The sequence below is a fragment of the Chanodichthys erythropterus genome, chromosome 3 (assembly GCF_024489055.1).
Source record: "Chanodichthys erythropterus isolate Z2021 chromosome 3, ASM2448905v1, whole genome shotgun sequence".
NCBI classification, from domain to species: domain Eukaryota; kingdom Metazoa; phylum Chordata; class Actinopteri; order Cypriniformes; family Xenocyprididae; genus Chanodichthys; species Chanodichthys erythropterus.
In genome coordinates, this window is record NC_090223.1 from 44223793 (window position 1) to 44295881 (window position 72089).

A 72089-nucleotide genomic window follows, 5' to 3' on the forward strand; every position below is an offset into this window, starting at 1 on the left:
AAGACTTTGTCGTGCCATTGATGAATTTACGATTAACACGGCAGTTCATCTTGTCAATCAAACGCAATTTATGAGGGTGTTCTCTGGAAGGGAGGGATTGTAAAACGTGGAGGGTTCTAGCAAGCAGTACTATCTGTAAAAAGACAACACAAGAACGTGAATGAAGGAATAGATCACCTACATTTTTAATTGTTTTATTTAAAATATCAATATTAATATAAAATAACATTAACGTTAATAATAATATAATAGAAACATTTTTAAAAAAATAGCCTATTATTAACTCTTTCCAACAATTTTCCAGCTTTCCTTGATTTTCTCAGCTTTTTGTTCAAAACATTGCTTTTTTTGTGAAGATAAAAAAGAATGCATGAAGCTAGAATGTATTATTATTATTATTAAGCAGGGGCTCTGTTCTTTCTTTTTATATATTGTATGCTCAGATATTCATACAACAAAATATTCTGGCAGCCATGAAAATTTTGTGAAAATTTTTGACAGTGGCTGGCAATTAAAAAACAAACAAACAAACCAACAACAACAACAACAACAAAAAACCTCTGGCCGGGAAAGGGTTAATAAAATATATTTTGAAAAATGATTTTTGCCCATATACTTGAACTCCATAGACTTTCATTGTATAAGTAAAATCAGCCAACTTTTTATATATACACATTACAGTCATACAGATTTGGAATGATATAAGGGTAAGAAAATTATGACCATATTTTAATTTTTGGGTGAATTAGAGGCATATATCCGCAGCTAAGTGGCAGGATAGGAGTTTCTCAGCATCAGTTTGCATACAGATGCCCTCTAAATGTTTATCATGCTTGTCAGCGAGGAGCAAACGTTGGGATGCAGTCCAAACAAAACAAGTGCAGATTGCAAATTAACAGCATTTATTGGGGGCATCCAGCATGACAGGAAGTTTAAATAGGTTTAACAGCACAACAGAGCAGCCGCTTCCATGAAAACCTCGAAAAACTGAGCTTTGACATACGTAGGGTCATCCTCAGTAGTTCACCTAAGACTTGTTCATGGGGAGAGGACACGGCCCTGGCCGGGTTTACAGGAGCGGCCCATCATCAGGCTCGTGTTCAGCAAGAAGAACGCTATCTCTCTGCCCTGCAGGAGGCATGATGGGAGAGAAACTGCCGAGCAAGGCGTTTCATCGTGTGCTTAACAAGCTCCCTCTCACCTTCCGTAATGTGTGGCGTACATGCTGTTGCCCTGTAAGCGCACCAGGCAGCTCTCTCCCATGCTCCATCTCTAAGGTTACAGGTCTGAGAGCACTATCTCTCAGCTCTTCCATGCTTTAATTCCTGCCCATTTAAACATTCCCCATTGATAAATGCGGAAAATCAATTTGCCGGTGTTGAATCTCATCCGCTGGGTGCTCATTAAACCCCTCGTGAGCCTGTTTCCGTCAAAGCACAATGTGCCTGTGCAACTAAACGGCTGAGTGAAGCCCCGGTAATCACACATGGTCACATATCACGCTCTTGTATGCTTTCCCCTCACCCTTTTAGTTCCTACAGGACATGTTATATGACACAATAAAGGTTCATGTTCATAATGTTATTGTTAGAACTCAGCTTTTATAGTCAGGAGAAATAAGAAGTCAATTAACAATAATCTAGTTTGAAAAACTTTCACAGTAAACAATTAACGCTCGGATTACGGCTCCATAAAGGTGAAGTGTGTAATTTCCAAGTATAACAAGCTAAAATGTCAGTTCGTAGGTTGTGTACTTTGAGTGCGACCTGTGCCAGTTAAGTAATTGCTGTTGAATATGAATGAGAGTGAGAATGCTAACGCAAAGATCTAGATATAAAATTGATCCCCTTCCGTTAAACAGATTGTAATTGAATAGCTTTTCGTTGACCAATAATACAGTATATCACCAAATCTTTTACACATTTTTTTGTTAATTTTGTTAATGATTAGGAGTACACTAGCATAAAGATCAGGGGAGGCAAGGGAGGCACAGCCTGCCCAAAAAGTAACCAAAAAAGCTATTTTAAGCATTTAATGTAATATATTGTAAATTAAATCGGAACAGAACAGATCACAAATGTACAGTATATGTTGTCCTTTTTCATACTATTACAGCGGAATGCAAAAGAAGAAAAAAGAAAATAATCATGAGGAAAAGCAGAGACTGAAAAGAGCTCTTGCCATAGATATTCTTCTTATAACATGTCACGTTAAAATACCAAGCGTTACGGTGTAGCATTCTCATGATGTCTGAAAATAAAACATGAAAGAAAAATTGACAGCTCATTCAGTCAAACTGACAGATAAGCTTTATTTGTAGGGCAATCTTATGATTTGAATCGATTCATTTCAGTCTTTTTGAATGGAAGTTCCCCAAACCGGAGGTGTCGCCCATAATTCAAAACACAGTAGTGGACATAAGCTATGAAACTCCCAGCATTTCTGCTGTAATTATGGCATAGCTGCTTATTTTCAGACTTTTTCATTAACAGAAACTGGGAGTGTTGATATATTATATGAGTTAACCATGATTCATTTTGTGATTCCAGAAAACTCAATAACTGTATGTTCTTCAATAAGAATAATAGTTATTGAGAGGAGAAAAAAGTAATATTATTTCAGTTTACAATTAGATTTTGTATTTTTTAGCATTTAGAGTTAGATTATTTATTAATTTAAATACTTTTAAGTTTTTAAAAAGTGGCCTCTCTGAAAGTTTTATCCTGGCGACTGGTGGGTTTTAGAGGATGCACGATAAATTGTAACATTTTAAATATAGCATTGCGTGACACTATTTCAAGGTTATTTCCATCATTTTTACAGATAATAAATTGTATTTACCTGTGAAAACAAACCTGGAAAGAGGTGTGTGGATTTGAGGAGAAAAACGAGAGATTCTTGCATTACAATGAATTATTAATGAACATAATACAGCCAGAGTTGTAAAGTATTTGAGTAAATGTAATTAGTTGCTGTACTTAAGTATCTTTTTGGTTACTTTGTAGTTGTACTAAGTATCAGAGATATTAGCAACTTTTACTCTCTACTTTACTACATTTTTGAGCAAGTAAATGTACTTTTTACTCCGCTACATTTGAGTAATGCAATTACACATCAGTTACATTTTGCATGGCACCTAACTTTTTCTGCAGCAGTTTGTTTCTGCTATAAAGAAGCGATATTGCCATCTAAGTGCATTGAAGGTACTATATCTTGTGCGTTTTGCCTTTACTCACCCAAACCTTTCAACAAGGATACTTTATGTGAATGTGAGTGCATTAGCAGGTAGTTGCTGATTGCAGGTGTTTGATTTATTAGATCATGACTGCAGCTGATGATGAGGCCGTAACCAGCACGTCCAGTGCAAGTACACTTTGACTATTTAATTTTACTTAACATAGTTTTATTTATCCGCTATATTGACAAGACCATTTTGACGGATATTAGTTTACTTATGGCCTTTTTGTGCAATTGAGCTTAACTGAGAGTTTGTAGACGTTTAAAAGGTTGTTGTGTCGACCTTGATCTATTGCAACATTGAGCTGTTCAGTTTTATTTTGATTTTAGAAAATAAACTTGATTTCTCATCTTACAAATCAGCTGCTTCTTATTTTCACCGGCATGTCCCTCAGATGTCGTGGACTAGTGCATCTCTGAGCCTACATTCAGTATAATTAAAATACTTAAGTACTGTTAAAATCAGATACTTTAAGACTTTTACTCAAGTTGTGTTGAAAATGGTTACTTGTAACTTGTAATAGAGTCATTTTCTAAGGTATCTGTACTTTTACTCAAGTATGGTTTTCAGGTACTCTTTACACCTCTGTATTCAACCTGTCCGTTATTGCTGTGGAAAGAATTGTGGTTTTGGGGTTATTCATGGTCTGTTGAAAGTACCTTGTTGATGCTTTTACACTTTTAAATGTTCTTTTTATGTTCGATGGTTGAAGGGTGAGTAGTACCCAGTTTAAAATATATATATATATATATAAATATATTTATATATATATATATATATATATATATATATATATATATATATATATATATATATATATATATTATTGCATTCATAGAGAGACCCTTTCACTGATTGTTTACAGCTTAACGGAAGTTAGACCCATAATTTGCGCAATGCGTCATGGGGTGTAGGAATAAGGTGGATAGGGTGGAGGGCCTTTGAATATTGTGTTGGAGGCCTTAAAGTCAAAAAGGTTGAGAACCACTGATATAGATGACAGAAATGGACTAACAGGATTGGAAAATTCGATTTCATGGGGTCTTTAATACTGCCCTAAACAGGCAAAATCAAGTAACTACACCAACAATGAAACTGTGAAAAAGTTTAGAGGTTTTTTGATTGATTTGATTTCAATTTTCACACTCTATTTTCTCTGAATCTCAGCACAGCTGAGCCAAAAATGTCTGTCACAGGTCACCTCACAGTCTTAAAAACTCAACTTTGGCCATGACTCAAGACTAAATGTGTAGTAAGTGTATTTTGCCTTTTCACAGCAGAAAAACCTGAAATAAAGTTACAAGTACAAGGAATCTTGAGTCATAATAAAAAGTGTTTGGTCATCCAGGCAGAACTGCATTTCCTTTGGCAAACATAAAGATTGCTTTAGCTTTGCATCTTGTCCTCAGAGAGCATGCAATTCAAGACCTAAATAAAATATGTTACTTAAAAAGCAGAAAACACCCAAGTGTGATGGAATTCCTCAATCGATATTGAGATAATTGCATGCAGGTCTCATGCAGTCTGTTTTGGCCGTTTACTTGGAGAACACTCAATAATGGAAAGATTCACTTGCGGAGTGTTTGCACTCAGGGCATTAGTCAACGTCTGGGTATTGATGGGTCTTGCCACAGTTGATTCATTAAAGGGACTTAGAGGAACTAGTAATGCACTTGTGGATCAGATAAAGCCACAGTGCTGACACGCAGCCAAACATTCAGCAACAGAGAGCTCAGCAAGGCGGTCTGCCATCAGACATGCATGCCGCACATACAGCAGTGTTAAAACAAGCACCGCTGCAGACCTCACACACTCTATCTGTGCATATAAAACAGACTCAAACAGACACGTCCCACTTGAAATGAATTAGAATCATGAGATTTATTTCAATGTAAACTGAAGTTTAGATCTGCTTAAAATAATCATTCAGATTAATTATATACCGTGTTTACTGAGAATTTGTCGTAACATTTTATGCTCTTCAAGATCTTTCATTTGCCCACATTTTAAAGATACTAAAATGGGTGTTTAACAGAATTAAAGCAATATTTCACTCAAAAATTATAATTTACTTACTGACCCTCGTGTTGTTTCAGACCTTTATTTCTTCTGTGGAACACAAAAGGTGAATTTTTAAAGAACACCCTGAGCCACAATGACAGTGACAAAACAGCACCATAAATACATCATAAAAACAGTCCATAAAGGCCCGTTCGTGCCAAGAATGATAAATATAATAATAACTATACTACACCAATACATTCTAGGGCTTTTCACACTGCGCTTAACCCCAGGTTATCGTCATTCTAAACACCACTTTTAACCCCGGGTAAAGGAACATTTCACACTTGTGATTTAGAAGCTTGTACCGTGTGCAGTGTTAGATTGCTTAGCAACAGACAACAAATCGCATGTCTCATATTTGCCTGCTTTGGACAGTCACGGAAAAACTGAGCATTATAAATAGTAAATTCAGTAAATTCAGTGTTTGAGAGGAAAAATGTCAAATGCTGACAGAAAACATGACAATTTGACTGAAGAACAGACCAATTCATTCTTACCTTTTTAGTCAGAAATGTCCATTCAGTATAAACTCAATAATACATTCAGCAATACGAGGATGCACATTGCTAAAGCTAGCCTAGTAAAGCTTATGTAAACAGGTCGCGTGCTGTGTTTATCCAATCAACGACACTGACAGCGCAAATATGCAAATAAGAATGTTAACCCAGGGTTTAGGAATGAACAATGTGAAACGTCAGCTTATGAATACACAGGATTAATTGTTAACCCAAGGTAAATTATGAGCAGAGTGAAACGTGAGGCAAGAAAAGCCAGGATTTGGTTTACCCGGGGTTCAGAATGAACTATTTCAAGTGTGAAAAGCCCTTCAGTTTATTACAAGTAACACCTCACACTCTTTTCAGTCAGCTAGATTCTGATTGGCTGTCAATGTTTTTATATTTTAATAAATCGCTCTGAAAGTGATTCCAACAATATTGTTCCTCTGTGTCGTTATCAATCATTGTGGTGTTGACTCTTAGTTCACAGGACTTAAGACTTGTGAACTATATTTCAAGTCTTCTGAAGTTATATAATGTCATTATTCACTATATATCTTGACAACTTCTTCATGAGAAATCATGAGAGAAAGAGAATGAATCATTCTTTTGAGTCATCCTTCTGAATGAATCTGTTGATGCAGTTCATAGAACTGGTTGGAATGATTGTTCCCCGGATCAGATTTATTTGGTTCTTGAGTTCAATTAATCACAACAGCTCACTGACATGAAATAAAGCACAGGAGACCATTTCAAAAAAATATGTTTAAGGTACTTTTACATCCATTTTGAAGCTTAAAATCTTCAGTGACCATTGCGAATAAATAAACCACCAAAGCATTTCCATTTTGTGTTCAACGGAAGCCACACAGGTTTGTAATAACACGAAGATGAGTATATTACGACAATTTACTATCACTTTAAACCATTACATTTCCTGCAGGTTTTTTTAAACACATAATTTATTACAGGGTGATGATTCCCAGATAATAATTTATGTATTCCTGGCACTGTGACTCTCACCATTGCATTTTCTGTTTGACTTAATAAACCGTAATTGCTGGCAGCAATCAGTCTATTACGCTACTTCCTCTCATTCGAATCATTTAAATCATTTGAAATAGATTGTGGCACAATGAATATCATTTTTCAGACTTTCAAAAGGAGGAAGAGCAATTAAAGCTCGTCGATTAAGCCTATGTCAGGCAGAATGCATTTCAACAGTGACTGAAGAGAAATAGAAACACTCCCTCTGAGGTGATATCTTTAAATGAATAACCTGACATGATTAAACTTGATCAATTAAATATTTCTGAGTGGAAAATTGAACCCCTTTTTCAAGCACATTACCATCAAAGTGAAGGCTGTAAATAGCATAAACAATAGCAAAAGCGCCGCTAGCAAACCGTAATGCCACTCTGAAGTACGATTAAACAGGTAGGTGATTAAAATCGTATGATATTCGCTTTAGAAAGAGCAAAAACATAATTAGAGAGACAGGAAATGAGCCTAGAAACATCAGCCAAGACACCACATTGTTTCTTCAGCTGCTATTAAGCAGCATAGCTTGTCCCGCAACAAATAACACTAGTCTATATTTTGCTTGTTGACAGCACATTCACTCCCGCCCTCCTGCTTTGCACTCTCAACTCGCCGTATTGTTTACGTGCGTCTATACCGGCTCCTCCTCATTAGAAAAGGGCGACAGAGGCGGCGCCCAAGCAGGGACTCCCGCCGTGTCAATCACATCCACTGCTCCAACTATCTTACAGCAATGATGTGCCAATCAATATTTCAGGACAGATTGATGAGCCGAGGCTGTTTAGAGGAGACCGAGGCCCAATCCATTCGCCAGATGAGATTTTGAGGTTCTCCGGTAATTCTGAGCCTAGTATTATCAATGTGATTCATTGAATCTAAACAACAAGAATTATTCTGACTGAATGAACGGCCATCAGCCAAAGTCACATAAAATGGCTTACTCATTTGCCATGTTGGTTATGTGATGTGGTGAGGGGCACTGAAACACGGTACATCTGTGATTGTGAATAAAAGGAGATTATTTCACAGCAAATGTGCTTCCCTTCAAAGCTGGTAGGACAGCTGTTGCACAGAGTCACAAGTGTAATATCCATCAAAAAGCCCCCTGCTTATCAAAAAGACATTCAGTCAGTTACATGTCATTAGACAGTCTTATCTCCTCATTGCCTTTTATCAAACACTGGCAATTACAAAGTGTTTTTCTTTTCTTTTTTTTTTCTTTTTTTTTTCTCCTGGATCACTCCAGTAATAAAATAATAACAGATACCATTAATTATTCCACATCATTCAAAGTTTTTTTTATTTTTTATTATTGTTTTTGTTTGTTGTTTTGGGGGTTTTTTGGAAGAAATTTATACTTTTATTCAGCAAGAGTGCATTGAATTGGTCAATAGTGACAGTGAAGACGTTTATAATGTTACAAGATATCTGTTTCCAATAAATGCTGCTCTTTTGAACTTTCTATTCATCAAAGAATCATGAAAAAATCAGCACTGTTTTTTCAAATGTTGATAATAATAAGTTATGTTTCTTGAACATAAAATTAGCATATTTTAATGATTTCTAAAAAAAATAAATAATAATAATTATAATAATAATCATGTGACACTGAAGACTGATGCTGAAAATTCAGCAATTCTTTGATCACAGGAATAAAATACATATTCAAATAGGAAATGGTTATTTTAAATTGTAATAATATTTCACAATATTACAGATTTTACTGAATTTTTGATCAAATATGTGCAGCCTTCATGAGAAAAGAAAAATACCTAAAAATATTAAATATTAAAAATAAAAATTACAGACACAAGCTTTTGAACAGTGTGACAAAGACAAATGGCAGACCTTGAAATTCTACACTATTCTGTCTAAATACATGTAAAATTAATAAATAAATTGAATATTTTTACATGCTACAAGTGAATCTAGGCATTGCAGCATTATAATGTACAGTATGAAAAAATAATACTCATTTTGCTAAAGATTTGGAAAGGTAATCTAATCTAAAAATAAGTGAAATAAGCACAATATACACTACCGTTCAAAAGTTTGGGGTCAGTAAGATTTTTTAATGTTTTAAAAGAAGTATCATCTGCTCACCAAGCCTGCATTTATTTGATTAAAAATACAAACAAAAACAGTAATATTGTGAAATATTATTTGAATTTAAAACAGCTGTTTTCTATGTCAATACACAGTAAAGTGTAATTTATTTCTGTGATCAAAGCTGAATTTTCAGCATCATTACTCCAGTCTTCAATGTCACATGATCCTTCAGAAATCATTCTAATATATGATGATTTGCTGCTCAAGAAACATTTATGATTATTATCAACGTTGTGTACAAATTTTTTTCAGAATTTTTTGATGAATAGAAAGTTCAAAAGAACAGCATTTATTTAAAATAGAATATTTTCCAACATTATAATTGTCTTTACTGTAACTTTTGATCAGTTTAACTCATTCTTGATGAATAAAAGTATTGATTAATTTTATTTCTATCCCCCAAAAATAAAATTTAAATTCTTACTGACACCAGACTTTTGAATGGTAGTGTTTAATGTTACAAAAGATTTAGATTTCAGACAAATGCTGTTCTGTTGAACTTTCTATTGATCATAGCATCATGAAATAAAAATGTAAATAACTGTTTTCAACATTGATAATAATCATAAATGTTTATTGAGCAGCAAATCAGCATATTAGAAGGATCATGTGATACTGAAGACTGGAGTAATGATGCTGAAAATTCAGCTTTGATCACAGGAATAAATTACACTTTACTGTATATTGACATACCAAACAGCTGTTTTAAATTGGAATAATAATTCACAATATTACTGTTTTTGTTTGTATTTTTAATCAAATAAATGCAGGCTTGGTGAGCAGAAGATACTTCTTTTAAAACATTAAAAAATCTTACTGACCCCAAACTTTTGAACGGTAGTGTATCTACCATTAAAAACACTAAAATCATCTAATATTGACCAAAAACCCACATAGCACCAATATATTGTGCATCTCTGTTATTTTTACCTCTCTTCTCTTTTCATTCTGTATTTTCTAGCATGTGTGCATTTTCTGTCAGTGTGTGCAAAAATAACATATTCGCTGATTTGGTATAACAAGACTAATGACACAATAAAAACATGGTTTTTGCTTCCTTGCAGGCATCCTGTCCCGAGCGTGCATGTTAAAGTGCTGTACAACACCATTTGGTAATTTCTACACTACAAACACTCATCTGTGAAATTACTGTAAAATGCATAAAAACACCACAGTCTTGCAGGTCGAAATGAACATCCAAAACCTAGAGTATTTCAGAGGTCCTTCTAGTGGCACAAAAGTCACAGGCCTACCTCAGACGTGTAGTTTGAACGCAATGTTTGTCATATTTGTCACGAATCCTCCCCCTCAGAGAATGAATAATTTACCTGAGCAAGTCATATCAAATGGAACTTAAAAGGTATTTGTCTTTGCTCTTGAGTAATCCAAATGTTTTCCTTTGAACCAGATGTATTATTCATCGAGCCCTTGCACGCTGTGGCAGAGACTGTGTGTACCTGAGTGCGACTCTCAGCGTACGGTGCTCAACGTTTCCGCGTTCGTGCTGTTCTACATCACACCTGCACTCAGGGTGACAGATACCCCATCTCTCCAACACTCCCTCCATAAAATCACCACAGACTTGGACCCGTTTCAGATGCATGCAGTGCGTTACCGTGTGTGGTTGCTGTGAAATATGGCGTTCTGTCTCCAGCACTATGGCTTTAGATAAGGCTTGAGTGTTAGCCAGACTGCTTGTGATGCAAGATCACAGTGAAGGATCTGTCTCTCTTTCCCTCCGTTTCATTCCCTCTTGGTCCTGCTCTAAGGATTTAATACCACTATTGATTTCTACATTTTAAAAGAGCCTTTCAAATGGCATCAGCAAATGAACTTAGAAACTTTGTCCTCCAGCATGCCTTTGAACTCTGGGATTTGATGAGGAGGTGCTGCTCATTGTAGACGAAATTACTAGTACTGTCAATCGATTCAAAATTTAACCTAATTAACTACATGAAATGCTGATTAATGGATCAAATTAATCACTCAGTGTTGTAGTAGAGACCAGTTAATTTGAGTCCAGGACAAGACAAAGACCATGAAAACATGGTCTTGGATTCAGCCTCAACACATATAATCACATATATCAATATTTTTAGGGGAGAAATCCCTCAAATTAAAATAATTCATAGAGATTATTGTAGAAGATGAGCAAAACATGCACTAAACATTACAAAAAGTGGCTTTATATGGATGTTCCACCCGAAAAAATTCTCAGTAATGCTTTATTTTGATATTCCACTTTTTCTACTTACCTTAAGTAACTTTAAGCAACTACATGTCAACAACCAGTCATTAGAATATTAGTAGACTGTCTGCTTAATATATGCAAACACTTTATTTTGATGCTTCCCAGCAGACAACTAGTCTAATTAGAGTTAGTTGACATGTTGTTGCAAAGTTACTTATAGTTAGTAGCAGTGTAACGCTGCATTCACACGGGGCGTCAGCGTCAACGCTTGACGGAGGGCATGTCTGAAGCTTGTGTTGACACGACCATTATAGTGATTACAGCCAATCACATTACTGTCTGGTGTTGCACGAATGCAATTGGCTAGCGACTGCTGTAGGGAATTTGCATAGGGCCATCTGATTGGATGACGCCTGCGTTGGTGCTTGAAAAATTAAGAAATCTTAAACTTCTGCCGCTTGCAACGCGAGTGAATCGACGCGACGGAACCCACAATTCAGTTCGGCAACGCATGACGTCACCCATTCAAAGTAAATGAGAAGCGTTAACGCCGGCGCCCCATGTGTAACGCATTAAAAGTAATGCAAGTTACGTAATCGGATTACTTTTTTCAAGTAACTAGTAAAGTAATGCATTACTTTTAAATTTACAACAAAATATCTGAGTTACTTTTTTAAATAAGTAACCCAAGTTACGTGCTAAAATGTAAGTTATTTTATATAGTAATGCTGCTTTCACGTGCTCTCTGAATTATCATAAATATGAGTTTCCTAAGTAAAATATTGCACGTGAACGCCCTCTCATGTCGAAACTTGAATGCAATAACCTCGTTATTACGACTTCAGAAGTGGGAATTATCAATTTCCTATAGCATGCTTATAGATGCTTATTCTAGTTCTAGACTAAATGTGAACAAACATTTACTCATTTTCTTCTTCTCCTGCATCCTGTATTCCAGAATGGCAGCACAGCTGAAAGGCTTGTTTGAACTGCGCCCTCTACTGTACAGGCGTGAATTTGCATTTCCTTCAGCCTGAGGCTTGTTCATTTCACTTTTGGTGTGAAAGTGCCTTTACATTTGCCAAAAATAAAACTTTTTTTGTTGTTATAAATACAAACAAACTGCCCAGTTCAGATGAGAAAAAGTAACACAAAAGTAATTACTTTCCATAAAAAGTAACTAAGTAACGCAATAAATTACTTTTTTAGGGAGTAACACAATATTGTAATGCATTACACTTCAAAGTAACTTCCCCAACACTAGCTAGTAGAATGTCTAAAGTGGACTATTGAAATAAAGTGTAACCAAATCCTCTCATTTACTCAGCCTCACTTCATCCTTCTGTGGAACAGTTTTTTTTTTAAAAAAAGGTTAATTTTGTAAAAGAGTTTTAGAAAAAATAATCAGTTTTCACAAAGTGCTGATTGAATGCAAAGATGCATTCAACTTATCAAAGTGACAGTAAAGACTTTTACATTGTTACATTTCTACTTGAACTTACTGTATGAACCTGCATTTGGCAGCTGGCCAGAAGTGATGCTTTATGTTGTAGTTTTCAGTTTCTTTTATTTTTATATCATTGAGTATAAGGCCGGGTTCACACCGCAAGCGGCAGCAGAGCAGAAGCAGCGCGTATTGTTTCGGCGTCCATGTTAACAGATGAGAGCGTTCACACCGCACGCAGAGGCTGCGCGGCAGCGCGGAGCAGGAGCAGAGCAGAAGCAGCAGTGCCGCGATCGTTTCGGCGCTGGGTCTATTTTTGCTGCTCTGCTAACGCTCAATTAAAGTGAAAGTACACCTTTGATGGACAAAATAAAAGTGATTTCACACAAAAAGTGCTCAAAATGCACAGAATAAGCATATCTAGTGTGTTTTAACAAGAATTGAAGTATGTCAGGAGAGAAAATTAATATTAAAAAATATTTATAGAAGATTTACTCATTTAAACGTGTTTTTAATTATTCAGTTTGGGTTAAAGTATGGTTTATTATAGAAAACTAAACTAGCCAGAAAATATAATATATAAACATTATTTTAGTTATTACACAGACAGCCATATAGGCTCTTGCATACCCAAATCAAACCCGAGTTTGCTGTCTTTTTCGCCGAGTTTGCAGTCTTGTAAACATGTTCATGCGTCAGATGATGTAAAACACAAAGCTTACCTCATTCGTGTGCAGCAATGGATGACAGGAGGCTTTTATTTATTTATTTATTTATTTTTATTTAGGCTTTATGTTTATATGTGAGTGTTGTACACCTTGCATGTCAACAAACTTTCAAGACTATCAAGTTTAACAATGACCAATTATAAAAACAAATTTATAGCTGTCTTTGTAAAGAAATGCTCACTTTATATGCAGCTTCGAGCCGCTGCTGTGACGCTGTACAAACGCTTCCAATGTGAATACTCGCACGTCTCTGCAGCTGCAGTTCCCGCTCACGCGCTGCTAACGCGCTGCTTCCGCTCTGCTGCCGCTTGCGGTGTGAACCCGGCGTAAGTCTACTACTGACCTACAATCCACAGAAATACATTTTTCGCATATGCACGTCTCAGATAGTGTGTTTCCTTTCTATTTATTCCTAATGGGTTATTGATATTAATGTAACAATCTATGGCTTCACCACCACAACTTGTAAACTACATGCCAAACAAAACTAAGTTCAGTAGAAACGCCAGTATGATGGATATGGTCATTTTACCTATGAATGCCCTCTATCTGGCATCCCCAAGCTGACACACACACACACACACACACACACATCTTGTTTGGACTGACTCCCAGATCAATTTGCATCATGCAGGGGAAGATCTTAATGTGGACAGACACCCTGGCTAGTGTTTACCCCTAAACTGCAGTACTTGTATTATATTATATTATACTAGCTGGGCCTCTCATGACATATCATTATCTCCAGTCAACTGCTAGCTGTCATGGGGAGCAGGAATAATCTCTAATGTTATTACTTTTTTGTTTTGAGAGCTTTTTTTCTTTGTAGTTTAAACAGTATTAGCTGATATTTTGAAAAGAATTTGCAATATAATACCGCAGTAGTCCTTATCTGAAGATTAAAAGATATACAGTATAGGATTGTGGTATGAAGTACATTTTCTCACAGTCTACCTTGTATACAGTGGTCCCAAAAGTAAACCACCATTGAAAAATTTGGGGTCGTTAGGATTTATTAAGGCAATTAATACTGTTATTCAGCAAGGATGCATTCAACTTATCAAAGTGACAGTAATGACTTTTGCATTGTTTTAAAAGATTTCTACTTCAAATAAATTCTGTTCTTTGGAACATTAGTACTAGACTGGAATAATGATGCTGATTCAGCTTTGTCATCACAAGAATAAATTACATTTAAAATTTGATAAAATAGAAAACAGTCACACAGTTGCTGAGTTGCTGAAAATACTGGTTAACCAAGGATTTTTTTTTTTTTTTTTTGGTAACAAGTTCTCATTTAGGATAACAAACATGCCTGCAAAGCTTTGACACTCTTATGTGTTGTGGAATATGTGTATTTCTGATGATTTTATTGTTCACGCGTCAGTTTGACCCGCAATTTCATGGTTAACTGCAGCTGCACAGACCCAAAATAAAGATAATAAAATTGATGTATTTTTTATGTCAGTTTCTCAGCTACACTCTGAGGGTATTTAAATTTACATTTATGCATTTGACAGACAAAGAAATGTGCACTGCTTTGAAGGCGTACATTTTTATCAGTTCAAGAACGTTAATTTCGCTGGGAATTGAACGCATGATTTTGAGCTCAAGGAAAGCACACATCCACACAAACATTTCAAATAATAATAATAATAATTAAAAGTTAAAATACTATACCCTCCCTTTTTTTTTCTACACATTGTGATTTTTCATGAATTTTACTGAATCAAATTATGGTCAGTGTATGTAGATAGAAATGGATCATTCTATGGTCATAAAAACATAACGGTTCATTATGTAAGGTCTTTATAAACCACTGAAAACATAGTTATGTATATTATATTGCATTTCTGTCAATAGATCCTCCTCAAATTGCACCTTTAAAGGGATAGTTCACCCAAAAATGAAAATTTTATGTTTATCTGCTTACCCCCAGGTCATCCAAGATGTAGGTGACTTTGTTTCTTCAGTAGAACACAAATGATGATTTTAACTCCAAGTAAAAAAGTCAGTCAAATAATGCGATTGGATGGGAACTTCTACTATAAAAGTAAATAAAACTTGTATAGACAAGTCTAAATTAAACCCTGCAGCTCATGACGACACATTGATGTCCTAAGACATGAAACGATCGGTTTGTGCGAGAAACCAAACAGTATTTATATAATTTTTTACCTCTAATACACCACTATGTTCAACTCCGTTTAGCACTCGCTTAGTGTGGTCTAATCGCGTTCTGACAGCGGCAGTGATGTCTGTCAGAGCGCGATCAGACCACACTAAGTGAGTACTGAACGCAGTTGGACATACTTGGATGCGCTGGGGGTAAGCAGATAAACATCAAATTTTCATTTTTGGGTGAACTATCCCCTCAACTGTATTGTTTGATCAAGTAAATACAGCTTTTGTGAGCATAAGAGAATAAAAACGTAAAAAAAACTTGTTACCGACCCCAAACTTTTAAATGGTATACTGTACAGTATTTGGACAATATCAGACACTTAAGTCACAATGTCTGAATTGTATTATTATACGGCACTTGGTTTTATATTTTGTTTTACAATGCAAATGCATTTTTTTTTTTTTTTTTTTGTGGCTATATATCTAAATTCTTTCTCTTGTTTGTGTTTTTTTCCTCCCCTAAATCTATAATCTATCATCTAATGTTACATATTGTCACATAGTAATGAATTATGCTTGATTTTTTACTGTTTGTCTTGAAAATGTCTCACTTGGTGGGAGCTTGACAGTGATTTGTCACTATACTGGCACCGGATGGCTTTTGCCAACTTCATTACAACAATGAATCCGCAAGCGGCCTATTCCAGTAGGAGCCAGCAGGACGCTTGCACGCACAAATGGATAGCTTGCCTAATGAGCGCCCGTTCAGTGTCTTTCACTTAATTAGTTTCCCATGCTTTCAGTCTGTAAATAAGTCTGAAATGTACACACCAATCTAATGATGCTCAAAATCTCCCCTTGAAGTGATCTTTGTTAATGCTTGGTTGAAAATGATTTCTTCTACTGTTGTCCTAACATATAAAATGAGTGCATGGCTTATTTTAATCAAGTCAACAGTCATAAAGTACTGCTTATGACAATTCCAATATATATGGAATGGACAAGTTGATTGGTTGGCCTCCCCTGTCTCTCTGTGTGTTTTGGGCTGCTTCCCTTTTATTGGGTGCAGTAGTATATGTGATATAGGGAAGCATCTGGAGAACAACAAAGGACATCTCTCTTTTCAACTGATAAGTCTTACAGCAACATCACAGTATAAATGAAAAATAAGATTTGCCAGCTCAGCTGTTTCTTCCAAAACAAAGACTTTCAAACTCTCAAAGTCACCACAGTTACCTCTGCCTTTAGTCACACCTGCCAGGCATCGCGAGCAACACTAATCATCCTGTTGATTTGAAATGTAATTAGTTACACAGTACACAAGATCTTAAGAGAAAATTGCTAATTATCTATTGTTTTGGTGTTCATTTAAAGAGGCTCGAATAATTGGCTATGTTCACACAGTCAAAGTGTTTGGGATTGACAACTAACAGGTGTGACACTCAAACGTGCCTATTCACACTTTTTTATTCTTGGAGAAGCATTGAATAATGCTTCTATTGTGGAACTTCCCCTGCTAAAAAACTTAAACCAGCTAAACGGATTTCCCAGCCTGGCCAAGGTGGTCTTTAGACGGTCTAGAGCAGGAGTGTCCAAACTCGGTCCTGGAGGGCCACTGTCCTGCTGAGTTTAGCTCCAATTTGCCTCAACACACCTGGCTAGAAGTTTCTAGCCTATAGTAAGACCTTGATTAGCTGGTTCAGGTGTTTTTAGCTGAAGCTAAACTCTGCAGGACAGTGGCCCTCCAGGAGAAGGATTGGACACCCCTGATCTAGAGGGTCTCTGAAACTGACCAGGCTGGTGTTTAGCTAATTAGGATGCCTCAAGATGACTTAAAAAGGTTTTTTTTTTTTTTTTTTAAATAGACCAGACTACATAATATCAGCCCGATTTTGGCATGATCCACTTGACATAGGGCGTCGTGGTGATTTGTAAATGACAACGGACATCAAGACGCAAGAAACAATCGTTTTATCTCATTTATTAGCTGCATCCAAAAACTGATTTGTTGCTGTCTTATCAGGAAATGACTTGTACCTCATGAAACTGATTTCAGACAGACTTCTGAGGCAGTGTAAAGAGTTTAATGATCTACACTAGGGCTGTGAATCTTTGGGTAGACAGTGAATCAATTCGATTCACGATTCATAGGTGTTCAATTCGATTCAAGAACGTTTTTTGCGAATTCAGAACGATTTTTGATTCAAGATGATTTACATTAAAATTCGATGCGATTCGATAAATTTGATTCGATTCTGTATTTTTATATGCATTCATTAGGGTGATTGAAATGCTTTGAAATGTGTCTTAGTCAGGTGAATTACGAATTATACAGTGACCTTTAGGAGGTCAGAGTAAGGGCAAAAAAACAACCTTTTGTCCATTGTTAATGTTAGTTCACGTTAGTTCTTAATGATGCAACATAACTTTATTTTAATAGCCAAAAAATTGGCATTTGTAGAAATTTACATATGCCAAAATTTTTTTTAAAAGGCTTTAAAAGTATTGTTAGTTCATGTTAACTATAGTGCAGGAAAGTGTTAAAGGCTACACAACCTTATTAAAGTGTTCCAGGTACATTAAACATACTAATGCTTACATGGAGAGACTACCTTAGAACATCATGCACTTTCCCAACTAATCCTAAACTAACTTTTCTCAATGTAATAGTTATAAAAGCCCTCTTTGTCCTCTTTATACAGAACATTTTCCTTATGGTGATTCTGAAAGAAAACACGCCAGGTGTCTACTGTTGCTATAGTAACAAATGCAACTTTAATGCGCATCTAACTGATAGATAAACCGTGTGCTCTTATGTCAGGGTTGTTAATGTTCTAGTTAGTTCAGCAGTTTCTTTCGTGCATTCAGTTTAACAACATTAGGTTCATAATTTAATTTATCATTCATTGGAACTTTGCTTATGCATTTAGACACTTACATTATATGTGTTTGCTCCATCCATGCATTAAATGCGTGCCCTTGAATAAGCGGGGTTTTCCGTCCACTGCTCAGGTAATGTCAATGGTATGACCCCTTTCCGTAAAATCCCAGTATTTTATCTTACATAAAAAAAACCTGTGATGTTTCCAATGCAATGAAAGCGTTTTATTTCAAAAATAATGAACACGCAACCTGGCAGCTTTATCATTGGCTTGAGCAGTTTGACTGTCTCGATGGAGAGCTGTCTTCCTTTCAGGTGAATAGCAGTGGCCGTCATGAGGAGAGCTCAAACGTGGGCTGCTCAAAAAAGTGTCGATGAGAGCTACAGACGACAGTAAAATGAAAGGCAATAAAGAGTGCAGCGTGTATCTGTGAAGGAGAGCTGTGAGGGTGAATGACGGAGTCCATCCATCAATTCGCGCATGTAGTAATTTAATGTTTATGTATTTTAAAGCACTGAATTGCTATAGAATCACGTTTAATCTGATTCTTAGCATTTTACATCGATTATCGGCTGAAATGAATGATTCATGATTCAAAAAAACATGTTTCAAGATCAATGCATATGCCCCTAAATTATACCAAAATAGAGCTCAAATATTTAATCACTAAAATAGACATTTCTTGATAGAAATGACATCAGAAGTGGAAAAAGTTGGTCAAAAACTTACATTTACACAAACTGACTACTAACTGCAACTTTCAGATGCTATCTTAATTTTTTTTAGCTCAACTGTTACAGAATGGAAAGCACAGGATTGTGGGATATCAAAGGCAGAGAAGGATACATCTATGCTGCCTTCAAAAATCGATCAGACGAAGGTATCTCAGGAGACTGGAAATTAAGCTAACACTGGATTCGGACGTGTCTTGCTGCCTTCCTACACTGGAATGCACCCTCCGAAGGCAGCATTTTTAAGCTTTCGGACATAGCCAGTGTGTCGTAGTGAACAACAACACACGTCTTGACAGAAAACCTAGCATGGTTACTTTTTTTTTTTTTCTGGTCCTCCACAAGGGGTTCCATCACATCTGAAACGTTGACGAATAGGAGCACAGAAGCTCTTCCGTATACAGCTTTCAAACATGGCAAAATGAAAAGGAGATGATGGTATTGGTGCTGCTAAGTAAAATTATTCAATGGAGGAAAAGTCTGAGGAAAAGTGGAGCTATGGCAACAATACTCCTGCCTTTATTATGTTTATTCGAGGGACGACCATGAAAAAAGATAAATGCTGGCAAACCGAAGTGGTGGAACTTTCCCAAAAATTAATTCTGTCATTATTTACTCACCCTCAAGTTGTTCCAAACCTGTATGAATTTTTTTCTTCTGCTGAACACAAAAGAAGATATTTTGAAGAATGTTGGTAACCAAACAGTAGATGGGCCCTACTGACTGCCATAGTATGAAGAAAACAAAAGAAAAAAAAAAAAAAACCTATGGAAGTCTATAGGGTCTCATCAACTGTTTGGTTACCCATATTCTTCAAAATATATTCTTTTGTGTTCAGCAGAAAGTTAAAAAGAGAGGGAACATTCAGCTCTTAAAAGAACTTAAATCCTAAGGTTTAATTACTTTAGTTCACTGTAAACCCTAATGCTCAAAATACTTAATTGTTTTGAGTAGGACAAACTTAAATTGAACAAATTAGTTCAGTTAAATTAACTGTTATGAGTATTTATAACTTTCTTTTTCTTTTGAGTTCACAGCACTGACATATTTAAGTTTAACTGAATCTGGGCTGGGATTTCTATTTCCCAGCATGTTTTGCCCATGGCACTCAAAAAGAGTGAATGTTAAAATTAAGTGCTATATAATGTTTTTTGTGTGTGAGTGTAAGGGAGATTTAGTAGTGATTAATTAAGTTGTGCTATGCTAATTTAGAAGAGTTTCTGTTAATGTGGGTTTTTTAAGAGTTACCATCATGGTCAAGAAAAGTGGCGCATTTTAACAAATTTTATGTTAATATTAATTAACACACATGAGTACTACAAACTCAAAACTTGGTAGTTCTGCTTACTTAAAATTGGGAACATCATCAATTGATGTAACTGATTACCTGAGTTGGTGTTGTTGTGTTGGTTATTTTAATCAATGGATGCTCCTTGTTTTTGTAAATTTAAAAAAAAAAAAAAATGCAGCAGATACAAGAGGAGGTGTTATAGTCACAGTTTTACATAGGGTTATGGACTGAAAATCTCCGCCACTGCTGTAACAATCCTGACTGGGGTAAATATCTACGATGGCGACATCCATAACACTGGAGTCTCTTATCACAATTGACAGGATGTTATTTAATAAATGAGTCCAATCATAAGTTCATCCATCAAATCTTAATTAACCGCCAGCAGTTTTGAATTGCAGAGTGCATCGTTTGGTTCGTGCTCAGACCACAAAACTGACGGGAGCAGCTCTGATGGAAAACAGTGGCTGGATCTAAAAGCTTCAGATGAGGCACAACCTCATCTCACCCCCAAAATGCGAGTCCTGAAAATTTAAGGAAGTCAGTTTGGTTACATAAAAGGCATGTCACTCTAGAACTAAACTATGTGTGAATGTAACAGTATTTAGGCCGGGATTGACAACCGTATTCTGAACAGAGCCATTCTGAACAACCTCCTCTCAGTAGTGTAGCAAGAGCCGCACACGGACGTGGTCTGACAGGTAAACCGCAGAAGGAGCCGGGCATAGACAGAGCCAATGAGAGATGTGTCTCTCTGAGCCTGTTCTGCTTGTTAGATCTCCTGCCTTTCGAATCCATTAAAAACCTGGGATGTAAGACAGCAAATTATCCTCGTATGTCACGCCACTGACACGCACCGCCTGACATGTGTCCATCAGTGTAATGCCCTCAAAGAGCGATCGCGACTCCAGTCTTGATGGGCGACGTGGATGCAGCAGTTGTTGAATCATGCATGGATGGAAGGTGCCCGGAGTGCGAGTCGACTGAGTTATGGTCTTATTTGTGTACTGTGTTCACACTACCCCTCCTCTTCTTCAATTCTCTTGGTGTAAACAGCATAGGGCACAAACCATACTGTGACAACTGGGCCACACAGTCAGACAGAAACTGCTTTACAAGAGCGCTGACATGAGTCTGTACCAGCAGGGACGGGCGCGAGGTGTTCGCTACCCACACAGAGCTCATCTCCCAGCAGCCGAGCAGCTCTCAGCCATTCCTACTTCAAGCCGTACCGTGTAAATCACACAAACCTCACACATCTTCAGCGCATGTCCTCATATTATCATCTATAACACACAGAAAACCATTCCAATGATGTATTCTAGATATACGAATCAATATCTAATTTAAAAGACCTGATGCCAGTACATGACTGTAATTTCCTCAGTACTCACTTTTTCAAGACGTCTCACAATCTATTGGAATACAAGTCAAATACTGATATTTGATATGAAAAAAAAAAAAAGTTTTGTTTTTTTATTTAATATAGTGCAATTATTATAAAGCACAAATATTTATATTTTATTTTAATATTATTAATATCAACAGATCAATCTGAATTATTATTTTATTAAATCTAAAAAAATCTAATAAAATAAATAAAATCTATAAGGGACATTTTTTTGCAGTTTAGACTCAGGTGGCACATCAGGCTGTGACAAAGCACATTTAGCAAGAGCATAAAGGGTGCAAACTGAAGTTTTTCTCTTAACAAAGTATTGTGAAACATACTGCACTCATACTGTTGTACAACACAATAAAACAGCAAGAGATAGGCCAAAGACCTAAGTCTGCAAGTGTACATCACCTAACAATTAAAAAAGTGCCCTAGAGGTGCCTTTTTAAAAGATGTAATATAAGTCTAAGGTGTCCCCTGAATGTGTCTGTGAAGTTTCAGCTCAAAATACCCCATAGATTTTTTTTTTAATAAATTTTTTTAAACTGCCTATTTTGAGCCATTATTACATATGCACCGATTAAGCGTGCGCCCCCTTTAAATCTCCTGCTCCCCCGCCCGCGAGCTCTCAACTGCCTTAAACAGCAAACACAAAGTTCACACAGCTAATATAACCCTCAAAATGGATCTTTACAAAGTGTTCATCATGCATACATCGATTCCTGTGAGTAAATTATTTATTTTGATGTTTACATTTGATTCTGAATGAGTTTGATAGTGCGCCTTGCTTAACGGCTAATGCTACACCGTTGGAGAGATTTATAAAGAATGAAGTTGTGTTTATGCATTATACAGACTGCAAGTGTTTAATAATGAAAATGATATGAATGATGAAAGCGACGGCTCTCTGGTCTCCGTGAATACAGTAAGAAACGATGGTAACTTTAACCACATTTAACAGTACATTAGCAACATGCTAACAAAACATTTAGAAAGACAATTTACAAATATCACTAAAAATATCATGATATCATGGATCATTTCAGTTATTATTGCTCCATCTGCCATTTTTCGCTATTGTTCTTGCTTGCTTACCTAGTCTGATGATTCAGCTGTGCAGATCCAGATGTTAATACTGGCTGCCCTTGTGTAATGCCTTGAACATGGGCTGGCATATGCAAATATTAGGGTCGTACATATTAATGATCCCGACTGTTACGTAACAGTCGGTGTTATGTTGAGATTCGCCTGTTCTTCTGAGGTCATTTAAACAAATGAGATTTATATAAGAAGGAGGAAACAATGGAGTTTGAGACTCACTGTATGTCTTTTCCATGTACTGAACTCTTGTTATTCAACTATGCCGAGGTAAATTCAATTTTTGAATCTAGGGCACCTTTAAAACATAGTAATATGCTGTATGGTAAGGCAGAATAAGTCTTGCATTTAAAAAAAAATTAAAAAAAGTATGCTGGCCGAGAGCTCAAAACGCCACAACCACAGGAAACACATGCACATATAAAAACACCAGCAAATTAAGAACATATCTTGCAAATACTGACAACACACGTATGATCAGAATGTAAAAACATCAACCAGGCCCAGCACCATGAGGGGGCAAAAGGGGGCATTGCTCCATCAGATCTGATTTGTGCCCCCTCAGTTACAATTTGTCCCCCCTCCATCTCCGAAACGCAATAAATTTTTTAAATAAAGTATAACTTAAAATTCTTTTTGATCTTAAGACACAATATCTATGGGACAGTTCATGTCAAATTTTATTGTTGATTTGAAATATGTTATTTAAATGTGAATATAGCAAACCATTTGAGATTTCAGTTTCTACTCAATGAAGCAGATAAGAGTTGGTCTTGCATGAGTGAAATAAGCCGCAGAGTGAACTGTGAATGTCGACCTCAGACAGATTGCTTGCCTATTCAATTTTTTTTTTCTTGTTCCACAGCGTAATATCTTTGAATTATCTTCATTAGAGGGCTTTCTCAAATATTAGTATATTAGAAACACTTTACAATTCACAATAATTTGTTAATTAGTAATAAATTTATGAAATAGGCATCTAACAATGAACAACACTACTTGACAGCATTTATTAAAGGGACAGTCGACCCAAAATATGCTTCCTCACCCTCTTTTTGTTCCAAACTTGTATGAGTTTCTTTTTGATCTGTGGAATATATAAGAAGATATTTTGAAGAATGTTGGTAACCAAACAGTATATTAACTAACTTTCATTATATGGACTAAAAATCCAACAGAAGTCAATGGGAACTTCACATTCTTCAAAATATCTTCTTTTCTGTTCCATAGAAGAATAAAAATTCATACAGGTTTGGAATAACATGAGAGTGAGTAAACGCTGACAGAACTATTCTTTTAACACTCTGAGGTCTAAAAACGCGCCGGCGCGTTTTGCAGTTTTTTTTTCACATTGCAGCAAAACAGACTTAAAATACTCCGTCATTTTTTGTCATAGAGACATAAGTAATATATCAATTGAAACTATAGAATGTCTTCTTTTTTTTGTGTACACTCACAATCAAAATAAAACTTTGTGCTTTTTAAAAATAAATAAAATATACAGGGTGTGCTGTCCTGCCGTCTCCGTCTCTGCAAACATCGTTCTAAAACGTCACTAAAAGTAACTAAAATAGATGGCTTATACATGCTACATGGACATGAGAGATATGTCTTTGGAAAGCTTTAAGTGTCTACTTTTAAACAAAACAAATAAATTCTAAAACAAATATTCTCCCTTTATGTAATCAGTATAAAAGTAAAGAGAGGTACTGTTTCTCCTGTCTGACCTAATTATCTTTAATGTGTGCCCGCCCACGCGCAGAGCGCTCTATTCATAAGATAATGTGCTGAGGCGATTTATGCAAACTGTAAACGCCCCTAACAGCGTCTTAAAAAGCATCAAGTTTCATCAGATTCATTCGCTGTCCTTCGCGTTTGGAAGATGGCACACTACACAGGTGAGCAGGCTCTTCAGATGGTCCTGGACAGTGAGGAAGTTCACTCTTTCCTCGGAAGAAGAACACGACTCTGACGATGAACGTCTGCATTTTGAAGAGCGACTTGATCCAGCTGAAGATACAGTTTCTGATGAGTAAGTGATTTAGTTTTACTTAAATTATTTGACGTGTTTTTTTTTTCTATATAAGCGTACATATATTTGCCTTATATTTACATCTATCTATATAACTATATATATAACTTTATCTCATAAAAACGCTTATAAATAGAATGCTTTTCTGTTGATATAGGGCCTACTTAAATTATTTATATAAGCGTACATCTATATTTGCCTTATATTTACTTCTATCTATCTATCTATCTATCTATCTATCTATCTATCTATCTATCTATCTATCTATCTATCTATATATATATATATATATATATATATATATATATATATATATATATATATATATATAACTTTATCTCATAAAAATGCTTATAAATAGAATGCTTTTCTGTTGATATACTCAAATTATTTGACGTGTTTTTTTTTTATATACAAGCGTACATCTATATTTGCCTTATATTTACATCTATCTATAAATATATATATAGCGTATCTAAGTACCGTATATGATAGGCGTGAATGTGCTAAAATATGCTTGGTTGTGAAATGCGCGAACATGTTGCTATTTGCTAAATGTGCTAACTGATATAGCAGACTGTAAACGTTTACACATTCGCACACTTTGTCCGGTAATGGCCAATTGACAGACATATACAGCATGCTTGTATACCTGTTACTTTCCTGTCAGTTATGCATAGCTAATGGTATGAGAGTATTATCTTATATGCTAATAATAACAGGGTTTTTTTTACATTTTTTTTTAGGAATGTGGATCCATCACTCTCACATTCACCTGCAATTCCCACTAGGAGGGCACGCAGCAACACAGTTGAGTAAGTACACTTTTACCCACTATATGGTAGGCCTATATTGAAATCTGTAAGATTTTTCATGTTTTTAAAATAAGTTTCGTCTGCTCACCAAGGCTGCATTTATTCAATTAAAAATACAGTAAAAACAGTAATATTGTGAAATATTATTACAATTTAAAATAACTGTTTTCTATTTGAATATATTTCACAAAGTCGTTTATTCTTGTGATGTCCAGCATCATTACTCCAGTCTTCAGTGTCGCATGATCCTTCAGAAATCATTCTAATATGATGATTTGCAGCTCAAGAAACATTTATTGTTTACAATTGTTCAGAAATGTTTCATAAGTAGCAAATCATCATATTTGATGATAATATTTGATGATAATATTAATAAGATTCATATTTGATGATAATATATTTGCAGAGCTCTGTGGTGTGTCGTCACAGAAAGCAGCTCCAAAACGGACCAAAAGTGACCATGTACCGGTTCCAGGAGCAGAGCTGACATCAGATGCAAGGAATAATGCCACCGCCGGTCATCGGAACTGCATGCTTTGCAAAGTACAGCTTGGTAAAAGGCAAGACACACCTTGGAAATGCCAGGCATGTGACATTTACTTGTGTCTTCAGTTGAACTGTTTTCAAAAATGGCACACAGATGTGTGACTGTTCAGATTCTCTGTTCACCACCTCTCACTGACCATTGGGCTGCAAAGATTATCTATATGTGATCAAGCAGGTTATGTATAGGGTGTAAAAGTGGGCTTTTTTTTATAAACCTTACCTTTATTTGCCTGTATACACAAAAAATGTGCCTTTGACCCTAGTTTATATGTGGATTATATTGTTAACTTTATTTTAAATAAAAAAGAAAAAAAACAATGATATGTCTTGTCTTTGCATTTTCTTAGTTGACTCAGTCACATTCCTGACTGAATGGCTCATTATGCGGCTCATTAGGGGCAGGGTCTTAATCTCCCCAGGTGTAAATCACTTCATTATTCATGAAGAGTCACACCTCTTCGCATATGGCCTACCTAAACAAAAAGTGTCTTAGAAATTTAAAATCAATACAATGTTTTATGTGTCAGAGTAGGGAGGATCATTTCCACATCATTTTGAAGCAAAAACTCTACACTAAAATATACAATTCTCAAAAGTCTTGTGAAAAAACATTTAGTATGCATTTTTAGGTATTGTTTCAGTTACTTTTTTTTTTGTTTTTTCAATAACCACGCATAAACATTATTCCTTTAAAAACACAAACATGTACATACATGTTCCTCACATATTATGGTAGCCTAGTTTGTGCTGAATACAGTGTAATGACACTTTTGTCATTAATATGTTTATAACCAACTGATAAAAGCACAAATGTCAGGGCATGTCAAAACTTCTCCAGGGCCCAAAATCAGCCTCAGACTCCAGAGGGTTAATATAGGTTAATGTTCATTTGAAAATATTATTCATTGCTAATTCATGTTTGTTCATAATATATAAAGTGTTAATTTATGCATTTTAAAATGTTAAAAATATATACTAGTAGGTGCATGAATAAATTAACATTAACCAAGATGAATTCATGCTGTAAAAAAGCTATTTTATTCATAATATTTCATTTTAAACTAAAGTTAACAAACTGAAAAGTATTGTTAAAGTCTTACAAATATAAATGCAATTAATTCATAAATGACGCATCATAAAAACATTAGCAATTACTTAACAGCCCTAATACAACTACACGAGAGAAATTACATTTCGCTCATCACATGTGCATTTATAAAGAGTCATGGCTGAGATGGAGAAATCACGGCTCATGACAGCTTTTAATAGAACAGCACAAGTATATCACAGCGAGCGCTGGCAGATGTATGTTACGCATGAAGAGAGGAGCAGTGGCAGCCTTAGGGATGCGGTTCCAGCCTCGCAGGTACGTGCAAAAGTTTCTGTCGCCTCTGATCAGATAACGCCAGCTGCTGAGGCCCCTATAGCTCTGTTCTCAGACCTGCCCTGATCCTCTTTTCCTCCTGAACTTCCAATACGAACCTTGCACTTCGAGCATGACAAATAATGGATTACGGGGATTAGAGGCAGGCGAACATGAGAAGAGCCATATGTTTTGAACCTCCTCCTGACCTAGATGTATGTGCATGCGAAGGAGAGATAAAGCTGCATGTGTGCGCATGTTGCCAGGTGCAATGATACGGCGAACCAAGAGAGGGCGGCTCATTTGCGATTGGCCGTGCTTGGGCGTAAGGCTAGAATCCATTTACGAAAGATAATTGTACATTTCCGGAGGGAAGGGAAGAGGCAGTGAAAGGCAATAAAAGAATGAGTCGACATCGCTATGCACAAATGGTGCTAATGAGGACGGTGATCAGGACTAAATGAATCCAATTAAGAAGCTGTTATTCTCAGACCCCATGAATCACTGTGTATTCCTCAAGGATTTACGGTCACCCTGTGAAAGAAACACGGACAAGCTGACCAACCCTCCCGGTTCTAATAGAAACATGTGCTCGTCCTTCTCTAGGATGGTCTGGAGCATTTAGAGGAGCCACCAAAGCGAAGTGTCTGGGGCCGCCAGGCTCACGGGATTGGCGGTAAGAAAACGATGGGATTACCCAGGGATTAAGAAACGATAAGTACGGAAACAAAACCACTTTAAGAAGACACTTTAATTTTACTGTGCCAAGTTTGAAAGCAGACAATAAAGCTCTTCAACACAACCCCTGTGGGAATGAATGGCTTATAAGCGGAGAATAATAGCAGAAGAAGTGGTCACTGCTGGACTCTGATGAGCAGGAAGACGAGAGGAGGAAGAACAATGGCCCTTCTGACTCCTCACCTCCTGAATGAATGCGAATTACAACAGCTAGGCACTTCCTGCTATCGGCCTAGTGTCACATCCATGTTCATTCTATTCCGGTGCTGAATCATTGTTATGAAATAGGAAATGTGGTGCTAAATGCTAGTCGCTAAGGGATTGTCTCGAATGAGGAAACCACACAACATTTGAAACCTCAACCGGTTCAAGGAATGAAAACAAAAATTAACAAAATTTTAACGAGAACGTAAATAAAAACAAAATCAAGTTTAATCGTTCTGAACAGAAATAGAATATGAATGAATAGTAAGTTCAAAAGAACAGCATTTATTTGAAACAAAACTGTCACTTCATTCTTGCTTTGGATCAATTTAATGCATAAAATATACAGTACAGTCCAAAAGTGGAACCACTTAGATTTTTAATGTTTTTAAGAGAAGTTTAGTCTGCTCCCCAATGCTACATTTATTTAATTAAAAATACAGTAAAAAATATTAATAATGTGAAATATTATTACAATTTAAATTAACTGTGTACTATTTAAATATATTTGACAAAGTAATTTATTCCTGTGATGCAAAGCTGAATTTTCAGTATCATTAATCCAGTCTTCAGTGTCACATGATCCTTCAGAAATCATTCTAATATGATGATTTGATGCTCAATAAACATTTATGATTATTATTTCAATGTTGAAAACAGTTGTGTACTTTTTTTTTTCAGGATTCCTTGATGAATAGAAAGTTCAAAAGAACAGCATTTATCTGAAATACAAAGCTTCTGTAGCATTATACACTACCGTTCAAAAGTTTGGGGTCAGTAAGAATTTTTATTTTTTTGAAAATAAATTAAAGAAATGAATACTTTTATTCAGCAAGGATGCATTAAATCAATCAAAAGTGGCAGTAAAGACATTTATAATGTTACAAAAGATTAGATTTCAGATAAACACTGTTCTTTTGAACTTTCTATTCATCAAATAATCCTGAAAAAAAATATTGTACACATATATTTTGTAAAATTGTACACATTAAATGTTTCTTGAGCAGTGATTTCTGAAGGATCATGTGACACTGAAGACTGGAGTAATGATGCTGAAAATTCAGCTTTGATCACAGGAATAAATTACTTTGTCAAATATATTCAAATAGAAAACAGTTATTTTAAATTGTAATAATATTTCACAATATTACTAATTTTACTGTATTTTTAATTAAATAAATGTAGCCTTTGTGAGCAGACGAAACTTCTTTTAAAAACATTAAAAATCTTAGTGGTTCCAAACTTTTGGACTGTACTGTACATTCCTTAAATATATTACTGACCGCAAACTTTTGAACAGTAGTGTACACTACACTCTCAGATAAAAAGGTACAAAATGGTACAAATAATGTTCCTCAAAGAACAGTTTTGTACCTTTTCAATAACTTTACCTTTAATGGTACAGGAATGACCTTGGATGATAAGGTTTGATACCTTTCAAGGTAAAACTGAAAGGAAGGTATATAAATGTTCTCAGATCAAGTGTACAAGTGATATGCAAAATTACTGATTGGTTGCTGTGTTACTTTTATGCATAGCAACAAGATTCTGATTGGTCGAAATCCTGCAGACGTTATTTTGTTTTAAAACAGAACAGAGAGCGGGAAGCTTCTAGACTACTAGTTTTGCCCCTTTATCGACATTAAAGCTCTTTAGAAGGTGGATTTTACGTGTTAAATTTGAAGACACTGAAAGTTAAAGGTGAATTTTGACAATTTACATTAATATATAGTTTTGACACAAGTCGAAATGTAAATGTTTCAGCCACTCAATGTGAAATTAGCGAGTTAAATTAGCTTATGGAGCTGTGCACTCAATGCTTTTAGCCATTTGTATACATTTTTAATCTTTTAAATGCATTGAATGGCTTTAGTATTAAATAATCAAGACACTGTGAATTTCTCAACACCATTCAAAGGTTTGGGGTCCATTTAATTACGCTTTGACATCACAGAAATAAATTACATTTTAAAATATATTAGCATTGAAAACAGTTATTTAAAAATGTAATTATATTTCACATGATTACTGTTTTACTTTATTTGTGATCCAATATATATATATATATATATATATATATTTTTTTTTTTTTTTTTCACTCTTTGTTATACAGTATTGCAGCCATTTGCTAAAATCATTTAAGTGATTTTAGCAGACATTTTTTGTAACCTTGGCCAGATCTGTGCCTTGCTACAATTCTGTCTCTGAGCTCTTCAGGCAGTTCCTTTGACCTCATGATTCTCATTTGCTCTGACATGCACTGTGAGCTGTAAGGTCTTATATAGACAGGTGTGTGGCTTTCCTAATCAAGTCCAATCAGTATAATCAAACACAGCTGGACTCAAATGAAGGTGTAGAACCATCTCAAGGATGATCAGAAGAAATGGACAGCACCTGAGTTAAATATATGAGTGTCACAGCAAAGGGTCTGAATACTTAGGACCATGTGATATTTCAGTTTTTCTTTTTTAATAAATCTGCACAAATGTCAACAATTCTGTTTTTCTGTCAATATGGGGTGCTGTGTGTACATTAATGAGGAAAAAATGAACTTAAATGATTTTAGCAAATGGCTGCAATATAACAAAAAGTGAAAAATTTAAGGGGGTCTGAATACTTTCTCTTCCCATGGTACACACTATACTGTCAAAAGTTTTGGGATGCCTGCCTTTACGTGCACATGAACTTTAATGGCATCCAATTCTTAATCCTTAGGGTTTAATATGGAGTTGGCCCACCCTTTGCAGGTATAACAGCCTCAACTCTTCTGGGAAGGCTTTCCACAAGGTTTAGGAGTGTGTTTATGGGAATTTTTGACCTGGCTCGCATCTCTGCTCTAATTCATCCCAAAGGTGTTCTATCGGGTTGAGGTCAGGACCCTGAGTAGGCCACAGTTCCTCCACGCCAAACTCGCTCATCCAGGTCTTTATGGACCTTGCTTTGTGCACTGGTGCGCAGTCATGTTGGAACAGGAAGGGGCCATTTCCAAACTGTTCCCACAAAGTTGGGAGCATGAAATTGTCCAAAACGTCTTGGTATGCTGAAGCATTAAGTGTTCCTTTCACTGGAACTAAGGGACCAAGCCCAACCCCTGAAAAACAACCCCACACCATCATCCCCCTCCACTTAACTGTACACTTGGCACAATGCAGTCAGGCAAGTACCGTTCTCTTGGCAACCACCAAACCCAGACTCATCCATCAGATTGCCAGACAGAAAAGCATGATTCGTCACTCCAGAGAACACGTCTCCACTGCTCTAGAGTCCAGTGGCGGTGTGCTTTACACCACTGAATCTGACGCTTTGCATTGCACTTGGTGATGTAAGGCTTGGATGCAGCTGCTCGGCCATGGAAACCCATTCCATGAAGCTCTCTGTTCTTGAGCTAATCTGAAGGCCACCTGAAGTTTGGAGGTCTGTAGCTATTGACAACAGAAAGTTGGCGACTTCTGCACACTGTGTGCCTCTGTATGTGCTGACCCCACTCTGTGATTTTACATGGCCTACCACTTGGTGGCTGAGTTGCTATTATTCCCAACTGATTTCACTTTGTTATGATACCACTAACAGTTGACTGTGGAATATTTAGTAGTGAGGAAATTTCATGAATTGACTTCTCTTCTTGCACAGGTGAAAACCAATTCAATGATTTGGAGGGGTGTCCCAATACTTTTGGCAATATATATATATATAGCTATGGAAAAAATTAAGAGACCACTTAACATTGATTTCTGAACTTGGAGTGGTCTCCTAATTTTTTCCATAGCTGTATATTTAAAACAAAAAAATCTTACTGAGCCCAAACTTTTGAACAGTAGTAAATTCTGTATAAATGAACATTTTATACATATAGGTTTCTGAGGTTGCAAACATATAGCCCCACCCAAAACTCTTTGTTGAGGCAATGTTGCTGTGTTGAGCTGGTCAGGATATGTATTGTTAGTGCCACAGAAACAGTTTGCATTTTCCAGGGAAATCCTCTTAAAAATGGCTTAATTGTAGTTGTCCCTGTTTGCTGAGAAAATATTTCAACATCAAAGAGATTATACACTTTAGCTTTAATTGCAAATCAACTGCATTTAAATGCTAATTATAATTTAGCTCTAAAAATCTCTTCCATTGTCAGCTTAATCTGGACTGGATGATCCTTTGCCTCATCCAGATGGTGGGAGTGTGAATTGAACATACAATGGGACGAGCAAGACGAATCCTTCCTGATGCCGCTAGCTATCCTTTTACACCTTTATGTGTAGGTGTCCATAATAGCCAGAAAATAGTAATGGACTCGGTCATTTTTACAACTGGCTGCAGGGCCCTTCTGTTTGAGGTGGAGCGGCTCAATGTTATGAACACAGTTTGGAGTCTGTAATGTTTTTTTTTTTATTATTATTGTTTTTTAAATGTTCTCCAAATTGATATTTATTTGCTCAAAAATACAGTCAATATAGTATATCAATATTGTGAAATATTAGAATTTAAAAGAGCAGTTTTCTATTTTTCTATATTTTAAAATGTAATTTATTCCTGTGATCAAAGCTGAATTTTCAGCATCATTACTCCAGTCTTTGGTGTCACATGATCCTTCAGAAATCATTCTAATATGCTGATCTGCTGCTCAAGAAACATTTCTTATTTTTACCAGTACTGAAAACAGTTATGCTGCTTAATATTTTTATTGAAACCATGCATGACAATTTTTTTTCAAGATCCTTTGATGAATAGAAAGTTAAAAAGAACAGCATTTATTTGAAATAGAAATCATTTTAACACTACAAAAAGGGTCACTTTTGTGTGATGAAAGTATGAAAGTATCCATTTGTAAAATTAATTAGGCATTATTATATATATATATATATATATATATATATATATATATATATATATATATATATATATATATATATATATATATACATTACGGACCCCAGACTTTTGAAGGGTAAAGTATTACTATTAAAAAAAAAAAAAAAACTTTCATAAATTTATGCTTAAAGAAAGATAAAAAAAAAACATTAAAAAAAAGTTTTATTATCATATATTTTATTATTTATATTTTTATATAAGTTAATTTAGCTTGGATATTTTAGTATATATTTTACTGGAAAACAAGACAAAAATACAGAAGAATTTTTTTTTTTTTTTTTTTCCAGTGCAGGGATGCTGGTAATGAGGGATGCTGTGAAGCAGGTGAGGATTTGAGGAAGCAGTGGTTGGAAAGAGATGGATGAGTGCATGAGGTAGAGAGAAATGGGGAAAACAACAGGCATGGAGCTAGTTAGTCGAACGGTTCGAGACCCTTGGTGATTTGTGAGTCTAAAGGCCCCATAGCTGCAGTTTTGTCACTCTGAAGGAGGGTCAACCGGGTGTAACCCACACAGCTACAGAGAGGCTTATCTTAATTCTGAAGGCTTGAAAATCTAAGATCCCATTCACGCATAGTCCCTCTAATCAATGTGGACAGGTAATTCAGATGAGAGCAGAAGAGAGCTTACTGCTTTCAGCTCCACGCTGCTGCATGGCAACTGCAAGGCACACAAACCCACACACACACACACACACATCTATACCCGCAGCAATTTAATCAAACGCACTTAGAGCAGGCAATAACAACAGGTATTATGTAACATAATCATCCACATGAGCCAGGGCTGAGATTACTAATAACATGCAGTGATGAGCAGAACTGTGTTTAAATACCCCTATATTCACTCCCTAATTGTTCTAACCTGCCAGAGATCTCCACAGAGAAACCCCTGAGAAAACATACCAACAGCTCTTTGGCATGTACAGCGGGAAACCGAGAATGACTCAAAAGAACTGAAACCATTTGGGGAGGATTCGTAAATGAATCCCTCCAAAAGACAAGACAACATGCGTATTTGTTTCTGGCTTTGGGCGCATGCAGTCGATTGCCATTAGATGAGTCATGTACATACTGTATCTCTCCATTATTGTCATAATTCGCGGACTGAGCAGGTGGTTTACTGTAGTGTGTAACGCAGTGTGCAGGGCAGCGCTGGAGAATCTGGGCTTTCTCACCTGCTGTTGGCTGCTCTCCAGCCTCTGCTGAGACTCAATGCTCTAGTTCCCTGATCAGCTGCTGCAGAAAACACAACACACCAGTCCTGATGGGGCTAGATCTCACACTTTTACTCAAATACGTGACAACAAAACATAACATATAACATGAAAAATACTCTTATCTGAATTAATGCCAGTGTGGCTTTTATCTTGCTGTATATTGGGCCAATATACAGCAAAATTATAATAATTTACCCTACACTGCTGTTCAAATGTTTGGGGTCATATATATATATATATAAAATGAATAATTTTATTTAGCAAGGACACATTGAATCAAAAAGTAAAAGGCAGTAAAATGCTGTTCTTTGTGGATTTTCTATACATCAAAAAAGGTTTCCACAAAAATAAAATCATCATCAATTCATCATATTAGAATGATTTCTGGAGGATCATGTGACACTGAAGACTGGAATAATGATGCTGAAAATTCAGCTTTGACATCACAGGAATAAATTACATTTTAAAATATATTCAAATAGAAAACAACTATTTTAAACTGCAATAATATTTCACAATATTGCATTTTTTACTGTATTTTCAAGGCTGCACTTACTTTTGAAGATGAAATTAAATAGAAGTTTGAAGCCGACATACAGAGAAGCATTTGTGTAAATTTTTACTCAAAACCTCACATGATATTTTATTATCAAAGTTTGGGAACAGCATGTTCAGATAATTAACCTAATTAACACGAGAGGAGCACATTCAGGGTACGTTTACACTACAATGATATGCTTAAAATGGAGAACTTTTTCCTTCGAGTTATCCGCGTATAGACTACATCATTGTCAATATGTTCTCCATTCATATGAATCCGTGAAAATGACTAAAAATGCTGTATTCTGCTTCCAGGCCATTAGATGGCGATGAAACACTATAGACTGAAAGAGTAATGTGCATGTGCACAAAGTCGTCGTTTTCACAGATTCACGTTTTTGTTGTTTACACCGAGACCGCTTTCAAAAACTTGCCCTTTGAAACCCGTTTCTGTTTTTAGTTGAAAATGGTATCATGTAAACAGACCCTCAGTTAATCAACTCAATTACCGATAAGAGGTATATAGCAGGCTTGCCCCTATATGTTAACCTTTACTCTATTTAACTATATGTAAGTGTGAACCCGTAAAAGTTACTGAGATACAGTTTTTGTGACAAGTTATGTTCCTGCGTGACAATACGTACCAGTCTCCACTACAACATGCAATGAAGGCAGCTTCAAAAGAAAAAAATAGTTTGGGGAGATCCACAACAATTATATCTTCCTACAAAACACAGAAAATCAAGTCCGCTGATGAGAAATGTAACAGGCACAAACGTCTTAAATTCTTAAGCATCTCTCCAAAATGCTTCTGCTCCTCTTTGCACCAAAACTCCAAATTACAGCATGTAAAAATTGTAAAATCCAATGAGCCATAGCTCTGTTAAATATCCCCAGGCTCACTAAAGCAGAAATAAAGCAGAGCGGAAGCCGTATACTGATTTCCACAGCAATAGTCTTTTGACTTTTCCTTTGATATCTGTGCTTTCCAAAACTCCTACCAGGGGTCATAGGACATCTGTCTACATGATGTCACGTAAAGCAACATTTTGACTTTGACTTCATTATTCTGTATCAGCAAAGACAACCGGTTCTCCAGGCAATAGAGCTTCCATTCATCCCTGTTTTTTGTTTTGTTTTTTTTCACCGTGATACAAACAGACCAAGCAAGAGAGATCAACTCCAGAGGTCAAAGCAATCTGCATTTTATTGTCTTACACACTAACTGTTAATATTATCTCTGAGCAAAGCAGAGATCTGCTGCAGCATGAGCTGTTCAGAGCCTGAGAGGAGTGAACACAGATGCAATCCAGCGCAAACATGGGCATGACAAAGGCAGCAGTATCCTCAGGGCCCACTGCCAGCGTCTTACACTAGAACTATGCACCTGCTGCCAAAATGTGTTGTCCACACACACATATACAAGCAAAATATACACTGGCAAGCACATGGAGCCATGGATAACTGTATGGCTTTCTTATATTTTCAAAAACATAAACGGATGTGCCTTGCAGAATGATGATAACGTAATACGACAGATACAGATTTTTAAATGTTACTATAGGTCTGCACTAAATACATTTTTTTTTCACCAAAAATTGCTGAACATCACTGCTGAAATAAGAACCATATTTATTTATCTACCTGCATGCTCTTTTCAGAAGTTTTATGTATAGATATAGATAGCTATACTTGTTTGTTGACTCATTTGCTGATATATATTCAATTAAAACAGTCACGAATATTAATAAGGGAAATCTAAGGGGTTTCCCAAAGACCATCTTATGTGTAGAACTACTTCTTATGCCACAAATTCAGGATCATTTCAAAATATGTGTCCAAGCCAATGACTTTATATACAAAGAGAGTGTGCTCATTTTACTATAACATAAGCCTATAAGCCCCGCCTTCTAAATAAAAGAGCCAATCGGCAATTGTTAAAGTCATTGCGTCACTGCAGCTGTTGTGAAAAGCTCCGGTTGCCATACTAGAAACAGTCAGTGTTCAGAGACGCGCGTTTGTGACTGCATATTAGCTGGTCCAGTCTAAATTGCAGTCTTTTGTCAGGGTTTGAGTGTTTAGAAACAAAATTTATGAGACAGAATTTCATTGGTGATTTCAAATATGAAATTTAATCATAAGCTTGGTAACAGCTTTGGAGAATTTGATTGTTCCCCATTCAAAGAGATAGGAGCTGTACTTGCATGACTGAAAAAAAGCTACCCGAAAGGTTTTCTGAAGATGGCCGCCAAGTGAAATGACTTGCCTTAAAGGGACTTTGTCTGAGCCTCTGTTAATAATTCAAAATGTCACGTTTGAACAAGCAATGATGGCTTGGGCTGTTTATGAAAAGTAACAAGGACGCAGTGTAAAATTGCTTTTATACAACAGTTTAATTTATTTATTTATTTTTTTGTATATTGAGTGTACTGTTTTTGAAAATAGCTCCAAAAAAAGTCATTATTGTAATACTGAGCAAAACACACAGTAGTGGTGTATTGTTCCTGAATGAATGATTTTGTGCTTCTGAACAAATCGGTTGAGTAAATGATACAATGACTCACTTATAAAACCAGTCATTTGTTTTGTTTTTGAATAAATAATATTTTTTGTTTGTTTTTATAAAAATTGTTTTTATATAACATTTACATAAAAAGTGTTTTTCAACAAATTCATTGAATTTATGATTCAAATGACTCACTTGTTGCCACCTACTGGCATAAGATGTAAACTGCAGAAAGAAAAATCTCCACCACTAATGCACAAACTCATAGTTTCTCTGGAATGTGCAAAAAAGTGTGATACAAACCGTTGTACGTGGTTTATCGATGTTCACAAATATTCTGCACTTTAGTGTTTCGTCTTTTAGTTGCACTTAATTGTTTTCTCTCCCACTGGGCTTAATGCACCCTTGTCAATGTGAGATGTAATGTTATGATTTAACATTTCCAGTGTATTAATGATGTCCTGGTGTGAGCAGTGTACTGTATCGATTTCCATTTCAAAAAGAAAAAAAATTCTAAATTAAAGCATGCAGTAAAATCGAAACTAAAATCTATGAATACTTCTGTTCGTATATACAGAATTGGTTCATGGCAAAAACATCTCTTCATATGCTTTAGCCTGACTCTGGCTGTCATTGCACATTTTTAAGGCCGTATTTCTGTTCCAATCCAGAGAGAATAATGTTTCTCAGATGAATTTGTGATTAAATGGTAACAGTCCGATGGGAGACTTCACAAGAAAGCATGGAGGGAAACTTCAAGCAGTGAGTATGTGATAAAAGTCTTATACGTCACTCAACATGGCTTAATTTTCTGCCCAGCTGATCGGTGTAAACAGAGGTGATGTGTAAGATATGTACGACAAGGGAGAGTGCATCCTTCAAAGCACCCTTTCTCTTCTTCATAGGTTAGACGGAGGACCTTGTGGTCCATCTCCTGAGGAAATGTCTAGCAGAAAGGCTTCTTGCATATTTAACCAGGACTGTGCTCTTCTGATGAGATGAGACCTGCTTTCGCCATGCTCTTTTCAACACTCACTGTGACACACCGCTTCATGTTAGGATACAGAGAGGTAGAGTCAGGATTGCATGTTTGTATATATATATAATATATATATATATATATATATATATATATATATATATATATATATATATATATATATATATATATATATATATATATATATATATATATATATATATATATATATATATATATATAAAGGCTCATATTGTTGGAGGTTTCTGGAGCAATGTGAGTAATGAGAGGTGAAAGACACAACCGCTCTAATTAAAAGTACACAAGGAAAAAGAAACCACCAGAGATAAGCATTTAACCATGAAAATATGATCAGACAGTTAGGGATACAGTTGTTTGGATAAAATATAGAAAAAAATCTCTTTTTTACTCAGGGAGATATTCCCCACTGTTCTGAATGTGGGTAATGTAGATTTATATGGTGGTCAGAAGAGATTAGAGTTTTTAATCAGACCCAGATCTTATTGGAATATCAAATAGAATTAATTGGATTTTCTGCCTTTTTATAACGTGATTAATGTGCCCAGCCCTCGTCGTTTTAAGCAGCTGGGTGCCTTAAGAGCCTCAGCGCTTTCCTGTATTTTCACCAGCATGCTTCACTCTCATGGGTGGAGAGGAGCAATAAAAGTCATACTCAAAACAAATAAGGTTGACAGCGTATGAACTGAGTGGGTTGATTAATTCAAAGGTCATAAGTCATAGCTAATCTGGTGAATTGTGTAATGTTAATCAAATAAGATTGGGTTTGTTTTGCCTCAGGAAGGCGAGCACTTCTGTTATTGCCTGGTCGATTACCTGAGCACATCCTTGGAGGGATTTTTAGATTTGGTTATTACATTTAGGAAATTCAAATGAAGGAAGGCCTGGGTTTGTTGGGGGTGGGAAGAATAGACAATGATTTGGATTTCTTAATAAGAAATTGTGTAGGCAAACTGCACCGTGCTGGTAAGCAAATTGACACTTTCCACAATGAGGGTACAAGACAGAGAGAGAAAAAAAAAATTAAAATTTAGTCTAAATTTAGCTGGCTTAATTAGTTATAAGCTTTAAATTTTGCTACAAATGAAACAAAAAATATTAAATATTAATATATTTTTACTGCAATAATTGAATGGCAGTTCAATAGATATTGTATCATATTCATCGTTCACATTACATAAAAAATTTATGTGCAAGAACTTAATTTAACTGAGTTGTTCTACTAAAAATGAGTATTGTCAGCTTTACTTAATAAGTGTTTGTTTAGTCAACTTAACATTGCTGAGTGAAACGCACAAATTAATGTTGACAAAACTAACTAGGCAGTGGATCCGTAGTTCCCAGCATGCTTTGCAATGGACTGCATTAGGGGAGTAAATTTAGATTAATGTGTTATTTTATGTGTTTTTCAGCAAAGGGAAAGATCTTCTTAGTTTATGTTAGTGTTTAATGTTCAGTTATGTTGGACATTTACAGTAGTTTCTGTAATGTTTTTGAATTTGGTGGTTACCATCATGCAGAAGAGTGTCGCCTGTGTTTAGGCAGTGAGCCTCATATAAGCATGTTTTGTTTAGAGCATGTTTCTGAGTTTGTTCAATGAGTTATTTTTTAGATGCATTTTGTAGAGCAAATAAAGACTTTAGATGCAAAAGGCTCGAAGTGCCGTCTGAAATTTTCTTCTAAAATGTGCATTTTTACCAAGCTCGTATGTTTAGGTTCAGTAATTTCACTTTAATGGCAATTAATAGGTCATTTTTATTGCCATTAAAGTGAAATAACTGAACATAAACATACAAGCTTGATAAAAATGCTCATTTTAGAAAAAATTTCAGATGGCACTTAGAGGCTTTTGCATCTGAAGTCATCAAATAGTTAATTTAATAAAGTAAATTAAGTCAATAAATATGTTCAACTTACGTAATAAACACAACCTTAAGTAAACTGCACATATAAATATTTTGTAACAGTGACAAATTCAAATGGTTTGTATTTACTCAAAGAAATATTGTCAGCTTTACTTGAATTTCTTTTGTTCATTCAACTGTTATTTGTACAAATGACTCACCATGCATGGAAACTACTTGACATGCTTTAAGTTAATCCAAATTTATTTATTTTTTGAGGGTTGGATTCAGATGAGAAAGCCATGCAAGACCTCCAATAAAACTGGACACCGATTTGTACACCATTTGTACCCTATTTGCAGAAAGTTCCAAAATGTGAATGCCAAATTTCTGTTCGCAAATGGTTGTATAATTAATTTTTCTGTACAAGCACAAAATTTTGAAGCTAACACACAGCAGAGAACATTTGCTGGCAGCTGTTTGCATGTATTTATGACGGAAATATCAACAAGAAAAGGAGAATTAGAGCAATGATCCACAAAATTCCAAAGCCCTTTTGAGAAAGGCTATGCTTTTGGCCATGGCATAGTTAAGGCCAACAGTAATGTCTTTATTTGCTTCTCTTCTACCCAGTCCAAAATCCAGTCAGAGACTTTATTTACAGACTAATTTCTTCTTTACATTAATTTTTTTAGATGCCAGAGAAAAAATACAAATGGAAAATTAGAGCACCAAAGCACAACTGACTTTTCATCATTTGCGCATTTCATTGATTGCCTTTTATAACCCTGCATGTTAAATATTGCATTACTAATCGATCTTGACTTTAAAAGCCTCATTTGAGAATGGCTTGATCATTTAGTATTCATGAAAACACTTTCATGATTTTTATCTCACAACACACACACAAAGACAACATTAGATGGGAATATCCTGCTTTACGTGCATCTGATAGCTCTGTAAAACTGGAGTGTGCCTCTCTGCACAGCTTTAAATCGACGGGATGTTTTAACAGCGTGTACACTTACTCCACGGCTCTGTAAAAGTGATAGGATCAGGTGGAAGTAAATACCCACAGCACGGCCCCATCACGTTCTACTTTTCCCCGTTTTTCTACCCAAGCAGAGCCCAGAGGAGATGTTCTCATGTCTTTAACTCTCTTACTGCTTTCTGGCTCAGGTGGTCCAGCGCTGAAGTGAGAAGCTGTAATTGGCACGCAGTGCTTCCGTGAATATCCATATTTATCTTCAGGATAACACCTCACGCGCGCTGCAATCTCCAATCCCATGGTGAGAAAGTGCTTTTCCTGCTCCCCTTTTTTCTCTCTCTCTCTCTCTATTACAGTATCTCTCTCTTCCAGTCTTTTCCCGCCTTCACAATAGGTAATCAGCGGGTCATTCTGATTGGCTCTGAAAGCCAGCACTGTTTAATGAGAAGCAGAGGGCATGTGGGAAAGGAGACAACAGGTGGAGCATCAGTCTCAGGCACTGCAGCTGGGGAGGCACCTCTGTTTCTACCAGCTGTCGGGACTGGATAATAATCATTAAAACCGCAGGCCTGCAAATCATCTCCATACAACACGAGCAAGGCTGCCGTGAAGGACTTGCGTGTTATCGCCTCATTTGGTGAGAATGTTTTGACGTGAAAATGAGGGATGGGTTTTGATCATTTTGCGGGGATGCCATTTTGGAAAGACATGCCAACGTAATTACTGAAATCCACCTGGACTTTGGCATAGCATGTGAACAGACGGGGGAAGGAAAGGCGGTTGAATGAATGTCAACGTGTAATCTGAATCGGGATGCCGTAAAAGGCTTTCTTTAAGCTTGGCATGCAGTGAGATCGAATTTATTGCTAAGGGCACACAAATATACTGAGTTAAATTGATTTAATTCAGTAGGTGTTGCTGTGTGAAGTTGTTGCCCTGAAAGCCCAATGCTACGTCCACCTTCATTAGGCTGCAATCCATCATCATCGGATTGGCCGCTTTTCTGGAAATGACTAGGCAGAGGTCTACATGGCTGGAACCACTCAAGGCAAAACAACAAGTGACAAACACTTTTTAAAAGGCTGCAAAATAATCTGTAGCTTTTTGCTGTTTCGTCTCACCTATTCCCCAAACAGATCTAAGAAAAGATCGCAGGAAAGAAAAATCGCCAGTGAGATCTCTTTAATATCTCAATTGTTTCTGCTAGACAACAATGTGATTAAATGGAGAAGAAATGCTCAAATCACCTTCTTGTAAGATTTTTTTTCTCCTGATTTTTCTCAGACACGTGTCCTATGGAGTTTCAAAAGAGATAGCAACAATGGCAATGTGATTAGATTTGCCAAGATATAAACTCCAACATCTTTCATCAAAATTTTCCAAGATTAAATTATCAGAACGGTGATATCTGGTTCATTTTGTAGCTCTATACTTATACTTACTCTATCAATTGCACCTCAATTGTTTCTCAGAGCCCAACAACAACAAAAAGAAAGATGGCCTGGAATATGAAAGTTAAATGTGTATATTTATAAAATAATAATATAAGATAAAAATATATGAGTATACGCACAGAAAGATAGAAAGACAGATAGACAGACAGCTTCAAATGGCTCGATCCCAGGAATAAGGGTCTTATGTAGCAAAATGATATACTTTTATATACTTTTTAACCACAAATGCTCATCTTGCACTAGCTCTGCAATGCGGCACACATTACGTAATCAAGTCGGAAAGGTCATGCACGAAAAACTCCATCTCATTTTCTCCATCCGACATTGTTGTTTTACCTTTTTTTTTTTTTTTTGTAAAGGCCGTTTGACTTTATCTTTGACTTAGTCTTTCTTCCGCCTACGTCACGCATGACCTTTCCAATTTGATTACGTAATGTGTGGTGCATCGCAGAGCTAGTGCAAGACAAGCATTTTTATTATTTTTTTTTAGAAAGTGACCAATCGTTTCGCAAGATAAGACTCTTATTCCTTGCCTGGGATCGCGTGGAGCGCTTTGAAGCTGCATTCGGACCTTCAATCCATTTGTTGCCGTTGAAGTCCACTATATGAAGAAAAATCCTGGAATGTTTTCCTCAAAAACCTTAATTTCTTTTCGACTGAAGAAAGAAAGACATAAACATCTTGGATGACACGAGAGTGAGTAAATTATCAGAAAAACTGAATTCTGAAGTGAACTAATCCTTTAATGCAATTAAGATGTCTGCCTCCACTTCAAGAGTCCCTGAGTGTCAGTAAAAATCTGGATGTGATACTAAAGCAGATTGTCTAACCAGCAGGCTTATATCAAGTTACCAGCTCATTTTTGAATGAATATTGAGCTTGAATCTTTCAAGAATGATGTATGTACTGTAATTATATCCAGATGCATATAAACCTCTGAATGAAATTAACGCTAAAAGAGGTCTGAGCAAACAGAGGTCTCATCCACAGTGCAGTGAGAGAGTCTAATTGGAGCGTTAGTATACAGCGTAGCCAACAAACTGTGTGAAAATTGGCACATTTTTAATAAGTAGACGCTAGTACTGTATGTTTTCCGGCAACTTCAGAGACAGTTTCTATGGTAACTGTGCTCTTTATCTCCACACTGCAAGGGAATATCAGTTGATTTCCAAAAGATTTCTAATGAAAGTAGTGCTGTTTAATCATATGACCTCTTAAATAGGCATCAGATAAATGATATGAAACAATCCCCAGCCCTTAATTATGGACAGATGCTTGCTCTGAGGTAAGCCTGTGCCAAAGTGAAATTTATGGTCCATCGTGGCAGAAATGCTTAGAGGCCTTTAAAATCTGATGCATTAAAACCCATCTTGGCAGCTGGTGCAATCTGCAGTCAATAGAATTTAAAAGACATTTTACTTAATTATCTCCTGAACTTTGAACAACTATAGAAGTCCTTAATGGGATTCCGGAAAAGCAGGGATTAATGTTTCACATTAGCAAGATATTGGTCATAGAAGCTCTGCCCTTTTGGCTTTGTCATGTTCAGGTCCTATTTGGTCGCTATAATATGAATTAACAGTGGCAGGTTATTGTTAAGCACTTGGTCACATTCAGCATCAAAAATGCTCCAAATGCCCGCGAGAGTACTCTGCAGTCTCCACTGAAATTGTTCATCCCTGTTAAGTATCAAAGCTATTTCGCTGAACCAGGAAATGGACAGATGGTTGCAAGAGTCTAACTGAAAACGTTTCCTCAGACTTTAAACAATCCACAGGGAGGCCATGTCATCATTTTACGCCGGACTGCTTCACAAACGAGGGTCAACACTGGATTTACACAAAAGATTAAATTGAGTTGAATCAACTCCACAGCAACTACATAAATTTATCCACTAAACCTTCAGAAATGTCCAGATGCATTCTAAAAGTTGTAACTTCTTCCTGAGTCTCTCCATCAGTGTCTGACTCCGGTTTGAATAAAATGTAAGGCTGAACACAGTTACTGACAATCCTCATTTTGGCTACGTGAGATTCTCCTGCTTTGTTGTTGTTGAGCAACTGACGCACGAGCTGTTAAAGCTCCGCCCTCTTCTGGAAAATGGCCGGGAGCAGTAGCTCATTTGCATTTAAAGGGACACAGCGTGTATTTGCTCACACCTAAATAGGTGCAAATTTGGCAAGCTATAATAAATGATCTGTGGGATATCTTGAGCTGAAACTTCACAGACACATTCTGGAGACACCAGAGACTTATACTACATCTTGTGAAAAGGGGCATTATATGTCCCCTTTAATTGAAATTGAGTCATTAAATTGTACTTTTAAAATTTTTTCTAAACACACATCAAAATTTTGGCCACAAATTAACAATTAGTACTTAATAATACGTCAGTACGTATTACAAATTCGTTCCCTTGATTTAAGTGAATCGATATAATTTGTTCCCTTGTTTTTAATTAAATTTAAATGAGAGAACAAATTCTTAAGTATATAAATTCTTATTTATTATATATGCCTGCGTGTCATGTGCAAGGCTCTGTATGAAACCACCATTAAAACAACAAGCACATTTTTATGAACTTTGCATGTTTTAAAGTAGATGTTTTGTTGACCATTGATTTATATTGTATGAACAAAAAAACACTAAACCAAAATATCTTCTTTACAGAAGACGGAAAGTCATACAGGTTTGGACCGTCATGAGGGCGAGTAAATTATAACCAAATTTTCATTTTTGAGTGAATGATCCATTCAATTAATGTGGTGGAACCAGCAACTAACAAATTTTCCTTATACTTTCAGTCTCACTCATCTTAATCATTATTTCCATATTTCTAAAAAAATATTTTTACTTACAAATATTATATTTATAAAAATTAATTCATAAGTGTCATTACATGTTTAATGAATCATACACGTGACAATTTTGCAAACAGAAAACAAAAATAATTAAAAAATAATAATTTTTAATTCAGATATTGCTCATCCATGAAGAGGCATATTCAATTAATTATATATATGAACTGTATTTGTAATATATAGGTGAATATATACATCATAGAAACATGTTTTTCCAACTGACCAACATTACATATTTATTCATCTTCCACATCTTTTTATTTGAAGTTTAGTGTATATGTCTTGGTGACTGCTGACAAAAGAACACAACATGACATCTCAAAAGGATGGGAAAAATTGGATATCCACCATTTGGAAAGTGCACGGTTCACGCTACCACCTTGCTTGAATAAGGGCCGACAACCTGCCCTACTCTTTCTTTTCTGATGCTGTCAGAGAAAAACATTCTCTCGTATACTTCTCACCATGAACAAGATAAGTCTGTCAGAAATAAAAGAAGGTGCTCTGTCCGTACGCGATACGGCTCTACGCACGGATAAATTGCCCTGCAGATTCAATTGGGGGACTGATGGGGGGCAGGATGGAACTGAGGGAAACCTGAATAGTGGACTGTTTGAATTGTCATGTGGGCATGAAGTATTATTTACTGTGATGAACAAGCCACACAGTCAGATTATAAATGAGCTTTTCCCCTGGAGAGGGTAAACAGTGACACACTTGACACAAAGACAGACATGGTGTTTGCTTTTGCAGCTTTTTCCTCCTCTACAGCCATATGTACAGTGCCACACGATGAATGATATCACCTTTGCTTCCCATTTCATTTCCTGAGAGACATCCCATTTTACAGAATATCCCAATATGTTTGAATTGTCTTTGGTGAGCAGACGAAGACATTAATCAGATCTGCAAGTATGAGACAGCTTTTTTTTTTCTTTTTTTTTTTTTTTTGTCTTTTGTCTTTTTTTGTCTTCCAGAGGCCAGAAGCATTTTCTAGCAGATGGTAGTTTGGCTGTTTCCATGTACCTGCACCTGTTTCTCAATTTATTTCTACATTTTCTTTCTCTACACACTAATATCACATCCTATTCTGTCCCACTAGGCAATAAGTCAAATATTGAAATGTGATAAACAAACCGATGCATTTTTTTCCAATTTCAAATGGAGTGCAACAGTGACTGGTCATGTTTCCAGACATCTTTATTCCAGAAGTATTTGAGATTTAAAACTATTGCTTAATACATAGTTTACCAAGCAGCTCTGAGATGAGTTATGACATTATAAACTTATTGATCTGAACCAAAAATGTTTTTGAAAAAGATACAAAGTGCAAGTACTGCGTACTTAACGCTTTTACAGGGTAATGTAATACACAGTTAACAAAGTGCTCTAATTGACATATATTAAATTCAAAATGACTGGAAACTACATTGAAAAAAAAATGCCATAGATACAGTTTTCACTCAGAAATTAACACACTGAATTTAAAAATGAAATTTTAAAGTAGAAACAGGGATTTGATTCCTCTTTTGCTTATCCATGCTCTCGAATGGACACACACACACACGAAATTATATCAAAATACCAGTCTCAGCAAGTATTTTCATACAGCTGGTTATGTCTTAAGTGAACATAAACAGTTGAGAAAGAAATCAGTATCATTATATTGAATCCATGCATTCGGTCTTAAAGTGACAGCAGCCTATAAATACCTGCTGCATCTATGTTAAAGCTGTTGTTTGATTAACATTAATAACAAAGATTAACCCTTTGAGCGGTACGGTCCCACACATAGGATTAAGAACGACGTCACAAAACTGCCAGATTCAAACTGTGATTTCACGCTTTGGCTGCGAGACGGACGCGTGCAGCTCTTGTCATATTATATAACAGCTATGCAGTGTTTTCAGCCACATAATGTTTTTTTAAAGGTTTCAGACATTTAAATATGCAAAAGCACCAGTAAAATAATAAATTTAGAGTTAATAAAATACACACTGATGTCAGACATCAGTGGAAGCAGCAATAACAATCCATTCAAATATAATTTGCCAACATTTATTCATTTCAGACACACAATGGGCCTAAGTAACTATAAAGTTTACTCTATTATTCTCCCAATTCACCAGCCACTTACTTGCATATATTTCGGGAGAAACTGATGAATTCATCTGCTGTAAATCCAACTGACAGGACTAAGATGGTGGCGCCCATCTCGCATTATAGATCAAGATAAAGATCCTTTATAAAGGTTTTTAAACGACAAAACACACTCACTTACACATATTTGAGAATCGGAATCTCATACAGTTGATGACATGGTAAGCAAGTTTGTGAATATTTTAAATAAAAAAGGAAAAACAAAATAATAGCGATCCATCTATCATATAGTGTTATTGTGGCTGCGTTCAGTGCATGTGATGCTCATGACGTGTCACCATGGAAACAATAAGGGCAAACGTTCTAAAATAGCAGTTGCCTTAAAAAAAACTCACTCTGGGGGTCAGCTAGAATATTTTAAACTCACGCTTGAAAGGGTTAATCTATATTTATTTTATACAGTGAACACTATTACATTTAGAACATACATTTAGGCCTAATTATTACATTTACACCTGAATACACTACAGTTCGACCTTACTTTATTTGTAACTGTGTTATATTGTATTTATCTATGAATAGTGTATTTGATCTTTTTTTATTTCTTTTTTATTGACTGTTTATTTGTTTTTAATATTTTTTTAACTTTATTTGTTTGGCTAGTATGTTTTTGCTGTGGTATCGAAGTACTTAAAGTGTGCTTAAAGTGTAAGTGCCACTACTTAATATAATAATGGCAATAATGATAGTTTCATTATTGCCATTATTATATTACAGCGCATTACAGTAACTGTGCATTTTACTACTAAATTCAAAGTTAATGTCTTGTCACAGAACTAAAAACACAGCATTCACAGTGAGCCAGCGTGTAGTTCATTCACAAGCCCTTGTATGTCTCAGTGAGGGACCAGCTGAGGACAGGATGTTTTCCCTTCCAGCCAAAAGCTTTATTAAGAACTGCACATGGAATTTACAAGAGCACACTACTGGACTCTTGCTTTATATTGAGACTCTACCCTCAAAGACTCTGACGCAGTGTATTTGTACTGCCGCACAAGTATTATATTGGCTGTGGCTTTGGAGTCATTGCACAGGCCTTGTGGTTCCCATGTGAACTAATTACAGTGATTGCAATATGGACATTTCATTCAATAGGAAGCAATTTTACAGTGAGTGTGTGAAGTATATGCAAGCATCAGCTCTTGCTTGACATGCAAAGTGATCAAGAATATTGATCCTGTTAAATACAATGACACTGTGAGGTAAAGTTTATTAATCATTCAAATGGAATTTTATAGTATTATCATCAATGTTGACAACTTTTTTATCTGCTTAATATTTTTATGTAAAATGTGATACTTTCATACTACTCAAAAGTAGGGCTGCAACGATTAATCGCGATTAATCGTTTGCAAAATAAAAGTCTGTGTTTACGTAATATATATGTGTGTGTTCTGTGTATAATAATTATGTATATATAAATACACACACATTCATGTATATATTTAATGTATATATATATATATATATATATATATATATTCATGTATAATATTAATATATAAAATATTTATGTTCATATGTAATATAATATATATATATATATATATATATATATATATATATATATAATACATGCATATATTTCTAAACTTTATACCTGTATTTGTGTTTATTTAATATACATAATTATTATACACAGAACACACACATATATATTACGTAAACACAGACTTTTATTTTGCAAACGATTAATCGGCATTAATCGTTGCAGCCCTACTCAAAAGTTTGGCATAAATAAGATTTTCTTTTTTTATTATTAATACTTCTATTCTGCAAAGAGGGAATAAGTTGATATTGTTACAAAAGATTTATATTTCAAATAAAAGCTGTTTTTAACCACAAAAATATTAAGCAGCAAAAAAAAAAAAATAAACTTTTCCATTTCAGGAATAAATCTCATTTTAACATAAAATAGGAAACAGTTCATGTAAACTGTAATAATATTTCAAATATCACAGTTTTATTTGATTAAACAATCATTATGTGTTTTGGAAATATAGCCTTGGTGAGCAGAAGCAACTTCTTTAAAAAAAAATAAAAAAAATAAAAAAATTATTAAATTTTATATTAAAAAGGGAAGCTTTTCTCAAATAGCTTCACTTTTATTTTGCTTAGCTCACTGGGGTCTGAGGTTTTATTTGGGCCCTGGAGATGTTTTGATACCCTGACATTTTGCTTATACTTACAACGGTTTCACTTTATTTCGACAGCCCACTTTAGATATTCTATTATATCTTTGCAACTACGTCAACTACCAGTCATTAGAGACTGTTAGATTAGGGTACGGGTTAGTAGAATAAGTTGAAATGTAGTTACAAAGTTACTTCTAGTCAGTAGATTTTTGGGGAGCATCAAAATGTGTTAGCTGATATTAAGACAACAGTCAACTAATACTCTAATAAGAGTTAGTTAACATGTAGGCTTGTAACATTTTTAATAGTCTGATTACATTGTATTCAGCACAATAATATGTGAGCAGCATGTATGTAAAATTTGTATTTTTTTAGAAAATTACCTTTATGTGTGGTTAGTGAAAACATTTTGTCCCCAAAAGCACTTTTGCGTCACACGAACCTCACATTTTATCGACACACCATTGCTTTATGATTATACTGATCTTATAATCCCTAAAAGCAAGGCAATCTAATTGATATCTGCACTGTATGTATATCCAACAGCCAAGCACACATAAGAAACTGACAGAGAGAGAGAGAACTCTTTGAGAAGAGTGGCTGGCCGGTGGCCGCTCAAAAACTCAATCAATAAAAGAACCTCTGAAGTGAGCATTGACAAACCTGTTATGTATCACCAGCTTTAATGGATTCTGCAGGTAATGCAGCCATGCTACTCTGTATCCCGAGCTCTAATTACTTTGCAGGAGGGATGACGAACACAAATGGGGGGTGGGGGGGTGGGTAATGTTCAATACCCCTTATGCTCTCGAACGTGGAGCCCGATAACTGCCCATAATAAGAGTGCCGGCAGCAAACCGCACAATAATATCTAGCAATGGACATTAATGAAAAAATGAAAACGTGCATTTAAAGAGATACATAAAACTGGTCTCAGTGTATGGGTCAATGATATATAAGTGCTCAAGACTGCAACTGCAAAAATGTGAAGTGGCGATAATATATTTTCATTAAACTGTGAATGAATAAATAAATACATAGTTTCTAAGATAATTTAATATCCTGTTTTTTTGTTTTGTTTTTTGTTTTTTTGCATGTATAGGTTGCACCACATGAGGTTTATTTTTTTTAAAAATTCTCTCTCTCTCTCTTTTTCCCTGGGGCTTTTACATTATGATTACAGGATACCTGACATTTTCAAATTTATGCCCAAAATATATTATATTATTTTGCTTAATAATATACATACAGTATATGAATGTGTGTGTTATTTTGTATTAAAATGTATATTTTTTTAATAATCATATAGAACAATTGTATTGAAGTTACGGCATATATGAATTGTATTTTTGAATAAATTAATAGATAAGATAAAAATAAGCACCACATCCCTAACCCATGTCATAGACACATCCATACAGTTATATTAAATACTGTTTGGATGCAATTGCAACCAGTTCCAGAACTAATTTGCACATACTGTCCGAAACTGTAGCCTTCACTAACTACATATAGGCTCTTTAAAGGGACTGTATCTGTATTTCCAACGGTTCCAAAACATAGGTTCCACTTATTCAACGTTATCTTATCCTAATAGCTTTAAGAGCATTATTTGCATTTAATACAGCTGCGACTGACAGTGACATCTGCAGCGTTAGAGTTGCAATCTCCAAAGCAAACTTCACCACCGGGCTTGCAGGGTTAGAATGGGCCATACCGCTCTGTAATCGCTAGCCGCGCGGTTAATGACTCACGTAAGCTGCTGATTCAAGGTGAAGCTGTTAATGCCATTTGTGTGCTTTCCAAGAGATACAATCTCAACAACTGTGCAATCTTTGCTTTGCTAAATTGAAATAAAACAGCACTCAAGGGCAAAGGCTGTAAGGACATCAGCTTTGTAATTTCAGCCTTATCTGCAAGTTCCAGTCACTTATTTAACACACTGTTGAGGCCGCCGAATGCTCACTGAAACCTCCATTTTCCTGAACATTCACTTCAGATTTTAATTACTTGACAATTTCAAGCTGTCCCAAGGCTTAACACTTGCTGTCAGCTCCCAGTCAGTCCCTCCCGACACACTAGTGCATTGCTGCCAAGAGGTATTGTGCTCGGGACAAGAAAAGTGAAAGAGAGCCTTCAAAAACAGACCTTGTCTTGAATCTCCATGTCTCTGTATTGAAGGCCCTCAAGCATTCAGGTATAGTAAAAACCTTTGTTTGCCACAAGACATATCCAGCTGCTAATGTGCATTGAAGCGCAAGGGACATCGCCACAGGCTTACAACATCTCCATCAATTTAAAATCAAAAGGCTGCCGTCTCGATGTGTAAACAAGAAACATCTATCAAAAGTACATACTTCATATCACAACGAATCAAAGCCCAATATGCCACTTCAGTGCAACAGCCTCTCAGGGGTGTTCAGGACCACGGACAGCCCCTCCTTCCCTATTCAACCTCCTCCGCCTCAGTTCTAGGATACTGGTGTATGAATAAAAATAGGGTGCTTCCAGTCTCATCTAGTCATGTCACATTCCTGCATGATAGCAATAGGTCTATCCGCTGTGTTTATAGAAACTTTTTTATGTATAATCTCAGCTATGCATAAGTGCTTATGGGCCAGATTTACTAACAGCTTGCACCAGCACAAACCCTCTTTTGTCATTAAAAAACTACTGTCAGGATTTGCTAAAGACATGTAGTGAAAAATTAGGGCTTTTGCAGCTGACCTTATTGCTTATGCATTAGGGCTGCATGATTTATCGCAATTTTATTGCACGCGATTTGGCAAATGCTGCGATTCTTTTATGTGCAGCTTGTTAGAGCTCTGTGATCAGTAGTAAATGCTTCTCCATCTGGAAGCCAGAGGGCGCAAAAACTCCAAATATTCCCTGCCGCAGAAGTCGATGTTTGAAGCGTGTTGCTTTTTCAAATGTACATTATAAGTGACTCAAACTCGCAGTGCTTTCAGATGGATTAGCATTTGTAGCCATACTTCATTGACAAGCTGCGCATAAAAAAATAATCGCAGCCTTTGCGATTTCATAATCGCACTAAGAATCGCATTTAAGCATGATTTCAATGTTATTTTTCACATCGTGTGATAAATCCTACAACCCTAATATGCATTTGTAGGAGTTTCCCTTCCAGGCGCAAAATTTGTGTGAGAAGAGTATTTAAATGAATCACGCACTGTGATTTACTAAGGTTTGCGCTAGTCAATTTACTAGTATTTGCCATTACTTACCACCCAAAAAAAGCATGACGCTAATTTGCACTGCTATTGGTAGATTGCGTTGGCCATTACGGAAATGTTCCGGCTGCGTCCGTGTTCATTAATTTGCGTGTTGTCAGTTAAATAGTCTGGTTAATTGTTTGCTGTATTCTTGCAGCACGTTATCAGAGTTCCTCTGAAACCCTCTACCTCCCCCAGCTCCACCTGCATAGATCTGATACAGGATTTATGTGTTTATTTATGTGGCAGTAGCAGCATAACTTACATGCTCATAGCAGTGCATCTTTGTATAAATCAAAAGTCCATACTTGCTCTGCAGCAGCAGCAACGTAGCAGATCTAGTCAAGTACATTAACATTGCCATATTCAATAACATGATAAAACTATCATGATTTAAATACATGATTTAAGTATATATATATATATATATATATATATATATATATATATATATATATATATATATATATATATATATATATATACACACATATATGCTGTATACACACTTTTATTTAGCAAGGATGCATTAAAGTGATAAAAATTTTTTACAGTATTACTGTGTTAACTGCATTTTTAATCAAATAAATGCAGTCTTGGTGAACATAAGAGATTTCTTTCAAAAACATAAAATCTTAACAACCCCAAACTTTTGAACGATAGTATATTAGTATATATATATATATTTTGAACGATAGTACGATAGTATATTTTTCCGTAATACTGAAGCTATATAATTTCAAATATCTCATAGTTTTGATTGCAATGGATGTCTGTTTATGCCTTACCTATGTAAATATTCTCTTTTATTCTCCTCTGTACCTTCCTGGATCAAGGCGCTCATCTCTCAGAATGATCGGTTCAGAACTGTCTTTATCCATTATCAACACACGCTGTAAAAGCCGTCTACCTCACATATCACCAACAATTGCACTTGTGTTTTATGACTCTATGTATTAAGTGAGCACAATGGGGTGGCTACATAATTTATCATTCGTTATGCCATATGTGAGTGCTGCAGGCATAAGGGATGGTTTTTATAAAGCCAGATAATATGATATTAATATGAGAGTTGCTTTTCCAACACTGCACATGTAGACATACCGTCTTTTCACCCCCATCTTGCCATCTTTCTCTCACACTGTCTATCTGTCTGTCTATCCATCTCTCTCTTTCTCTGTATCCGCGGCACGATTGCTCTCTCCTCCACAAAGAGCCGGGCTCAGACACCTTGCATACAAAACAGCTGACTCAATCTTCAAGCTGCATAATCAAGATAAGAGAGACGGAGAGAGAGAGAGAGGGAGAGGGACAGATGCACACATCTAACAAATTGTTTTAGTTTTTTTGAACAAGCACAACTCTTTGTTGAACGTTAGGTTATGGTTAGGCGCAGCTCTTGAGTAATTTCTCTTGACGAAGGTTGAGAATGATTTGCCTTTTACCAATGAATTAAAGTGAGGGTGGAGATTCTCAGTGTGTCTGTAGCCTAAAGAGTGCAATTCACCCTCAGTCATCTATGTAAGCTGCTGTATATCATCTACTGAATGATATTTCAGCAATGATACCAACATACACTAAGATCCAAAATAATAATAATAATGTTAAGGTTCATTCTGACACAGGACCCTGAAAGTACTCCAAAAGGTCCTTGGGTAAGATATTCGAAACATAAAAAAAAACTGTACATTTCCGTGGCATTTAGAGTTATCGGCTCTCTTTCTAACTAATGATTATATATATATATATATATATATATATATATATATATATATATATATATATATATATATATATATATATTTTTTTTTTTTTTTTTTTTTTATGGCAGTTATTATATAGATTGTTACAAGAACATATGTCTTTTTTATTCTGGGTGTCTCAGAATTGGGATAAGGGTTCCTTGGATATACAAAAATTGAAAATACCTGCTTTAATTGAATAACATTAATTATTTTAGGCTACAACAATAATTTATTAAAATAGGCAACCTGTTATAGTCAAAACAAAACAGCTCCGTAAGACCAAAATGATTGGGTTCATTTGCACATTTCATTTGGAAAAGCTAGTAAAATCCAAACATTGGGGTTTTGAGAACTCTGGGACAAAATATAAAATCTTTCATTTAGTAAAAAATAAAAATGGTTTGTCCAGCCAAATGTATTTGCATATTTTGAGGGGGATATACAAGCTGAGACACCATCGCTCTGTTTGCTGATCGAGTAATATACTGCTCTGACAGTAGCATGACGGACTAAGCTCTTTTCTTACATTATGAACTGTGTTACTCTGTGACCTAATATGCTTAGGATCTTTCTGAGGGTGAGATTCAAAGTTCATGTAACTGTACAGTTACAGTATGTCAGTCAAGGTGAAGAAAAAGCATATGCAATTGCTGAATGCACATATTGCAACATTTCACAGAAAATTTGGCATTTGCACTGATACACCTCAGTATACAGTTCTGTTATACCGATTAGTTTTAGTCATGTTTCACGTCTTTTCTTTTTAAACCCCTTTTTAGCACTTTTTTTTAAACAAAGTATGTTTGTAAAGTGTTATTTTTCTTAATCTCAACCTTTATGAAACACTAAAGCTACTTCATATGATTCTTTGAATTCTGGCTTACTCCAAAGTATGTCTGCGTCATATATTCAATCTTAACTCAATTATTATGTCTCTGAATAATTTATTAGACTACTATCTTCAAATGATTTCTTAATTTAGACATCTTAACGTGCGGTACTCAGAGTGACACTCGTGCACTCGTTTCTTTCTTTTTTTTTTTTTTTTTTTTTTTCTTTCATTCAACAGCTACACTACATACAACTGGAAAACCAATTGTATTTTAGATACAGGCTAGAGCAAGCAGCACACTTTCATGCTTAACCATGTTGGAAATAGATCACTACCAGACTGGAAAACTTTCCGAGCTTTGTCGGTGTAAACAGATACGATTAGCTACGATAAGCGTATTTATCATGTACAGATCGTACATATACTCACGCGATTCACTAAAATATAGCGACTGAAAGGGGCCATCAGTTGTCATTTTTATGGCTAAAGGCGAACTCTAGCGGCAAACCAAACCAAACCTGACTGCGGTCCATGGTCCTGAAACATTTGGCGACATTCTGGAGATGTTAGCGAAAGCACGATGTATTCAATCCTGTAACATCTCTAAGAGTTCAACAACCCCTAAACTAACATTCACATGGTGTTTCCTTGGCTAATGTGCCTTAGAATTCCATATATTACCTCAGCATGTCAGTATGTGTCAAATGATTCCGTGCAGAATATCAAATGATTCCAAAAGAAACGCGCTCACAACTCACGCGTTTACATTTGAACGTCGATATACAATCACGCCTTAGTGCAAAACGAAGCGAATTCGTGTTCATTTGGAGTCCGTTAAGGCGCACTGTCAAACTCAACACATTAGACGATGCATTTATAAGTTCGACAAGTCACACTGAGGCATTTGTTGCAAATACGCGGGTGTACAAAAGCCACATGGATAACTTACATGTCTCAGACTACACTTGCGCTCCTTTCATTTCTCGTCCAACAAAACCAACATTAGAAGCGACGTAGATGCGACATTCCAAAGCATTTCCCACTTACCTTTTTCGCAGAGCGAAGCGAGAGTCTCTCCGTAACCAAACCGGGGTCCCTATGTCACCATGTACCCCCTTGACATTTTCTAAGAGGCAGTAGAGATCGGACGGGGGGCAAATAAAAAAAACACACACACAAGGTTCCTCTTGGCCTCGGAATACAAAGAGCTGCAGCTCCTCACTGCGTCAAGCGCGATCCTCAAAGATCCATTAAAGAGCGAGTGATTAATTCAAGGCAGAGCCTTTATGTATTCCGCACAGACAGAGACATGGCAGAGTTGTTTTGTCTGTCATAACGCGAGCGGACAGCGCCTTATAACTATTTCCAGTCAATTATTAGTTGAGCTGAGGAGCGGGACTAGAGCACTGCTCATCCACAAGTCCAGTTGGGGCAAAGTTAAATCTCATAATAAGATTGTAGGTTACTGCGAGGCTATAAATGGTGTGGGTTCTTCACTGAAGGCAAGAGGGCTGCGTGCCACGTGAGAGGACTGTTTAGCCTAGTTCAAAATGTCAGATTTTAACACATCACTGTATACAGAAAGCATTTAAAATTTGCGTCTTATATTTGAATTTGTAATTCTATAGGCAACACGGTGAGCAAAATAGACTAGACTATGTAGAATAAACCTTTGGCAAACACTGCTAAATTATATTTACGCGATGGAATATGTAAACTATTTCATATCTTGCAAAGTATAGCTACCTGTTGTGCAAGTACACATTAAAAAAAATACTCGAACTGTTATTTTTTTATGACATTCGGTTCAGCTGACGATTTTTGAACGTGCATTAGTAAGGAGCTACTAAAATGTGCACTACTTTTCAACGGCGCTTTACTAAACAAAGAAATATCGTACTGCGCAACCAGTGAAATGACTCTGAATAAGATTCATGTTAGTGATTCAAAAACAGCGCAGTACCAAAAAACGACTCTTACAAGACGGTTCTTTTAGTGAATCAAAATATTGAACGATGGAGTTCGTTATAATGCATAATAAAACATAACAAGCCACCAGTATAGTTCGACTCCTGAATGAAAGAGTTATACTAGCTGGTTCTTTGTAGTGAATCAAAATACAGCGTGGAATTCCAGTCCAAATCTCGAATAAACGACTCATACGAGCTGCTTCTTTTAGTGAATCAAAAACACTTAGGCTACGTTTCAGTCAAAATGTTTTTTAAATTAATCTGACTCAGTTACCCGAAGCTACTTCTGTTATTTTTTTCGTGACACAACCTGATTAACATGGCAATGTTCAATTAAATATAAATATAATGAGTTTTGTGTATGAATGGACACATTTTGTTATGTAGCCTAGTTAGGACCAATTATTCAATTTTATGAAATGCCACATGCCACAAAACACAATTTTTTTCAAGAATCCTGTTGAATATATCAATATTAGATGCTGTTCTAGACTATACCCTATATTTGAGGGTCTCATAATTAATAAGAATTGCATTTAATTTGATATCTTCCTACCAAAGTACTAAACAATCATTGTTTTTAAACCAGAATCGTTAACAGAAATCAGAATTAGAATCACTAAACAATTCCCATCCCTTTTCCACAAAAAACGTAAAATACAATTTCTTGCTGGAATCCCTCAGGGAGGGGATTTGGGAAAAGGGAAAGCATGAGAAACAAGGCTGGCATCATTTCATATTGACTTTCTGCACTCTTGGGAACAGCACCAATCCACCACATCCTCCAAATGCACTCAGTCACAATTTAAGGTTGGTAAACCTTTTGAAGGTACGATTGACAGCCATTCTTCATACTTTGTAACCTTGACTCTCTGGAGGCAGGAGGGAGCTGTGGGCTGCTGCCTAAGTGTCTGGCACAGGACGGATGCATTGTGGAGGCTGAAGTTCCCTAGCTTTCTGCAGCGCTCATAAAGAAGCACGCAGGCACTGAGTGGGCATCCATCTGTAGAGAGATGCTGGTGATCTGGTGCATTACCCACAGAGTGGCCGGGCTTTTGTGTGTGCCTGCTGAGGATCACCGGTCCGCACAGCTGCAGGGCTGGGGCTGTCAGCACTGACTGCTCATTAGAGTGGGCAGGCTGATGTGACGTGGTAAGGTTAAATGCTTGCTATTTTCTGTTGTAGGTAGCAGTCAATCACACTGAATCAAACGGGGGTAAGACAAGGGGTGCACATTGATCCCTTGTAAGTTTTATGCAACACTGCAAATTGTGTAGAGACTCATGTGGGCTCATCACATATTAAGCCGTTTCTTGTGGCGCATACATTTTCACTTTACTTAAATGTATATTTGTTTTCACAAACTAATAATAGTCGAAGCTGTGTTTAAGTTAGGAAGGTTGACAGGTCTGTAATTTGTATCCGTTCTAATGAATTCCAGCTAATTAATAATGAAAGGAAGAGTTCTACTGCTAAATACCTTCTGGTCTGTATGCTAGGAAGCACAAGTTAATCTGAGTATTAAGCGCAAGTAAAATTTGCTGATGAGCAAGATCGCATTGAAATACATGTGCGATGGGCGTCACATGATTCTGGTCATAGTTCGTATTCCTCTTAAAGGTGCTAAAGAGGATGTTTTGTTTTATACATTTTTGCAATATTACTTGAAACTGTCTTTACTAACTGATAAAAGACTATTTATTAGGTGCACTGAAAGTAATAATATTAATATACATCATCTGTGCACGAGGTAGGGCCTTAAAAACATCAGCCAATCGTTTACGCGATCATCACGTAAACGATTGGCCCTCTGGCTTGTCAATCACTGCCATTACGTTCCTTGTGAAAGACGTGCGCGGATTGGCCCTCTGGCTTGTCAATCACTGCCATGACATTCCTTGTGAGAGACGAGCGCGGCTGCGCGCTCCAGTAACTTTCCACCCTCTACAGGCGCAGCATTCGATGTTTTTGTCAGGAGACAGGAGTACCAACTGCAGATTATGAGTTACCTGCGGTGAATCCGACATAATGAATCCAAAAACATGACACAGCGAATGCCGGCCGGTAAACAATCGTGTTCCAATACTCGTGTACAAGCTTTGGGAGGCGTTCCCTCGAAATAAGCTGTGAAGGAGGGGGGTTGTTCTTACGTACGCATGTGCTCATTTCAAAAACTCACTAACAGTCTTTGGTTTCTCTGTCGACGAAAAGATCCTCTGTAGCACCTTTAATGAGTATAATTGCTTAAAAGCGTTAAAGAATCATCACTGGAACCAGAAGAAATAAATATTTTCAATAAATTAATACTATTTAATTTTTTATTTTTTTATTTTTTTGCAAAAAAAAAATGGGTTATTTCAACCCATGTTTGGGTCAAATATGGACAAAACCAACCGTTGGTTTAAATTTTTAAAATATATATATTTTTTTAAATCAAATGGTTTGGTTTGTTTATATTTGACCCAAACATGGGTTGAAACAACCCAGCATTTTTAGTTAGGTTTTTTTTTTTTTTTTTAGAGTGAATAGTTGGCCATAAAGGATTAGTTCATTTTCAAATGAAAATTACCCCAAGCTTTACTCACCCTCAAGCCATTAATGGCAGTGAATGGGAGTCACTATTATGAGCTGAAGAAAGTGCTTTCATCTACATCCATTCATCATTAACATACTCCACATGGCTCTGGGGGGTTAATAAAGGCCTTCTGAAGCAAAGCGATGCATTTTTGTAAAAGAATATCCTTATTTAACAAGTTATGAAGTAAAATAACTAGCTTCCGCCATACCACCTTCCGTATTCAACTTATGAAGAAAGTGTAAATCTCTCACAGTTCAAAACTCTTACGCTACGTCCTACACCTTCCCTATTCAACTTATGAGAAAAAAAAAACTTAACTGATGTGAAGCCAGTTTACACTTTCTTTATAACATGAATAGGGACTTCACAACTTGTTAAATATGTATTTTTTTATTTTTTTTTACACAAATGCATCACTTCAGAAAGCCTTTATTAACCCCCCAGAGCCGTGTGGAGTATGTTTATGGTGGATGGATGGAGACACTTTCTTCAGCTCATACTCATTGATCCCACTCACTGCCATTATAAAGCTCGGATGCATCAGGATATTTATTTAATATTTCTCCAATTATGTTCATCAGAAAGAAGAAAGTCATATACACCTAGGATGGCTTGAGGGTGAGTAAAGCTTGGGCTAATTTTCATTTTGTAGCGATGTACAGTTATTAATCAATTTATGGATGAAATATGAATATCATAATTCAGAAAGCTTTATGACGTTCATATATCGACCCAACGGGGAATTAAACATATATGGTGAATTAACTACAACGAATTATAATCAATCACATATATGATTAGTTCTGGTTGAATAATTATGTGGAAAACTATCAGTTCGTCCACCGAAACGGACAATTATCCACAGATTATCATGACAGAAATGTTATTCTCGGGCCGGGAGACTAACTTTCTATCATAGCCTTCAAATATAGAGCAAGGATATTAGAATCAGAACGTTAAAGTGACTCGGTTGTTGCTAAAATGAGCAAGTGAACAAAAAGCATGGATAAAATGAGTTTAATATACGAAACGGGTAATACACAGGTTATACGGCTAAATGGACACAAGTAAATACAAATACATACAAAGTAGAGGGAAAGGCAGAAACGAAAGAGATGATCAAAGCAGGTCAAATTGCAACAGTTCACCTTTAAGAGCCAGCAAGGAAACTCAGTATTTAAGATCGTAAAAACGTTATACTTGCATAGGTTAGTCAGGGTGCTTGGAGTTTCGGAGCGCTCGGTTTGATAGTTGCTTCTTCTTCCGGAGGTTGTTTCGGCGAAGTTTCAAACGAAGGTTTAACTGTTGTAATATGACCGGAAAATAAAGAAGAGAGTCCGTCTTGACGGCAGGAACTCGTGCAGAAAACTTGTGCCACCAAAAGACGCGTGTCATGCTGTTTTAAAGACAACAGACCAGAACGCCTTCTTGATAACGTCCTCCAATGCTAGCGTTGCGATTTGGCGGGTTTCCACATTCCTTTGTCCTGTCTCCCGAATAAATTTATGGTATGTTGAATCAGTGCATTTCCTTCATAGTATTATTAAACATTGAACGATGCATTTGGCAGAAATGTAACGTACATGAGTGAATAGCTCGGATTCACAGCTTTACGGAGAGATCAAAATCGACAGGTGTCTCTCGTCATATAAAGAAGATACACTTTACACTCTATTACTATCGTTTAACATGAAAACTAACCTACTACAGTCAATTCTACGATTCTACACTAGTAACACATACATGCAGCGAGCACTACAATGGCAAGTACATTCATATTTGCAGGTATAATCTTTGTGTATACAGTCTTTGTATGTGAGTGTGTGTCTGTGGGTGCGTGCGTGTATTTTCTCTTTTTATGACCGTTTGGAATTCGGGCCTGTCTTTCGAAACCCGATCCGTGGCGTTCGCATCTCCTTTGAAGTCACAGAGGAGAGGTTTGGGACTTATCGAAATAGTCATAAAAAGAAGGTCTCGTGATCCATTAGTGTCTGCCGGGCCGGAATCGATGTAAGATTTACAAACCAAAGTTCCGTGAATTGAGGCTTAAACACAGTTTATGGTGGGACCTGCTCATCCTTGAGACTGTGCAGACCCTACAATTTAAAAGTGAACTAATCCTTTAACTATTAAACAGCATTGTGCCCTCATTGGGTCTCATTCATGAAACATTCGTAAATATACGAGTAAATATGTGAGTGATTTGTGCGTAAAGAGACCTTCCAGAAAACTCTTCTCCTGATTCACAAATACTTCGTAAACATCAGAAGTGATAGTGAAATGTGTGTGTGTTAATGAATTCCAATCAGTCGTAAATGGGACGCGCGTGCACGCTCATTCTCAATTACCATAAATCCCGCCCATTAAATCCGAATGACAACTATATATGGGCATCATATTATGACACCAAACGAAGGATTTTGGCCATTTTATAGGAAACAATTTCCATAACAATTAAGGGGCCATTAGTTTGCCCAGCCCTATTGAAATCAATTAATTATTTGATTAAAGTGCTCCGTTTGCAGATGCTAATACTGGCTCTCACAATAAAAGTAACAAGAAAAAACTTATGTAATTACTATATATAATATTTTTTCAAAGTGCTGTAAATATGTACCTTATTAAGGTGAATTAAAATGCAGCCTTATTAATGAGCAAAACGTTTGAATGTTAAACGCACTGTTTACGCGTGGCTGGGAGCAGGTGTAGATTTCTTTCGTACCAACTAACATTTGGAAAATACGAACATTTTAATGAATCCGAAAATTTACGCCAGAACCACTTTACACACGATTTACACACAAATTCGTTCTACTCGTGTTTCACGAATGAGACCCATTGTGTTTAATTAAAATGACTTCCCTTCCTTCTTGCAGCGACATCTCTTCTCTTTCTGATGGCATATTTACTGGTGCGAGGACAGGACAACCTCACATGAGATCCACCAACAGCAAACCACAACAAAATCCAGTCTCAGAGCCAAGTGGTGTTCACTGCAGAGCCAAATGACCTCTCTGGAGCTCAAGGGTGGAGCTTAACCTGTTTAATGGGTGGAGAGATAGGGTTATGGGTAGGGTTAGGGTGTGGTTGGAGGATGCAGCTCCACCCATCATGCCCACAGTAGGTTGAGAGAGGGGGAGCTGGAGGTTATACTCCACCCATGGCTCTGCAGTGAGTAGCCTCTCCACTGAGCTGCCTTGAAAGACTTTTATTTTGATACGGACTTGACATGCAACATTTGGACAGCATGCCTCGTTTCCACTCTTGTGTATGTGTGCACACACTTTTGTGAAGGACACAGCTTGCAATCTATGATGGTTTTCTCTTCCCATTGTATTATTGTGTATCCCTCTTGAGGGTTATAAAGTAAACGAGTTTAACCCTTAAATGCATGACTGTTTCGCCAATCATTCTTACATATTCGGGTCTTTATCGACCCGGATCAATATCTAACATGGATGGATCTCTACCTGTCGCGATAATATAAAACTCCTCTGATATTAGAGTAACAATTACAGAAGAATAAAATAAAGCATATTTTGTTACCTTTTGGAGCTTGAAAGGGCTCAGTTTGAGCAGATGTTTTATGCCATCATCACTGTCCTCGTCAGAGCTCATTTCCCAGTAAATTCAGCAAATAATGGGCTAGTTTTATGTTTGAGGTCATGAATATGAGCCCATTCGCGATCTCAAACGTATTCTCAAAACTATATAATTTTCAACATCTTCAAAATCAATATTTCGGTCGCTAACAGCTTCACCAGATTCATCCAGTAACAATTACAGTCATATTTGATTGCGTTCAGTACTTGTTCTGCAGTAAATCGCTGAGCCATTTCATGTTTGTTTTATTATTTAGTTTTCTGTCTGAATGAGTCGTCACTTCAGCATTGTTTATCAGACATTGCCACCTTGTGGAATAAAGGTGAATTGCACCTTTTCCGTCATCTAAGATTCAATTATTTTTGTGCAGAAAAATTATATGTACACTCATACACACCTCGGGTCGTTAGCGACCCATCCATTTTTTACACAAAATGAACGCAAAAATAGGCATTCTTTTATATTTTTATGATTTTTTTCTTTTTATATTGTTTATAATAAATTGATTGAGGAATACCAAGAAGGTTGATGTCTAACTTTAAAAAATGAATGAAGAGGAGGGTAGTGAATGACGTATGAGGTATGCATTTAAGGGTTAATGTCTATCATTTTGTAGTTGTTTTATTGTAATGTTGGTTATTGTGTTAGAGTTATACAGTGTTTTCTTCTCAAGGTTTTTTTTTTTTTTTTTTTTTTTTTTAGCTCTTAAGATGTTTACATGAGTGTCACGAATAAAATGCTAATGGAGGTTTAAGAAGTATTTGACCATAATTCCAGTGGGGTTGCAACACTTACTGTCCTTCCATTGACAGCCTATGCAATTCAAATTTTGACACTTCAAAAAGATATTGTGAAGCTAATCCATATGAATTGAACGATTCAGTCCAAATTTTCTGAAGAGACTTTATCGGTTTTTATGATGAACAGATTTAGGCTTTTACTCACATATAAACATTGATCAGCAAACATAAATAGAACTCTCAGTTCTGTTAACGGCTCATAGACTATTCACATGGTGGTGCTTCTCACAGGTTCTATCAAAAATCCTGCACAATTGATTAAAGATGTATTTTACAATCAAATGATAAAAGGTGGCATTTTAATGTATGCACATTTTACACAGCAACTATTCAGCCTGAATCCGAATTGCACTGATTGGAAATCCCAGTGAGCAAAACAAAATGGCAAAATCTGACTGATTAAACGTGAAGCCAGTGTGGTGGGAAGAAAATGCACACAGACACTCTGCAAATTGCCCATTCACCTAAAATCAGTCTACGAAGCATGAATGTGGGATTTTATTATATTTGCACTGAGCTGTCTAAACTAAGGCTAAATATTTTAAGTAGCTGTCAATATTATAGAGAGCGGACTCTAATGTCCGTAAATGGGTTTTGTGGAGAGTAAAAGACAGACTGTGAGGTGAGTTATTGGTTGTGATTTATTCAAATCCTCCATTTATTTGCTAAGCCTATTAGATGGCGAGGAGAAAGAGAAGGCTAGTTATAATTCAGAAGAGGAAATGTTTAGTGGCAGTTGATATAATGGAGCATCTGCCACCCCTGAACATGGCAGATCCATCTTAACATCTGGACTATAGGACAGATGCCTGCAGCTGTCCCTCCTATTGGTTGGGAAATGTCAGAAAGATGAGATACTATTAGGTACAGGTTTATACAAATGCGTGATTTAAGTGCCGTAGTAGCAATGAAAGGCCATTTGTTTAAGTGACTCAACATTTTTCTTTCCAAGCAGATGTGGATGACTGCCGTTAGTGGTGTGAAGTACTCATTGATTAGAGATTTTCATGCCATATGGGCCCTTCATGATGTTTCTTTGTAGGGCAACTGCTATTATTTCCATACGTCGCCACTGGAAAATGCACGGGACTTTCAGTTTGAAAGCGAAATGGAATTGTTATTCCATTTCATTTTTTATTCTCTGCTATTATTGTCAAAATTGCATTATGCAAATCCATGTTTAAAGGATTACTGTGTTTAAAATATGCGAATTACATTCCATGAATGAATGGTGAAACCAATGGCTGAATGGACTAAGTCTGTTTATGTGAGTCTCATATATGTGCTTATTCCATAAAGACACTGCAGCTCACTTCTCGCGCCATCTCACTCTGCCTAAGAACGTGAAAAAAAAGGTGGATTGTCTTTGATAAGTGTTTTATCTTGCTCCTCCCTCTAGATTTAAATGTCTCATGAATAATGCAACAGTATGACAGCCTGCATAAATGTTAAGCGGTAATGTAAGTTGGTGAATATGTAACGTTCCCTGTGAGTTTCAGTCGTGCAGCATTCCTCGACATCAGCAGAATTGTGAAAGCGCAGCAAGAACGATGTAACAGCATAAAAAAAAAAAAAAAATTCAAGGCTTTTACTAACAAGTACACACAGCACGAGCCAGTAGAAAAGAATAACATTGGGTTATCATGACTGCAGAGCCTTGAACTTTAAGAGTTTTAACTTAAGAATTGCATTTGATTCTAACAATAGGAAAGAAATCGTAGCATCTTTTGAGGTGTGTGATGTACCATCACTTACATAAACATGCTGAGTTCAATGTCTGAGGTAACAGCAGTTCATTACGTAGGAGTTACATTTGCATAGATCTGAATATGCAGTGACACCGGACGAGATTGGCACAGACTGTGCTTCTTTTGAGAGAGTTTAGTACACATCTCTTTGGTAAATTGGTGAAGCTAATACTTGCAGTTATATTTTGTGTTTCACTCTTTAATAAAATGAATAAGTAAACTTGTGTAGAAATAAACACAGTTTCTAGAAACCGGTTACTGGAAAGCATAGTTGGTTTAGCTTCTCTTCTGCGAGAACTTTTCTTCCCATTCTCAATCAAACACACTTTCTATAAATAAATTCTATTAAAAAACTCAGCTATTTCTTTCCCTTTTCTGCACTTTTACTTCTGCTCTAGCTCCTGCACTACTCTTGAATTTTGGCATTGTGGGACTACAAGAGTTGCTGGCTCTTGTATGATAAATTGCATGTGATGTTTCTCATTTGTAAGTCGTTTTGGATAAAAGCATCTGCTAAATGACTAAATGTAAATGTAATGAGTTTAAGTCTACCCTAAAATGTATGAGCATTATTGCAATAGTGGCGCTTGCCCTAGCAAGTATATTTGTTTATCTTACACTGACTATACACATAAGACGCAAGACATGAAATAAGATAACATCATTCTGTTTTATTCATTTGGATGAACCCAAATCACCATGACATACTCACACTGCAAAGGCACCACTGAAGCTGAAATGTACCGTGAAAAAGTGTATTTACATTTAATGCTGCAAAGATGTGGCATAAATGCATTTACACAGAAATGTACAACTCCAAAAATAATGTTATTAAATTAATATTCTAAATATGAATTAATTATTGTTATTAGGGGTCAAGCCCTAATAATAATATAAACATGAGTGAACCAATAGTTCAAAGATTCACTCATGTTTATGCTCATAACTAAGTCCTAGAAACAATATTCCTTTTTTCCTTTGATTCCATGGCTTGTGCTGATTCGAATGCATCCTGTGATGTCATTTCCATCATGAAAATTTTAGATTTTTCTGAAAAACCTACTTTTTCAAACTCCTCCTAGAGCGTTTGTCCAATTTGCACGAAATACTCACAAATTCCGGAAATAAGTCATACGATTTTTGATCCACCAATTCGTTCTCATATAGCGCATCAACGAATCTGACGGCGAGCACGCAAAAATGGATTTGATGTTGTATCTTCACAATGATTTGGTGTATTGACTAGGTATATGTCATTACAGGCATGACTTGGACATGCACAGTATCGTCACAGTGCCACCTACTGGTGCCAAGATGGCTATTTTTGGTAATATCTTTTGAATGCCTTCTCCTAAAATCATGAGGATGGTCTCCTTAAATTCCCTGAGGCATGCCAAGTTGAACAATATCCAATTTTCTTTGGTCGGCCATTTTGAATTTTGTTATAAAATGCTGTTTTATGAATGCATGAACATGTCATTACAAAACTTGGTATGATTCATCAAGGCCATGTTCTGAGAGGACCTGTAACGTTTTAGGTCAGCACCCCCTTCCCCCCCTAGTGGTCAAGAGATATAATAAAATTTATAAAAATGCTTATAACATATGAAAAAGTCAACATATTGTAATTTAACTTACATCATTAGATTTATTGGCTTATGCCGAGTCCTACGGTACCAACGTTACCATATTCTACCATACTTCCTGTCTGCCATATTGAATTTTATTCAGAACCTACTTTTTCAAACTCCGCCTACAAAATTTGTATGATTTGTACGAAATTTGGTATGGAGCATCTACAGACACTAATGACAAAAAGTTATTAAAAGATTTTGATAGACCCAATCGTTGTTTTATAATGCATCAACAAATTTGACTGCGAAGACGCCAAAATGGATATGCAGCTGTATCTTTGCAAAAGTTTTGTGTATTGACACGAAACTTGGTACATGTCATCACAGGCATGACTTGAGGGTGCATGCAGGGTTTCATCATAGGGCCACCTACTGCTCAGAAGTTACATGTTATAAGTGCTTTAACTGATGTAATTTAAACTTTAAGCTTTATCCTAACCTCATGATCACAGATGTCCACAAATATTTCCTTTTCTGCCTTTATTTGGCTTGACCCCATAATTGCTGCTTGCAGCTATATTAATATTATTATTACTACTATTAACATCATCCTAAATACAAATAATGGACCGTTTACACAACACTGTTTCAACTTCAATGCGTTTTGGCCATTCATTTACCCCAGACAGCAACATGGTGTCGGCCCAGATACGGCCCACATCTGGTACATGTGGATTCCATGTGTACCAGGTGTGGGCCGGATCTGGGCCGACACTACTATATGTTGCTCTCTGGGACACAAAAACAGCATTTTAGGGGCTTTCAACGTGATTTCAAAGTGCATGATTTTGAAAACGATACCATTATTGTCTCCATGTAAACTACAAAAATGCAAATTTGACAAACATGTTTTGACAGTATTGTCATCTATATGCAAGAAACGCAAAGGAAAATCTTTTCAGTTTTTAGTACATCATTGCCGTGTAAGCATATCCTATTACAATTACAACATCATAAATTCCTATTACAATTGCAGAGTTATAAATTCTGACATTACTTGTTGCAACTATAAATTAGTACTGTTATTATTATTATTATTATTAATATTATTAACAATAATTATATTATAATACTAACTTTTTTATTCTAAATATGAGAATTATTGCAATATAACTTTAATAGATAACATGAAACAATGAACAGTATATAGGTTAATGTTCAGAAAAGTAGCAGCCCTAAAAAAATAATTTTTTTGTTTGTTTGTTTGTTGCAAACTCAAAATGTGCATGCATTTTTGAAATTAGACAACCCTAAAAGAATAAATTAATCATTCTAACACCACTGCACCAGTGATTTGGACATTTGTCCAGGAGGCCGAGGCATCTGGTTGAGTCATAGAGCTCTACATTCGAAGTTCCAGTACAGCTCCAAGACCGGCTCTGATGTAGACAAGGCACTGATATGTATACACACACGCACACAGTCTATAGACTCACGCAACATGCACCATGACCCCACAGTGGCAGCTTGCGTCCCGACTGCTGGGATAAACACACCACCTACTCTAAAAGCTTTACAAAAGAGCAGCATCTTCTCTGCTAGCAGTGACATGCCTCTTTTCCCCCCAGACTCCAAAATAGAGGGCCCTTATTTGGAGACAGAGTGCGATGTCTGATGTGTGTACTTTCAGGTTACTCTAGCCATTCGCAGCCCAAGTCGGGAGTTATGTCCCAAAGGGCCACCCTACTCCACGGCTGTAAATAGTGCTTGCCTTAGATTGATACACTTACAAGGAACAAGCGCACAGGGTTATTTGGGCAGTGGACACATGGCATGCATAATTAAAATTGGCTAAGTGCCTGTGCACAGGGCTCAGGTCATTTCTGCCAGCTTGTTCCTTGTCCATCAGCTAAAGATGAAATTTCCTGCTTCCCTTTATATCTACAAGTATTGGCTCACAAATATAGCTTGTGCTTGTTTTACCCATTCAGTTCAATCTATATTCAGAGCCAGATGAAAGGGCGGAAGCTTTTTTCTTTTTTCAATCGTCTCCCTGATTGTGTACGAGTCTCCAGTCTCTGCATTGTCACTTTTGTGTCCAATGACACCCATGGGATGATTTGACGACTGGCTACTCTTAGCTGAATAGCTTATCAGGGTGTGATAGCATTTTCTGGAATCACTCTCGCTGTCTGGTCAGCAGTCGGTGGCATTATGCTCCGTACAATGGCGCATTAGAGGGCTTGAGAAGACAGGAAGCACTCTGAAAGAAGGGGCTGGATTCTGTTCGGGGTATACGTGAGGCTCAAATGCATTTGAATGCAATGCATGCATGGGAACGAGGCATTCATTTGCCAGGCTGGCAGCAGGCCTGCTAAACCACGGGCGCCTTTGACTTCATGCCAGAGCACTCGCTTATGCAGTCAACAATCCTTTCACCTCTGCGCTGGCACGCTGCTGCTATGCATCTACCTGCGGAGGAGAGAAGCGGATCTATTGCTGCTCCACGTGGCATGCAGTAATTTACTATCGCTGCTGTCCTAGGACAAATTTATGAGTCAGTATTGATAATATAAACTTTCAATGGAATATGGCCTCCTCTATATCATGGCCATATTGTAACGACCTGATTTCATTGTTCATTAAACATCCTCCATGCTGTTGTGCTGTTCAATTAGGCCTAAGGAATCCAGCTGGAATGGGCTGAGTGTGTGAGAACAAACACACGCATGCTTGGGTGCCTATGTGCGATTCACTTTAGGAGAGCATTTGTATAAAACTTTCATGTTCACTTTCCTGTTTTTTTAATGTCCACATGGGCTGTTAGGCTGGCCACACACTTGAAGATTTTAAGCCCCGATTTGCACCCCCAAGCTTGTCTCAAACTATTTTTTGTCAAAAAAATCCTCTATTGTGAGGTCATTACAGTTATTTAACTGCTCCTGACCGAGGCGGAGCATCCCATAAAACATAAAAACATAAATTTCAAACATGAATCTTGATCGGGCTGCCTTTGACGTGATACCTGCGATAGCCAATGAGAGTGAGGAAACATGTTTTCTCAGTGTGTTCCGCACCGCCGGCTGAAGTTGGTCCTTGTCAGCTTTTTTTCCAACATGTTGAATCGCCGTCAGAGCTCGTCGGGCCATCTGATCGTTATGATTGGCTGTTCAGCTACTGCCACCTGCTGGTACAGAAAGGCATTTCTTCTTATGCAGGCGCAGAACGGACGTGTTACTTGGCCGCTGGGTGTCGAGCCTCGGTTTGGCGTGTCAGGGCAACTTTGGACCCAGACGCTGCCGACATGATCCAACCCCACAGACTGCTTTTGTCGCCACTAGTTCGTCGGCATCGGCTTGGTGGGATCCTGCATTCAGAGGATTATAATGCTAAAAATCAGTTGAAACTGTCATTATGTCTGTCTGTCTGTAATCGTCTAGTGTGTGACCAGCTTTGGAGGACACTGTAAAAAATGTTTGTCATTTTTATAGAATAATAAAGTTCTCTTATGAAACTCTAGATGGCGCAGGCTGATAGGTACTTAACTCAATCTGCTTGCAATCTTATCATTCTCTATAGTGCCCAGTTGATTGGCTCCTGCTGTATCAGTAGGCAATAAACTCACTGCTCAACCTTCAAATACTTGGTCAGCATTTGCTGTAGCAGTGTGCAGCACGCTTTCAGAAACCCTCCACCTTCCCCAGCTCCACCTGTATACATCTGCTACAGGTAATTCATGTACGCTATATTGTACAGCAGCAGCATGTCTTTGCATGTATTGGCAGTAGCGAGTCCCGTACTTACTCTGCAACATCAGCAGCAATAATCAACAGCAGCAGCAGATCTATTCCGCCAAGACCAAAAAAAATCAACATTGTCATATCCAT

The 72089-nt window shown here is 36.4% G+C and overlaps 1 long non-coding RNA gene across 1 annotated transcript; it reads left to right on the forward strand.

Moving 5' to 3' along the window:
- Positions 1-24152: 24152 nt before the first annotated feature.
- On the forward strand, positions 24153-26849 carry LOC137012596 (uncharacterized). Its single transcript, XR_010893582.1, has 3 exons — positions 24153-24866; positions 25613-25681; positions 26088-26849. It is a non-coding gene; the product is annotated as an uncharacterized lncRNA (long non-coding RNA).
- Positions 26850-72089: the final 45240 nt, after the last annotated feature.